Raw genomic sequence first — 72089 nt, 5'->3', positions numbered from 1 at the left:
CTAAAAAATCCTAAACACACATGTTGAAACTCTTAGGATCCACTTCCACTCTTCAACAGATTTAGGGTAATCATCCGCTCTAGATAAATCGTAGGAGAAATATTGTAAGATCCCAAAAATGACTTAGGTAAACTGGAGCCTAACATGTTTTTAATAATGGTTTAAGGTTTAAATAGGTCTATAATGTGTTAATGAGTCAGTGTCTAAGATTTTAGGAGCATTAGAAGTCAAACATCAAGGGACGACTAACACATTTAACGACTAAGTCACCTCTGTGTCTCATATGTGGTTTTATGTGTTTATGTGTGATTCATGAGTTCATAAGGTCCTTATAAGAGCTATTATAGTGTATATAGTCGGTTTGTCAAGATTCGTGAAGTTTGGAGGCCAAACGTTCAAGAACGTCCACGACGTTCGAAAGTTTTGCCTTCAAAACTACCTTGTGTGTCTAGTCATGTTTCCTCGAGTTTTACATGTTTTTTTTAGATGAAATTCATGTTAGGGGTCCTAAGCTCATATACGAGTTTGTTTGGGTTGTAAATGTCTGGGAAAACATCCCCAAATACCATCCAAGGGTCCTTGAGGAAGGACCCATTGTTGGTGTCCAAAACTTCCTAGATAGCTCCGAACGACTGAGGCAATCGATGGCTCGTGGGCCAGTCGACGCCCCATCAATTGGTGCCGTTGGTAGATAATTAGGCTTGGTAAGAGACTCAGCCAAAGACAATCCTCAGTCCCAGACCACGAACTAACAGGACGCTCCGCTGGTCAAGGGACGGACAATCAATGGGCAACCGTCGTTGGGTCTGTTCCTGCGTGCAATTCACTGTAAGTTGAGGGGTGAACTTGAAAATTCAACCCATGTCCAAATAAGAATATTGGAGTTCTTTTTACGGGTCTTTTGGGTATTTTAAATATGTTCATTAGCCTAAAACACTTAGAAAATTTCAATTTTCAAAATAAAAAACCCAAATTCCCTTAGAAATTCCCTAGAACTTCATTGGAGCAAATGTCATAACCCGAAAACACCCCCTAGAAATTAGGGAGAACCGTCGTTTCGTGACCAGGCGTACTTGAGCTTTTGGGCTCTTGTACAATCCCTTTAGCAGCGTTCATCACATAAGACTTGAAAAGTAGTGCAGAAATTTAAAATTTTTCACGAATAATTAATAAAAGACAATTTTTCATAAATACTTTGAGAATCTCATCGTCACAAGCCAACATAACAACACGACATAATATCTTAGGGACATAGCCCTCTACAATAAATTAAAATACATAACAAGTCTTTCAAAAAAGACTAAGAAAAAGATTATGCCCTCGAATATATGAGGACATACTTTTCCTTCAGAGACCTTTCCCAAGCTCTTCCTTCTAGCCTTCAAACCTTCAAAAGCTTAAAACCTATACTTATATAGTATAGAAAAGAATGGGTTTAGTACAAAACAATGTACTAAACATGGCATATGAAAAAACAATGAAAAAAGGAAATTTTGGTAATCATACTAACAATCATTTACAACTTAGATAAGAATTCCCATAATTTTAAGCCAACAATAAAAATTAAAATAAACCAACTTGACCTTCACAGTAAACTACTTAAGCATTTACAGTAAAAACATTTGAACATTGACAGTGCATCGTTTAAAGCATTCACAATAAATTAAACTTGAGCAATTACAATGAACTATCCTATACTAAATGAGTGAAATTCGAAGGCCAAGTGAAAGAGAAAGTGAAATCATTTTCCTTAAGAGTTTCCCTACCTCGGAATTATCCTAAGACTCACTAAGGAAAGATATGAATGAAGTACGCATATGACTCCTCCAATACACACCAAAGCAACCCTCAAGACTACCCCTTTCGGCTTACTCAGCTCGGGAGAAACAAGACCCTCAATCAATGTCAAGACATTAAAATACACCCAACAAACCACCAAAGTCTTCCCTTTCGCAATGCCTACTTAGTTCAATGAGTAAATAACGTCCCATACCACCACCTACCCTAAGTAGTGCATTCTTTTAGAAGGTTTGGCACCATGTCTTCCCTTTCGGAAAGTCCTACCTAGTTCAATGAGAAGATAGCGTCCCATACACCACCTATTCTAAGTAGTAAATTCTTTTAGAAGACTTAGTTCAATCAATTCATTGTGGGGGGATTAGCTTAACCGACATAGACCATGAGATCTAGAAATGGAATCCCGATATGAACCCTTATAGGATAAGGGATCCTTACTTGCCTAGTGTAATGTCATGCTTCTTAGCATTTGCATGGCTTTTCTAATAGCTAAACCTCTGCGGGCACATAGTTAAGGTATGAGGAGATTGTTACGAAGTAACTCACTCTCTATTAACAAGGAGTACACATCTCAAAAGGTACTTTGGACTAAAACATCTCAACACATGAAGTGTAATCCACCTCCCCTTCATATCCTCTCGGTGCTAGGCATAACTCTCCACGGATTTCTTAACATAGTATTCTTATCATAGAAAGCTCACTGCGAATAGAGAGGTTGCTACTAGACGCCACATCTCAACTCACGAAGTTTGTCCACCTCATGATTCCCCTTTTTACTCAACTTTGCATAATACATTGTGTAATGTGTGTGCGTATACATGTGCAAACCTTGCATATAATATTCATTTAATTATCATCAAGTTCTACACATACTTTAACCTTGATTCATTAAGTTACACACTCTACATGCTTCTCATAATCATATACTTCATGTTGACTTAAACTAGGTCAAACATGCAACTCAAGTTACACCAAACACAATAAAAGACCAATTTCCAATATCTCTTCATTTCACATGTTAGACGTTATTAAAAACATACTAAATAACATCAAGTTCCTCAATTAGCACTGCCATCCATACGATGGACCATGCCACTCAATATCAATTCATAATAAGAACTGTATAATGAAAGAAACTCAACATCAAATCAAACCATCATCACTCATAATAAATTTATCGATATTTAACCATATTAAGGACCTTAGCGCAGTAGCTACAACAACATGACAAATACAAGATAACCCAAGTTCATACCCTACTCAAATCATGCTCACATAACCCATTTTAAAGAAAAAAGTTCAATATGCATAAACAAGAGTTTCACTAGAGTTTTAACATCAAATTAAAAAATTAAACCCAAAATAAATACATTTAAACCATTAGAACTTAAATACAAGAAGACCTCTACTAAAAATCAAAGTTAAAAGAGGTTTGAGTTTAGAAACCCCTTTGAAAACCTTTTTGGAAGTTGGCTTCTTGAATGAAAAGATATTCAAGAATGGATAACATATCACACATAATGAAGAAAAATCCGGGAGTTTTTGATGAAGAGACACGTGAAACCAGCCCTCCTATCCTTTATTGACCTCCAGCTTTCAATGGAGTCTTGAGAGAGAGTTTGTCTTTAGAGAGAGAGTTTGAATATTTTGAAGAGAGGCGTATTGTTTAGGTCTATGGTTTAAAACTATTTTGATATAACCTAGAAACGCTAAAATTATACACCTAGGGTTTTAAAATACTTGGAGTGTATTTACATAAAACACCCCAAGTTGGCAGCAACTTCACTGACTTGGCAGGCCTCACAGACAAACCTTCACCAACGGACCATCATTGGTGGATACATAGATCCAAATGGAGCATGGACAATAGAACTCACTGTTCCAATAAATTCCCTAGGTCGACGGACCGTTGGGGGACCAATAGACCATCCTTAGGGTCATCGATGGCGACTGCTTTTTTGCAGATTTTGCCCAACACTGTGGCCCTTCATCTAGGGCCCCTTGTGTATCCTAGGTGGGGTCATTCCAAGACGTTAACCCCCTAAACTAAGTTGTCTACGTCTTATGAATATCAAATGAAAGTTTCAAGTAAAAGGAACACATAAAACTTGTCGAAAAACTAGTACATTCTAAGGCATACTTTCCGAATGTCATGGACGTTCATGGTCAGTTGAACTCCAAGATTATTCAAACATCACACACTGCCTAAGGAAACTAAAATTGCTTATTTTAACATAAAATCAACTCTAGAAATAACCACAAACCTCTAGTTTACCTTAGTTCATTTTGGGGCGTTACAGCCAAAACTCAAGGAAGGACTTGAATTGGAGAATTGAGTGGATATTCCTAATCAAATTTAAGAATTTGATTCATTTATGTATTTTTTTTATCCTTAAAACTCAATTCGTCAAGGATCCCAACTTTTATAGATGTTTTCTAAAGTTTTTAAAGATGAAATGTCCAATTTCATGATCTATTTATGGATTTTTGCATTAATGGTTTTTAAACATTGATTAGTGATTGAGTTGTTATTAATTTAATTATTTTAACTCAATTAACCTATGAACCCATGAAAAGGATGAACCCTAGTTTTTTACTAAGTTATGGGTTACTTGATATTCAATTAATGTTTATGAATTCTAGTGTAGTTTTAATGGGCTCTTTAATGATGTAAGAATTGTGTTCAATTGATATCTAGGTTGTATTATATTGATGAATATATAGTGAATTTACCTAGTTTCATTCAGCATTGTTATAATTGTCTTTACATGCTGTTCATGGCCATTGGTAAGGGACTTATGGTGTTGAATTGGTTTATTTAACATCGAATTGAGGTGTTGAGGATGGAGTGGTGGTACGTTTCCCTATTTCCATTTACATTATGTTAATTAGACTTCAATTATATTGTGAATGGTATGGTCCACTTATGTTGGTGGTGTTATGTGCTTTACTTGCAGTTGATATGGCCTTTTCGATGTTACTTTATGTATTATGATGATCATGGCCTTGTTGGCAACTAATTGAAGTAATTTTGTTATTTGTGTAGGTTAATATGTGAAGTATGATAATATCTACCTACATGATAAGTAATTTGAAAGTATGTGTGTTCTTCTATTGATGTTATTAATGTGATCATGTTAGACTATCACTTTGGCTTTGTGTGTATAGCGTTAGCGTTGATGCTTTGTTATCCCTACATGAATATATGAGTCTATGGAGGTCATATAGATTATCATATGATAGTGTATAGGATTACTCAAAGAGGATATGGTTATGTTTATGTGTTTCTAGATTTACGTGTTATATGTGTTAAGGTGAAGTATGTGGTGTCTTGTCTTAGTTTACTTGTGTCCCTTACTTGATGCATGTATGAATGTGAATATGACATGTCTTGACTTATGATACTAATGACTCTTAGTACTCAATGTATTAATGATATGTGACCTTAAATGATGCCAAGAGGGTTCTTTATGTGAAACCTTGAACATATTGGTAATGTTATGAGTAATGAAGTCGAAAGTCCCAATGGTATCCTTCAAAGTAAATGAATTATTGACTTAGGGTTGATTGGATGGAACGAGATCATATCAAACCTTAGGAAAGTCATGATGATCTTTTTGTCGCCATTGTGAGGTATCCCAAGTGGACCTTTCTTTTGTATGTGATTAGGTTATGAACATGATATGGAACACCTTTTTACGAATCTTTAATGTAAAGTACTGTATGAGAACAAAGGCTAGCACCGAGTGAGTATGGTAAGGGAAGTAGTTTTAGTTAAAGAATGTGACAAGATTACGAAGCATGCCCTTCATATTCCTTAACCATTTGTCTAAATGGGATGTGTCCAAGTTCTACCACTGTCAAGTAGAACACTCTCATCAAAGTAGGTTAGAAAGTCATATTCCATGATTTTGTATCATGGTCTATGGTGGTTATTGCCTATTATCATTATATGGGATACCTACTAGCATTAGAGAAGTTCAATGAAGTTTAGGTGGTGGCATGGGACGCTATCTAGACATTGCGCAATAGGCTATGAAGGTGTACTTGGAGTTCCTAGGTCTTGTCAAAGACCATAACTTGAATGTCCTTTATGTGATGAATGTCTCCCAAATGAACTAATTAATACAATTACATAAGTAAGAAAGTATGTTAAATGAATAAGTACTTATCTAGAGTACTTAAGGGTTGTCTAGTTAATTTGTGAAGGGGGTATAGGAATGGTCACTTCGTATCTTACCTAGATAAGCGTTAAGGATGACTCTAGTTAGAGAAAATGGTTGAATATGTAAACATGATCTAAACTTATTTAGTCTTAAGGATTATTTAGGTAGTCTTGAACAACTCAACACTACACCATTTTCGGCCTACAGCAACACCACGTAAGTGTAGCCTAAACTAGCAAAAAGTGTGGCCTTTGATAAAAGGCTACACTTTTGGACATTCAACAACACTTTTTAGGGGCTGCCCAAAAGAAGTGTAACCTTTGACATTAGGCAAGCGTTGCCTTTTCAGATTTATTGGTCGGTCACACTTAAAAAGTGTTGCCTTTTATTGGTCATCTATTGCAACACTTTCAAAGATTAACTTTTTATCTACCTAGAGCAACACTTACAAAGTGTAACTTCAACATTTATAAGCCTACATGTAGCACAAATATATACAATATATTTACATACATACAAGTGACCTAAAACACAAAATGAACTAATTAATCATTAAATTGAAGCTATATATTTCAAATAAACTTCGAGAAATATTTCATGTACAACCAAAAGATAGTATGTGTTGTGTACATACCCATACTTATACATCAATATTCTAAATGTGTACACAATAAATCAAATATGTATTTAAACTTTTACAATAGTTCAAAAACTCTTCATCATCCACTTAAAATTTGATCACCACCATTTCCCTTCACAAATAAGATATTGGCAGTTATATAGAAGAGGAAAGAAGTTCAGATTGCAACAATATAGAGAGGCAAGAAATCCAGCAGTAACAGAAAATTAGATTGCATCTTTTGATGTTCAAAGTAGATGCCTACTTGTCTTTTGATGTTCAAAGTAGATGATCTTCCCTTAGGTGTCTAGAATTCCAAATGAGTTCAACAACAATGAATAATTGCATTAGGGTTCAAACTTCATAAGAAACAATATAAAATATTTGGTGTCATACAATAACCATGATGCACGCAAACTGACACGAACACTAAAAAAAAAGGAATTAATGAGGAGACACAAACAATTAGATTATCCTAATAATAATTTGTTTATTTGTTTGTAGTTATGGAAGCATGCCTTCTACTAGGATGTCAAAAGTTATGGTTATAAAATGGATATTCTATATAATAAGAATGAAAATAGAGAGACAAGTCCAGATTGTAGATTACAGCAGCAGCAAAAATTAAAGAAAATTACATTAGTTTCCTTGTATAGTTAATATGTTCCACACGATCAAACAAGGAAACGAAATCGGACATAGCAAAACTACACTTCAACCATACCAAACAAGCAAGATCAATAGTGGTCAAGAGAAACAAAACCTTAGCTCAATTCAAACCAAAGTCACTAAAAATAAATTACCAATGATGAAATAGCAAAAACAATATATAAGTCAATAAGCAAGATCAAAGATCTGTTATACATACCCTGTGTAAATACGTTTATGAGTTCTTAGGAAAATAAGAATTGATAACAACATTAACTGCTTGAATATCAATTCCTCTAGTAAACAAATCTGTTCCATCAAGAAAGAACACAAAATTAAGAAATTTAACAATTAATCAATTTGAAATTTCAGTTGTAACGGAATGCGTGACGGACCGTCGTAGCCATGACGGTCCGTCCTGCATGTTCGTCATGAAGATCAGAGAAGTAGCAGAAGAAACATGCAAGTATGGGACGACAGAGTCCACGACGGCCCGTCATGACCACGACGGATAACTACGACGGCCCGTCATGACCACGACGGCCCGTCATGACCACGACGGCCTCTCATGACTACCACGGCCCGTCGCGAGGTCCACGGCGGCCCGTCGCGAGGTCCACGATGGCTTGTCGTGACCACGACGTCCCGTCGCGTAGTCCGTCGACCCTGCCGCGTTTTGACAGAGTTCCAGCAAATAGAGTTACTATCTATACTTATGGCCAAAACGACAGAATTAGCTGAAGTACAAGTTTATGAATCAAAAACGTTATCACATATGACAAAAGTTTTAGTAGTTTATGTAAAATTTTTCTAAAGCACTAACAATTGTAGAGCCAAAAGTACTACAAAGAAAGCACAATGCACAACATCTATGCATGCCTATAGATGCAGAACTAGTAAATCACCAATCTATTGTCCATTAGCACTAAACCAAACCACTAAAAAACAAACATACATGGAAAAACCAGTTAGTGCGAAATTGCCTTCATAATGCGCCTAAAAACATTTTCCATATCACTAACCTACTGTAGGTCACAAAACAAGCACAATGTAGCATGATCAAAGCTGAAGAATGCAAAAAAAAACATACAAAACAAACCTGTGCTGCTTCATTTTCAGAATTACGAGATCCGAGACACGCGAACTGAAAAACTTTACTCCAAGTAGATCAAGATCTCTGAACAACCACCGATGATGAAGATGAAGCCACCGGAGATGACGGGTTCTTCAGCTAAAAATGGAAGCTTCAGCTGAAGTTTTAGGAAATGTGGCCTTTTTTTATTTCTTTAATGTTTTATTCTATTTAATTCTTTTTAATGTTTTATTTTTTTGGCCAAATAAAAATCGGAGGGAGATGAAATTTTAATGTTAAAATGTTGGAGGGAATATAAAATTTTGGTGAAAACACTAAGGCCACATTTTTAATGTGTTGTATTTTCAATTATAAAAATAACACACTTTAAAAGTGTGGCCATTCATGTAAATAGTTGTTGCCAACTATAACAACACTTCTAAAGTGTAGTTTATCCCATTAAAGAGTACACTTTAGAAGTGTTGCTAAAATTAATTTAGCTAAAAGTCAAAATCATTGGCTTCACTTTAAAAGTGTTCCCAAAAGTATTTTAGGCAACACTTTATAAGCGTTGTCAAGATTTAGTGTTGCCGTAGGCCTAAAATGGTTTAGTGCAATCATGGACGTTATCTACTTGATTTACTTATGTAAGTCTTTTCATAGGCTTTGGTAAGAGAATGTCATACTACCTATATGTTGATGTGTTAATTGATATTGATTCTATCCTAGGTAGTCTATAGGATCTCTTAAGTATTTTCGTAAGGGATTGCGGTAGCTTCACAACTCACTCAAGCGAGTCTTAGAATAACCTTTGGTAGAAGAAATATCATGTTCATATGTTTGATGTCTTTTAAGTGTGTATGTGTCTCATTATAGGTAGTCTTGAGGATCATTTAGGTATGCTTAGGGAGGTTGTATGGGCAGTCTCTGTTTCTGTTGCATAAATGAGTCGTAGGATAGCTTTTTGTGAGAATACTACATGCTAGGATGTGTTAAAAAGGAAGAAGATATACTTCACTGTAACAGTGAGGCAATTCATTGTACAGTGAATTAAGCTCATTTTAAGGTGGCTCTTACGAATGCTATAAATTTACTAAGTGATTTCTTATATGTTTCTAAGTTTATAAATATTATTCTTAAGATTATGATATTATTTTTAAATTAAAGATGCATATTTCTAATGAATTTCTTTTTTTTCATGATTTTTATATATAATGCCATACATAGTACATATGGTTGTACTAATTCCATGCTTTTGCCTATCTATATAGTTGTTGGTACATGAGGAGAATTTGGGAAGCAAGACTTGGATCGTAACATCATTCAAGTGAAGTTGAAGTATGTCCTCAATTGACTCGAGGGCATTTATTGATGTCTTTTATGTTTTTTATCGAAGTATTGTAATAGACTAAGTACTTCTATATTAGTATGTTATGGGCTGTGTCCCAAAGGTATTCTTGGGTCTTAAGTTTGATGAGATTGAGACTTAGTATTTGCTATGATTTTATATGAAAGAATTTTTTTAAAGACTATGAAATGTTTTGTGAATAGTTTTAATTTTGCACTACTTTTCATTATGTGTATGCGATGAATGATAGTATGGGCTTGTATAAGATCTTTGAAAGGTCTAGTACGCCGGTCGCTCTCCGAGAGTGCCATATCTTCTAGGGTGTGGTCTCGGGATGTCAGAATCATAGAAGAGACTTGTCCATAAAGGCCTATTTATTTTCTTCCATCACTAGGTTAAGGTAGATTTTAGGTCACTTAAATCCACATCATCACCTTTGGGGGACACTTCAAACCAACCATGCCTAGGTATAATCTAAGCACTTTCTTTAGATGACCATATTAATATCAAACTTAAAATACAACTAACAACTTTAGAATAGGTCAAAATCCATTCTCTTCTTCTCCATAGGAGTTAAGGGGTACCTACATCACTCTAAGTCAACCTTAGGCAAAGCATAATCCCAATTTATGGAATTAAACCTCTTCTTCCCTTTTTCCCACTCTTAGAATACGTTCATACAGTGATTAATCAACTAGTCATGTGGGTTCTCAAATTAACTAGCATACTTCAAAATTGCCTTTCAAGGTAAGCACACTACCTTACTTTATTAGGAGCAAGCATATATAAAAGACTCCAATACACAAAAGGAAAACACTTAAGCATTACTCGTATAATAACGACAAATTTCATCTTTTACTATTTACCACATTTCTCCAAAACCTTTCAAGACTAAACAATAACATTATACTATAATAATGCATACTCATAAATCAACCTATCATTCCAAAAAGTATTCCATTAAGCCATAACAACTCTCATAAGGCTAGAAATACATAAAACCATAACATATCAACATAACATCTCAAATCTCATAGGTCACATATATCAATAATTGGCATCACATCAAAATATTCCTAATTCACTTTCACATAGACTCATCTAGTTACAATAACCATAGTAATCATCAAAACTCACCTTTTCTCCCTCAAGACTTAAGACATCATCCCTTCCAAGCAGTAACATCTAGAAGACCACCAGAAAAGGAAACATAAGAGAGAATTCATATGAACGCAATCTCAATGGAATGACACAAGAGCAGTGAAGAAATGAAACTATATTGTCCTATAGCCTGTCGCTCATAAATGTGTCGCGACTCACACTGAAAGAGTCTTTACTAGACGTGTCAATATAAGACTTTGAGTCCAAATACAAATTCCATAACCTTATCTTTGATACAAAGTTTGTAACAACCAGGGAACACCCCTAGATGTTATGGCATACTCAAGTCACTACATGGCGTCGTCAACCTCTCATAGGTCTTTGACAAGCCTCTTAGAATTCATTCATCGCATAGTCATCAAATAGCAGAAAATGTAAAAATTTTAAAGCATAAAATGATGATAGAATAACAAAAAATTTAATAAAACCATAAATACATAGTCTAGGCACTATGTATCTTTTTTCCATGTTAGACTCAACATCAATATAATCGAATATGGAAACGGTCCTTAAAAACGTAAGCGAATAATATAAACTATTACATAAACTTAAATAACATGTCAATACAAAAATCCTTCAAATCATAAGGACCGTCTTGAACATGGGAATATATATTCCAAGCTCCTCACTTTAGGAAAGATCCTATAGTCATCACCATAAACACTTTCTATAAAAAGATGAAGAAGAATGGTATTAGTACAAGAATGCACTGAATATCATAATCACGCAATAAAATGTGTTAAAGAGAACACTCAATTAGAATCATGCATCATGTATTTATAGTAAAACATCATGAATATTTATACAATAAGCAAAATATAGTTCACATACATCATATAGACATGGATATCACTCATGACAATATTTCAAGCCATTTTATCATATTTAAGGCACATTCATTAAGGCACAATCTACACATAAGAACCATCAACGAAGACTACCTCCAAATGTTACTAGTGCAATGTACAAGTAGCATCCCATAATACTACTCACACCAAGTGATCATAGGAAGTACCCTAGACTTAGGGAAAATATCATTCTATAACATACCACTCATTCATTTATCCTTAAACATAAGACAACATATTTCATTAAACATCACATATGAACTCTTTCATTTATTACATCTTAGATATACTCATTTAGATCATATCATAAGTAAACCACCCTTAAAACCCCTTCACAAACTTACTTGTGCAAGGTGTACATGGAGTCCCATACCCTCACATATATTAAGCAAAATGATTTAGAGGCCATAAGTGTAATTCACATGCATAATCATAATTCATGTGTTGACATAAGTAAAGTGAAAACCTTAACATGCATTCATACTAATCACATATAAACATAACTTTTTATTTCATAAGAGGCTCCAGTCCTATTTTTTTTAAAAGCAAACATGTGCAGTTAGTAGGTAGGGTCCTTAGTCATACCTATACCAAGTAAAATTTTCAAGGAGTTATGATTAAATTTGGGAAACATACATTAATATACTATAATAAAAAAATTATTACTATGTACAGAAATAATATTTTTTTTACTTGATCACTTTTAATTTATTTATAATACATGTTCAATAGATATTACAAAGACCCATTTATTATTCACATATAATACAAATTTTAATGAAGAAAAATACATTTATCACACATTTTAATACAGTTATAATAAAATGTGACAATTGTTTACCAAACAAATATGATATATTTCAAAAAACAATTATAATTCATATATATTACATGCACAATTCACTTTTAATACGTATTACAAATTTAACAAAGCATAGCTATAAATGGTAATAAATAAAAAGTATCGCTAAAATCAGTAATTATTTTTTAAAATGTATTAATTTATGTAATTTTTCCTTTAAAGGTAATATTCTTATCTAAGTTCATTTCTCAACTTTTGGGAGACATAGCAATAACCGACATAGACCATTTGCGCTAAGTCGAATCTGGTGTAATATTACCCCACACCAAAAGAAGGTGTTCTACTTGCCAAGGTAGAACCTACATAATAGCTATTCTAGTGGATACACTAAGTTAAGACCTAAGGGGGCACATATTTATGGAACAGGGAGATTCTTACTAGAATATTTGACTTTCTGACATGGAGGTTTCAATCTCATGAGACAACATATATGTAGGGAAACCAGACTTGCTAACGTTAAGGTACTCTTATGGGAAGCCGAACATGCTAGATGTGAAGCCCCCACTCTAATTTTACATGTTCACTCGGTACTAAGCTCAAACTCCCTTTTTAAATGACTTTAAGAATTTAATTAGCATTAGTTCATAAAGTACGATTTAGGGACTCGCTCACTCATACATCATATATCTCAAAGGTTTCTAATCATGAGAATGAACTTTCATCATAGAACCTACATTATGTGAGAATGTCCTTTCACATAATCATAACATATTAATAATATAGTCTAGTTTATAGTACAATTGAGTAACCTTTCAAGGGCCTCGCTTTCACTAGATTATGATAAACGTTATTCATTCATACATCCATGTAGGTGTATACATATGTGATAAAGCCTTCACATAAATACATTTGTTTGACACATGTTCATTCATCACTAATCATATGCTTTTCATGCATAAGATGACATAAAGATGCATATGGGAACTATCGTTTCAATTAACAACATAAACATATCATACCAGGCGTCGATGGGATGACGCCCCGTCGATGGTGTTCATTGGTTCACACATAGAATGTCCTCCTTGCGCCTCCTAAATGCAGAATCATTTCCAAACAACTTTTTACCAGGATGGTCCATGGTGGGGACGACGGGCCATCGACGAGGTCTTGTCAATGGACCCCTAGTTCACTGCCTCCACATATATTCATTAGGGCTGTTTTGTTAACTGGTTAATTAATTAATTAATTATTAGGGATCGTTATAATTAGTTATTTAAGGACTACACAATGATTCGAAGTAATTAAACTAACCTAACACCTCATAAATACCAAAAGCCAAATAACTCCCACTTTTCTCTAGTTTCTCTCACTACTTCAAATACCTCCCATTGAAGAAGAAGGTCAAGTTATATATAGGAATAAAATATCAAGACTTTCCTTCACCATTCTTCAAGTATTTTTAAGGTATGAAGGGTTTCCCCAAGAGGCTGTTCGAAAATTGGACTTCAATGTTTTTCAAATCCCTTGTTTCATCCAATTTCGTGGTTCTACATTCTATGTTGAATTGTGAAGTCTTAATATGATTATTAGGGGTGATTTATGTATTTTTATGTTTATATTGAATTACCCCTTAAATATTTGCCCTAGATCTGTATAGAGACCCATGAACACCCATATTCTCCTAATACTAATGTGTGATTTAGGTTGGTTTGTGATTGAGGAAGATGTAATTGAATGTATTATTGTATAGTATAATATTATATGATGATTATGATTCACTTGTTGGGTAAATATCATTTAATTGAGGGTGAAGTTTTGAAAGAGCTTTCTTGTAGGAGTATGGTCAGATCTTCAAGTTCATGAGTACTTTATAGCACTCATGTTGGCCTATTCTTGATGAATATTGTTCAATTGAAGTATGAATATGTGATTATGATATGAGTATTATGATATTATGAATGTGATAGTATGATATGAATGTGGTGAATTGTGAGATTATGATTGATGTATTATTATGATTGATTAGAAGTGATTCATTTATGCATCTTATTGCTATGTCTATGAGGATGATATTCTCACATAATGTTGGGTTGTGATGAAAGTGTTTTCTCATCCTAGAAACTAAGATCTATGAACATGATACATGAGGGGGATAGACTCCTAAGACCTATGATATAAACTAATGTTAAGAACAACACTAAGATACTTTTAAAAAAAGGGAACATTTAGCTAAGCACCGAGAACTAAAGAATGAGAGGTGCTCCTTCACAATATATGGAAGGATCACACAATGTTCTCTCATGAGGTTGAAAGTTTAATGCTAATTATCATAAAGAGGGTTTATAGCAACAACCTCCAAGTTTCATAACTATGTGCCACATAGGAACCTAGCTAGAAAATCCACGTAGATGCTATTATGATATATATGTCTTACCTTGGAAGTAAGGTACCTTCATTTCGGTGTGAGGGGATGACACCGGATTCCCTATTTAGCTCACATACATTATTTTTGGATTTGGCAAAGTTTCCCGAAAGTAAAATGAATGAATGAATCAAAGTAAAAGATGCATAAAAACTAGGATCACTTGAAAGGTGTACTAGTGTATGTAAAGGAATGAGACTTTACTTATACATTGCACATGTAGACCTCGAGGGAACTCCTACGGTGATACCTCTATATAGTTATGCTATGAATAAAATTCATAATGTTGATTCTACATAATGTTGGTGTCGTATGATATTACATTCACTTGATATACATGTTGTTGGTCTATATTGCCATGTAAGAGATTGTATATACTTTCTATGAAGTTTTATGATGTGAAGACAATGCTCATGGTTTCTATTCTTGTTTACTTAATTTTTGTGGGGTTACGAGTCTTCACATAGGCATTGCACTAGTTGTTTTGGATTGGGATTGTGAGTAAGGTACTATGGTGTGTAGGGGAAATGTGTTCTAAGCATGAAATGTTGACTTCAACTTCATTATAATGTATTATGAACGTGAAGGTAACTATGTCTCATTTTTGTTTTTATTGTGGACTTATATATGCTTGTAATGTGAATAAAGCCTATTAAAGTGACTTAGCATGCTTTTGAACAAATGTCCTTTTTAGCATGCATCGGAATGTTTTAATTGCATATGTATTCATACTTAGTAAATGTTTTTTATAATAACCAATATTCTCTCTATTTCTACAATTATGTAGATTCAGGCTATTGAGGCCAAATTTCAAGAAGCTTGGATAGATCCCCAAGTTGGTGAATCCTCAAGTCCGACGATGAAAGCTACAAATATAGTTCTTACTATTTGATTATTCTAAAAGACAATGTTCTATTTCTTATCTTTTCATACTTTATTGTAGCTTCTATATGATACATATTTTAATAGTGTAAGGGCTATGTACCAAATCTTGTACTTTGTTATTATATGTCTATGTGTGATAGAATGCAAAATATTTTCAATATGAAGTATAAGTGAACTTCAAATATTTTAGTCTATGAAATTACATGCTGTATGATAAAGGCTTCTCTAAGGCCTCTAAGAGGATGAAGATGCCGGTTATGACTAGGGAGTGCTCCCTAGTCCTGACAAACTTTATATCAGAGCATGTGTTTGACTAATCGTAGGAATGATGTCTCACAAAATCACGTCTATGTAGATTTTTGTCAATATTTTAAAGTATTCCATACTTATGAATGAGACGATATGTAATGCAAACAAAATTGTCATTTTACATTGTATTCGTAGGTTGTGCCTCAAGAGTCTTAACTCTATGTGTCGTTTTCTTCATATCCTTTTCTTGTTGTTATAGATTGTGACGACTAGAAGTATTACACCACCGAAGTTCAATGACTTAGTCTGGATCCTCACTTTAAGAAAAATTCCTGAAAACAGTGTTTCTACGCTTAAACAAAGGTAAAAAAACTCAATTAGGAAGTGTTAGAATTGAAACATCAAGAAACGACCATGAAGCCCGAGAACTAGTAAAATTGAGCTAGTGTACCTTCATGTCTTTTCTACTAGTCGCATAAAAGTCAAATTTTGCAGAAAGGTTTAGAATGCACCTTACAGTGTTTTTAGGGTCGAAATGTCTCGGTACGATCCCCAAGGACTACACTAAGGGTCTTTGAGGAGGACTCAATATTGGACGCTGAAAGTTGTCAAATTATAGTATGCTTCACAGAAGGCAAACGATGAGCCATCATTTGAACGACGCTCCGTCGCTTGGTCCTGTTGGTTGATACTTTGAATTCTCCCAAAAATCCCCCTAAAACCAGACTCTGATTCAAACCACTATTGATAGGATAGCCCGTGGTTGGATCGACGGGGTCTTATCATTTGAGACACCAATTTACTATTCAGTTTCAGATTAGTTTGGGTAATTAGATAATAGTTATTTATTTAGTTAATGGTTACATAAGGTTTAAATTAGTTAGTTTCGGACTATATAACCTAAAACATCATAATTTCCCAAATCCAATTACCTTTCCCATCTCTCTAGTTTTTGTCACTACCATACGACTCCATTAAAGAAGAAGATAGTTATGCATGGAATGTGTGTGTACTAAGTGATCTCATACTACATAATAAAAACCACCTTCGTGTTGGGGAAGACAACCTTAAAACACCACAACACATATACAATGTCCCTCTCCACTGTGCCCATTCTTTCCGCAACCAAAGCAGTCATTAGTGCCCTATCTGCACTATCCACTGTGAGCACGACAACACTTGGCACAATTCTTTTTGGGACGTCGCACATCACCTCCGTTGCCCTTCTTGGGCTCAGGTCTGCCTCCTCTAGGTGTTGCACTCCTCTGTAAGTTAGAGTTCACCAAACTCTAATGCCCCTTTTTTGAATCTTGGTTGCTCACAGATGCCAAAGTTGGTCCTGTTACCAACATTACTAGGACCTGCGTGATCAGAAGTTTCACGCCTCCTAACATCATGGACGCCCCTCTTCTTCCGGCAGTCCTCTACCTCTTGGACATGCACTATCAACCTGGAGAGGTCTATGTTATCATGGAGCGTCGCAGCCCGACACTCCTCCTCAAGAACTCTTGTGATTCCTGTGAGGGACCTACTCATCTCATCCCTGCTATTAGATACAAGGGAAGTGGCATACGTTGATAATTTCATTAAATTCAGGGATTACTCCCTGTATGTCATCGATAACTGTTTAAGGTTGATAAACTCCTCACCTTTGCCTCCCTCATCTCTGAGGTGAAGAATCTCTCTAGGATGGTGTCTTAAAAAGATCCCACGTGATCGAAACTCCACCCAAAGCTCTGCTATCCTACCACATCTTGCACCAACACTGTTCAACATCTTTGAGCTTATAGGAAGCAAGCTCAGTCTTTGCAGTATCTGTGGCCCCTATGGCTACCAAGATCTTATGTACCTCATTCATAAACTCCTGGGGATCCACTGAATTCTTGGACCATGTAAAAATTGGAGAATTTATTCTCGTAAAATCCCGTAGTCTGTCTTCCATGCTATGTACGGGTGGGTTCTCCTACTGAACATCCTGTGTGTTGTCCTGGGCCTCCATAGCATGGGCTTGCATAGTGATGGCTTGATCCATTTGAGCCAGAGCGGTCCACACCTCCGCATAAGTCAACCTAGCTGGATTAACTTGCATGGCCACTCCTTCAGCTGGAGCCTGCGGTGGAACTTGGTTACCCCCAGCAGATACTCCTCCTCTCCCCTAATCAGCGTTAATTCTAGTGTTCATTTTCTGAAAAGATATAAGAATTGATGTTAGACACACTCATAACTCCAAGAAATAAGACATTATCAAGAGGCATGATATGATCAGAAGAAGGGAATTTTCCTACGCATCATGCAGTCTCTAATTCAGGATAATAGTGCACTTCACTACCATGACTTAGAAACTACTCAATGTGGTTGATGTGAACTTATTACCTTCAGAATTTAACCTAGGGATATGATACAAACTTTTAAGTATAAAAGTCTATACCCCAGATGAGACCAGCGTTGTTGATCTCTCAGAGGTCGTAGACAACCCTACTTACGTCATCCTTACTTCATCTAGGTTAATTTTAGCGGAATATTTGAAGTTTTTGGTTACTTATATCTTTTGAAACATATTATACTTAATATCATAGGATTTCACAATCAACCATCTAATAATAAGATCATCAAATGAAAGAAATAGCTCAATATTTTATTAAACGTAAACTTGCCAAAACGGCACCAATACAATGTCAGAAATAATAAGGGAAAGAAACGCTAGTGGTACATACTCCACCAGCTAAAACCTACATCTAAGCTAGACTATAACATCAGACATCCTCGAAAGCATGAGGGTCTATCAAGTCCGCATGAAGGCTCCACGTTTGTATAGCTGCAACGTCGTATCGTAAGATCTAGCGTCCGCCTGTGCCTGCACCTAAAAGTATAGATTTGTATGTGATTAGTACACACTTTTACTAAGTATGGGTACATGCAATCACACACCAAGGACATGCATGAGTATGAATAGATCTCTCCTATTGATATGAACAATGGAAGGTCAAGGCAATGGACTTGAAAAATCAGATTAGGAAAGTCATGTCATGAGAGTAACATGTATTATCATACTTATAATTATACGAACAAAACATAACATATTGCACATATGATATCACATAGTTCGTATCATTCTTTCTTATGCTATGAGACCTTGGATTCATGGACTTGACATTAGGACTTCCTAAAATAAGGGCTCAACACATGGGACCCCAACTAGGGATCCTTCTTTAGTAAACACAAAGTCTGCTTCATTCATTCATACGTACTTTGTTTTTCATTCTTTAATATACTAGTGCAACCACCAGCCGTACCTAGGATATAGTTTAAGACTCTCATCGGGTTCGCTGTGCAATGACCAAGAATAACCTAGTGTCATTACTTAAGTCTAGCTCACCTCTTGATTATCCTATCCTAACACCTTTGGTATCGTTCATTTCATTATGTGCATTTGTTGAGGGTGGCCTCATTTTTTCATTGGAAACTTTAACCTTGACCGACATAGATCATGTGAGCATCATGAAATCCATTGTCTTCCCCACACAAAAAAGAGGTAGAATCATCGGCCAACGTGACCCATACATGCTAGCGTATATAGGGAGTTGACGCTATTAGATCCCTATATTGGAAGTATAGGTTCAAAGACTAGGAGATATAAGGACACATATACCCCTCGTGACGTAGAGTCTAACGTCATGAGATTTACTTGAACCTCTTCCCTTCACGAAAAAAGGCATCATCACTTATAGATCGCCTATCGGTGCTCAGTATAAATTCCATTACATACAACTCATACATCATGAAAGGTGGATTCTAGCATGAGGCCATCATAGATCATTAGATGATTTGTCATATCATCATTTGTTTTAACTATGCATTAAGTTCAATACCTTCATCAGAGTGTTCATAGATACTGGGTTCTTCATTAACATTACACTCTCATAGGTGAGTACATTTTGTTAACATTTTCATAGGATCATTTGAGATTGCTCTCATCTTTCACATTAGCCTCTTTTCATGTTGTCACTACATTCATTAGCTTTAGCAAATTTGCTCTTCATAATTACTCACCCCTTTTATGTGAATGTTCATTTCATCATATGCCAATGCACTTGGCCCTTTTGTGTGTTTCACACTCTTACTTTACCCTTTTAGGGGTCATCATTTCATTACATACATCTTATGTTCACTTACTTTTGAACATATGATAGACTTATGAGTTTATACACACAAGCCATGAGGATTCATTCATAGTTTTTTTAAGTGATTCATATCTTCCTAAGATTATTTCATACAAGACTTATGTTTCTTTTATGTATGGCAAGATCTCAATTTTGATCTATGTAGGCAGCATTCTTTTGAACATTTATTCACGTACAACATATGTTTCAATACGGAATTGGTCAAGGTAACTCAATTTCGAATCTCTTAGATAACACTTACGCTTTTATTTATTTTTCCTTTTTCCTAATCTTCACCCTCGGCTTGGGGACCCAAATTCGAATCCCCTCACTAACATTGTTTTCCCTCCGTTTTGCTTTCCCTCACATCACCTTAAACGCTTAGGCATTAGGGGATCCGAGATCGAACCCCCACAAGCACATTTGTTTATTTTTATTTTTTCTTAACTCTTTTTGTGTTGTCCGAGAGTATGTGGGTTCGAATCCCACTCCTTTAATCTCATTATTTTTATTACTTTCTCCTTGTCTCCTCATTCGACCGAGAGGTCGTAAGATCCAATCCCACTCCTCCCATCCTTTTTTTTTATTTATTTTTAAATTTCTCGTTATTCTCATGTTTGACTGAGAGGTGGTGGGTTCGAATCCCACTCCATTGACTTATTTAATTTAATTTTCAAGTATGAGAATCGGCAAAGGTACCCAATTTCGATTCTCCTTAACCCTATTTCCTTACTTACATTTTTGAGTTATTTTAACATGGTGAGGTCTCGGGTTCAATCCTTAGTGACCTCACTTATTTTACATTCATTTTACATTGCATATTGTACAACTTTGTTTGGCTTAAACCAACCAACAAGGTCTGGAAATTGGGTCACATTTTTCAGCTCATTTTTATCAACAATTATACGTTAGTTCATAGGGCGTTTCGTGAATCATTTAGTAAATTCTTTAGGTATAGTTTCATCGTCATATGAACATCACGATTTATAAAAGTTTTTGCACTTTAAATACAACCAAAAAACATGTCATTTTCGAACTTCAAATCGAAAGTATATATCACGGCTTACACATTGCACGTACATAATTTTTCACATAATTTTGATAGACATAGATTATCAGTCATACAATTATGAACACAGTTTCATGAACATATTCATCACAAACATCACATTAGACGCCTAATCTACCTGCATACATACCAACCTAAGATCATGGGTAGCTAGTGATAGGGAACATTTAATGGGGAACAACGCTAGTTTTCGGAGTAGATTCATCTAAGACTTAAGGGTCTCTTGGAAAAAGGACCAAGAGGAAGAAACTCTTACATGGTTTTAGCTTTCAACACCTTCAATGTTCTGCCAAATCGACCAATAAACCAATGCCCCACCTTAACCGATGAGAAATTACCTTTTTGCTTTACGTTATCAAATTATCTTGGCGTTTTGTATTTTTTTTGTAAATTCCTCAAGTGTTAAGAACTTTTTGTTTTTGTTTGGTTTTCTGTTTTTTAACAAGAAAGAGAATCAAATCGTGAGAGAGTGTTTGAAGAGAGGGAGATAAACGTGAAAGAGAGAGATGTGAGGAAGTGTTCCTCTAGAACTAAGACATAGTCAAATTAGATCAAATAATAGTTAATAAATAATAATTATTAATAATTAATCCGATTTTATTTTTCTTAAATAAGTATTTAAATATTAATTAATTAAATTAATTCACAAAATTAAATAATCAAATTAAATCATTGCTCCCACCCATGTGGAGCAAGATTTCCCTCAAAGGCCATTTCGTCCCTTTCTACCCAAATTGCCCCTCCACAAATAAATTAAATATTAAGGGCAATTACGATGCTACCCTTAGCCTAGAAAAATACCATTTTACGCCTAGACCCTCAAAACATAAGATTACCCCTTTTACGTGCGATTAAGACTTATCTGGGTAGATAATAATATTCGGGTACCCTACATGGTTTGACCAAACTTTTTCCTATATCAAATAACTCACGAAGTTGTTTGGCTTTGTTGTTGCAAGAGTTCAGAGGTCTGTTTGTACGCGCATCAATCCGTGTGAACCCGGTCTAATCATAGGCATTCTAGACACACTAAGCATCACCTAGCATAGACTTTATTAGGGTTGTTACAAGATTAACATGTATTTATCCTAAATGTGTTATATCTAGATGGATTGGTTTAGGTTATAGATATGACCTTTACCTCTTAACCTAGGTTGTGCTCTTAATATGAATTGTATTATATTGATTCAATTGAACAAATTATTTGTTAAATTACTATTATATGATGTTGTTCTGTTAATCATGACTAAATTAGGATGAATTATAGTCCTATCATGCTAGTTCTTGAAAAGTGGATCTAGGTTATAAAGTATATTGTGAATTAACCTAAGTATCTTATCTTATGCTACGATCTATTATTGTGATTTAGTGACTCAATTATCCTTGTCATCATGTTTTTATGATAATATGATGATACTACACCTCAATTGGGTTGAATTAAGGGTTGATGGTAAGACCTTGATGATGAATTATGAAGGAGACTTGGTAGGTCTTGTGATCCCTATTATTTACTTCAATTATGGTTAATTGTTGTTATGTCATGATGTTTTATTGGAGTATGCCTCGTATTAAGATTTATAGGGTTTGTATTATTTTGAATTGAAATGTCTTGACTATGGTTTTTAATGTGTTAGATAAGATGAAAATGATATAAGGATGGTTAATGATTTACCAATGTGCTTTACTATGAAGTGATATGTAAATGAGGTAACCTCACTTATATGTATTGTAATGACATCATTAAAATCATGCAATTATTATTGAGCTATGATGATGATAATGTTTATAAAAAGATTAGAACCTACGACCTACAATAAGTTATGATGATTAATAAATACATTAAAGACATTTCAAAAAAAGGACTCTAGCTTAGCACTAAGTGAACTAGAGTGAGGAGTGTCCCTTCCCTCATAGGGAAGGTAGGATCAATAATATACTCTTTAGATTGGAGACTATAATGCATGTATCACAAAGAGGGTCCAAACTATATCTCATATTTCTTAAACTATGTTTCCCTCATAGGAATAATAGCTACTTGATGCATGTAGTTTCTATGTTCATGTTTTTGTACTACCTTTGCAAATAGTACGCCTTCTTTCGTCGTAGGTTTCCATGACACTCGATTCCACACAAGCTCATTTGGTCTATGTCAGTTAAGGCAAGATGTTCCCAAAAGGTAGAATCAATTAAAGGGATGAACTCTATCTTGGATAACCTAAGGGGTTTAGCTTATTCTTGTTAGAGGTATGGGACTCTACCTATATATTGCACTTGTTAGCCTTAAGGGAAGTTTTAGGAGGATTTTCTTATGTATGTATATGCTTGTATATGAAAATGATATGTACATGATGATCTTACATGTTAATGATAACATTTGATTTTAATTACTCTTATGAACATGTATTGGGTCTATAATGCTAAAGTATGATATTATGTACTCTTTACGTTATGCTATGTGAAATGGGATGTTGATAATTATTGTTGTTGAGTTACTTGATTGTCTGAGGTTTAAGGGCTTTGCTTGGTCATTATACTTTTTTACCCGATAGGAGTTCAAGGGTAATTGTCTTACTTTGGTTATATCATAATGAACTCTTATTCATGCTTATGGTTATTTATGACTTGATGATAGATTTATTGACTATTTATTCAATTAAATGATATGCATTTTTACTTAAATAGATTTTACATTGTTGGTCTTGTGATGTATATTCCTATGAGTTAATAAATATGTATTATAGATTTGGTATGGTCTTGATTGAATGTGCCTAAAGGTATTCAAAGTAAATTGCATATTTAATGAAATGTCCCTTTTTAGCATGATTCATGATATATGTTCATATGGTCTTATACTTAGTAAAAGTTGTGTACTAACCCCATTTCTTCCTTTTTCGAAACATTTTAGTTTCCGGTCATTGAAAGGGCTTTTAGAGATGACTTGAAGAAGACATGGATTTCATAATCATTCAAGTAGGGTAAGTCCTCACATTTCGAGGGCGATGCCACTATCAAGCCTGTGATATTTCTTTAATGTTCAAGTCTCTTATGTTCTTTCCTATATGTGGTGGTGTTTCATTGATATATGGGCTGCGCCCAATTTGATATACTATTATTAGATGATTATGAGATGAGATGTCTATTTGAGACTATGCTATGTTCTATATTTCTATGTTCAATAAAAGTAGAAGACTAAGTAATCTTTCTATACGAAGGGTCTATGTATACTCAGGATATATCTATTACATGTATGTAGAGATCTATGTAAACCTCAATGTAGAAGTAGTAAAATGTTTTAAATTTCCGCTAATTTTGACCTTTGAATGTAATGACGTAAGCTAAGAGGCTACTCTTAGTCCTCGAAGAGGACGACGACACCGGTTACGTCTAATGGATAATACAAGAAGTGACAAACATTGTATTAGAGCATGAGATTGAATATATCTAAGTCGATGTCTCTCTAAACCACGTCTATATAGGTTCATAGTCATAACTGTGAAGCGATCCATACTTATGAATATAATTCTATGTGATGCTTAGGAAACTCTCACTTTCTTGGAAGTCCAATATCATGCCTTTAGAGTTTAGGTCTATCTGATTTTTCTTGAAATGCTTTTGTTGTGATTATAGGAAATGAATACTTGAAGGAATTTAGCACAGAGACTTGAGGAAGAGATTGCCAATGCGGGAGCTCCTCCCCGTGGTAATCAAGTCCATCCTCTTGATGAAGATCTTAATTATGACATGAATGATAATAAAGCGTCGGTCGATCCTCCTCCTTTGACGGATGGTGGCATAAGGGCTGCTCTTTTCCAAATGGAGCAATCCATTACTACCCAAGCACAAGCCACCACTACTCAAGCTCAAACCATGACGGCCCAAGCTAATTGGGAGGTTTTACCCCGAGCAAACCAACAAGTTGCTACCATAGCCTCTCGTCTAAGGGATTTCACTAGGATGAATTTCCCTACATTCTTTGGGTCCAAGGTTGAAGAAGACCCCCAGGAGTTCATTGATTAAATCTATAAGATCCACTATTCTATGGGGTTGTCTACTAGTGAGAAGACCGACTTAGCCACTTACCAACTCAAACATGTGGCCTAAACTTGGTATGTCCAATGGAGGGAAAATAGGTCGTTAAGGGGTGGACCGATGACTTGAAAAGTGTTGAAAAAGGCTTTTCTTGGTAGGTTCATTTTTACAAACCCTAGAGATTAAATGAACCATTTTATGACAGGAGTCTCAGATGATTTGCAAGAGAAGTTTCATCCGGCTATGATACATGAAAATATGAAAATATCTCGTCTCATGTTTCATTCTAAACAAGTAGAAGAGGTAAGGGCTAAGAGGAAGAGTAGAGACGCCAAGTGGGCAAGATCCTTTGATGGTGGTTCTTCTAAGAGTATGCTTGATATTCAAGACAATCCTAAGTTCAAGAAGAGGTTCTAAAATCCAGTTCCTTCAAAGTTATCTAAGGCTAAGAAAGCGATACTACTTCCCCTACCAAGAAGCTAACATGTGGAAAGTATGGCAAGAAGCACAATGGAAAATTGTTTTGGTTCTGGTAAAAGTTGATACAAGGTTATAGATTGCCCAAATATGAGAGGGCAATACAAGGAGAGTGGTCATCAAGTGGTTGTAATGATGCTCTGATGAAAAATTGCTTATGCTCTCCCCTCTATAGGTGAGGAAGAGACTTCTCCCAACGCGTTGACCAATTTGTTGAAAGTATTTTCTAATGATGTATATGATTTACTTTATCCGGGCGATACATTATCTTTTATTACTCCATTGATAGCTAAGAAGTTTTATAGATTATCCGACATTATAAATGAATCTTTTATGGTGTCTACCCTGTTGGGTGAGTCGGTTTTTGCAATGAAAGTGTATAGAAATTGTCCTATAATTTTGCCCGATAGAGTTACTTATGTTGAACTAGTAGATCATGATATGTTTGATTTTTATGTCACATTGGGTATTGATTGGTTGCACGCTTGCTTTGCCTTTTTAGATTGTAGAACAAGGGTGGTGAAGTTTAACTTTCCAAATGAGCCTATTTTAGAATGGAAGGGGGGAAACTCTATTCTTAGAGGTCGTATGATTTTTTATTTGAAAGCTTGTAAAATGATCTCTAAAGGGTGTTTATACCATATTGTAAGAGTCCAAGATTTAGAATCTGAAACTCCTCCCATTGAGTTGTTCCCCGAAGTGAGGGAATTTCTAAAGGTATTTCCTAATGACCTTCCCGGTATTACTCAAGAATAGAAATTAATTTTGGTATCTACTTGTTACCGGATACAAATTCCATTTAAATTCCTCCTTATCGTATGGCTCCGGCCTAATTGAAAGAGTTGAAGGCTCAACTCAAAGATTTACCAATCAAAGTCTTCATTAGACCTCGAATACTCCACGGGGTGCTCCGGTAATGTTTGTGAAGAAGTTGGATGGTTCCCTTAGGATGTACATTGATTACCGCCAACTAAATAAAATCACTATTAAGAACAAGTATCCTCTCTGTCAGATTGATGACTTGTTTGATCAACTCCAACAGGAAATCTACTTTTCTAGGATTAACTAGAGATCGAGGTATCACAAACTTTGGGTGAGGGGTGAGGATATACCAAAAAGACGGTATTTTGTACTAGATATGATCAGTATGAGTTACTTAGTAATGTCATTTGGTGTCCCTAATGCCCCGGCGGCATTTATGAATCCTATGAATAGACTGTTTCGACGTTACCTAGATTTATTTGTCATTGTTTTCATTGACGAGATCTTGGTATATACAAAAAAATGAGGGTGATCAGATGAACCATTTAAGAGTGGTATTACAAGTGCTTAAGGAGAACCAATTATTTGCCGATTATAGAAAATGTGAGTTTTGGTTGAAATCGGTGGAATTTCTTGGTCATATCATATCTAGTGAGGGAGTTGAGGTCGATTCAAGGAAAACCGAGGCCGTCAACATTTGGCCAAGACCATTGACTCCAACTGACATTAGGTGTCTGTTGGGTCTAGCGGGTTATTATCGCAGGTTTGTGGATTGTTTTGCATCCATTGCATCTCCCTTGACTACTTTGACCCAAAATAGTAAGACACTTAAGTGGTCGGAGGCATGTGAGAAAAGCTTCCAAATCTTAAAAGTCAGTATTATTTCTTCTCTGTTGTTAACTTTACCGGAGGGTACAATGGACTTCATTATATTTTATGATGTATCCCGAATGGGTTTAGGGTGTGTGCTTATGAACCATGAGAAAGTGGTAGCCTATGGTTCTAGACAACTTATGGTGCATGAGAAAAACTATCAAACTCATGATCTTGAATTGAGGCCGTAGTATTTGCCTTGAAAATATGGAGGCATTACTTGTATGGTGTCCATGTTGATGTGTATACCGAACAAAAGATTATCTAATATGTGTTTACTCAAAAGGAGTTGAATCTCCGACAAAGAAGGGGCTTGGGACTGTTGAAACATTATGAGATGAGAGTCATCTATCATCCAGGTAAGGCCAATGTGGTAGCGGATGCTTTGAATCGTTTGTCAATCGAAAGTGTGTCCCATGTTAAGGAAGCCAAGAATAACCTAAAGAAAGATATTCATAGGTTGGTTAGATTGGGTGTGAGGTTCGAATATTCTCCGAATGGTGGTTTTATGGTCCGTCATAACTCCGAGTCATTTTTGGTAGTTGAGGTTAAGTCAAAACAACACCTTCATAAACCATTGATGGAGTTGAAGGAAGCGGTTCTTGGTAAGCTTGATGAGTCATTCTCCTTAGTGGGGATGGTGTCTTGAGGTATAAAGGAAGATTATGTGTTCTGAATGTAGATGGTGTGAGGAATCGGATCCTTGAGGAACCTCATGGGTCTCGTTACTCCATTCATCCTGGGTCGACAAAGATGTACCATGACCTTAGGAAACTGTTTTTGTGGGAAGATTTGAAAAATGAATTTGTTGCAATGTCAAAATTGCCAACAAGTGAATGCCGAACACCAAAAGCTGGGTGGTTTACTTCAAGAAATCCGAGTTCTTACTTGGATGTGGGAAGACATCAATATTGATTTTGTGTTAGGTTTTCCTCGGACACAAAAACAATATGACTTTATATGGGTGGTTGTAGATAGGTTGACCAATTCCGCTCATTTCATTCTTGTCAAGTCTACCTATTCAAGTGAGAATTATGCAAAGATGTTCATAAATGAGACTGTGTGTCGTCATGGTATTTTGTTATCCATCATATTGGATAGGGGTGCAAAATTCACATCTAGGTTTTGGAGGTCATTCCAAAAAGGGTTGGGTAACAATGTGAATTTATGTACCTCTTTTCATCTTTAAACTAATGGTCAAACAAAATATACTATTCAAACCCTTGAAGATATTACTTAATGTTGTATTATTTATTTCAAGGGAAATTGGGATAAACTTTTGCCTTTGGTGGAGTTTTCTTACAATAATAGCTAGCATTTATCCATTTCTATGGCTCCTTTTGAACCCTTGTATGGATGGAGGTGTAGGTCTCCTATTGGATGGTTTGAAGTGGGTGAGTCTTCACTTTTGGATCCCGACATGATTTATGAATTTGGAGAAGGTTCATATAATAAGGAATCGGTTGCAAACGACCTATAGTCGTCAAAAGACTTATGCCGATGATAGGATAAGAGATTTAGAATTTGAAGAAGGTGTTAAAGTGTACTTCAAAATTTCACCTATGAAAGGGGTTGTTAGATTTGGCAAGAAAGGGAAGTTGAGTCCTCGTTATGTGGATCCCTATAAAATCTTGCATTGGGTTGGTAAGGTTTCCTGTGAGTTAAGGTTTCCTAGTTAATTGGCTTCGGTTCATCCGTTTTTTCATGTTTCTATTCCTAAGATGTGTATCGGTGATCCTTAGTCTATTATTCCTATTGAGGTTCTTGGTATGAAGGATAACCTCTCTTAGGAGGAGCCTCCGGTTTAAATCCTTGATAGACAAGTAAAGAAGTTAAGGAATACAGAGGTGGCTTGCGTAAAGGTTTTATGGAAGAATCACCTAGTTGAGGGTGCAACATGGGAGGACATGGCCAACATGAAGTCCCGTTACCCTCATATATTGATGTTGTTTTGTATTGTTGATTGTTGGGATGCTAGTCTTGAGTCTATTCCTTCCTTTAAAAGATTTTTAGTGTGATTCGGGGACGAATGTTCCTTAAGGGGCGAAAATGTAACACTTCAAAAATCCAAGACATGTTCTAGAGCATAACATAAGTGTCACAGGGATTAGACACAGTGTTAAGGTCTAGTTTCATGAATATAAGACATTTAGGAAGTTTAGAAACCAAAACTTCCAAGAATGTCCATGACGTCTAGAAACAAGTTCAATGAGGTACTACTTTGACTTAGCCTATTTGACTAGCTTTAAGAAGTCATAAAAATGATGAAAATTTGTGGAAAGGTTCCTAAAATGAATTTAAGTTGATTCATAGTAGAAACGTCGGGGCACGACTCCCCAAGGACCATCCAAGGGCCCTTGACGAGGACACTTGCATTTTGTGGTCAAAGACTACTTTGGTAGTATGTTCCCACGAGGGAAATCGATGGGGCTTAGGTTGATCGATGGTGCGTCGATGCCACACAGCTATCAACACTTAGCCATTTTGGCTAATGTTCCATTTGGACCTGTCTCTGAATAAAACGACGGAGTGCAGCACGGAGGTGGAAAAGTGACCACTGATTCACAAACGGACTGTCGATATGGGTCTCGTCAATGAGGGCTATGATTTTATGCACGTTTTTTATTGGGTTTAATTAATTAATTAGGTGGTTATTTAATTAGATAGGGTTTTAGAGAGGTCTAATAAAATTAATTAATCACCTATACAAAGAGCCTAACCTAATTAGCCTAATCAAAATGAACATAATTCCCAAACCTAAAATTCTCTTCTTTCTCTCTTCTTTCTCTCTTCTTTCTCTCTCTAGTGAAGAACGTCATTGAAGTCAATTAGTAAGGTATGAGATCTCTTTAACCTTTGAAACCTCTTTCCTCAAAGGGTACCATCAAAGAGATTTCAAAAGCGGAAAAGGGCCTAAAATACCCTTAAAGTATTGAAAATGGTACAAAATTACCCTCCATCCACCTATTGGCTCCAAATGCCCTTGTCATCCACCTATTAACTCCAAATTACCCTTGTCATCACCCTTTGGGTTAAAAATTAACCACTTTTTTATTGTTTTAAAATGAAACTCTTTAAATATTTATTAAAATACTTGGCGTTCAACTATTGGTTATAATTTTAATTTATTATTATAATTTATTAACCAACCCACTACCCACACATAATAACTAAACCTCACCCAATTAATAATCCAATTATAATATCAAAATCGTCATAAACACAACTAAAACACGATGAAATTATAGATTCCTGACATCCAAAATTTTTCGAGTACGAATAGAAGCCCCAATTAAATTTAGGTTGAGCCGCTTATTTAGGAGGACACATTCTTTCAAAATTGACTAGAAATTTATGATTAAAGGTAAAAAAGTAATACATCCTGAATTAATTCATGCACTTTTTAAAAATATAATTTTATGAATATTTATGATTTGTTTTAAAACCTGTAATATATTTTTCTGAAAAAAATTACCTATGAAGTAACATCACATAATTGAGTCGTAAGAATAATTAAGATGAACATACTCAGACTTATTAGTTTATCGGTGATTTTTATTTAGACACTTGACTGTATGGTAATTTACATCTATAGATACTTTCTCCTCAAATTTTTAAAAACACTCAATTGGTAGTAGCTTGCATTAATAATGTGACGGGTTTATTAATTTAAAGGGTTTAATTAGTAATGGGTGGGTAGTGGATTGATTTATAAATTATACTTATAAGTTAAATTATAACAATAGTTGAGAGCCACGTATATTAAAAAATATTTAAATAGTTTAAATATAAAACCATTAAATAAGTGGTCAATTTTGAACCAAAAGGTGGATGACAAGGGTATTTTTGACCCAATAAGTGGGTGGGAAGGGTATTTTGGATCCAATAGGTGGATGGAGGGTACTTTTGTACCATTTCCAATACTTTGGGGGTATTTTAGGCCTTTTCCGTTTCAAAAGTAGGGGTTTTAAGTGGGTTTTCATCCAATACGAAATTGATGTTTTGAATACTTTGTTTATGCTTTCTTGTGAATATTATGAATATATTAACATGTATCTTAACTTAATTGTGTTATATTTTTATGGATTGGTATAGGTTGTAGAAGATGACCTTTACCTCTTAACCCTAGGTTGTGATCCTAATATGAATTGTATTATATTGGTTCACTTGAATTGGTTATTGGTTGAATTACTATTGCATAATGTTTTAGTATTAATCTTACTAAATTCGGATGAAATATAGTCTTATCATGCTAGTTCTTGAGAAGTTGATCATGCTTATGAAGTATGTTGTGAATTGACCTTAGTATCTTATCTTAAGCTATGATCTAGTATTGGATGGTTATGTACTGATTCAATTAGTCATGTTATCATGTTTGTTATTACTATATAATGATAATATACCCTAATTGGGTTGAATTAAGGGTTAATGGTAATGCCTTGATGATGAATTGTGAAGGAGACTTGGTATGTCTTGTGATCCCTATTATTTACTTCAATTATGGTTAATTGTTATTAAGTCACCAAGTTGTAATTGAGTATGCCTTTTATTAGGATTTATAGGGTTTGTATAATGTTGAATTGAAATTTCTTGACAATTGATTGTGAGGTGTTTGCTAAGATGTAAATGTTATAAAGATGGTGAGTGATATACCAACATGCCTTATTATAAAGTGATATATACATGTGCTAACTTAACTTATATGAATTGTAATGAAAGGATTATACTCATGTGATTCTTATTTATCTATGATGATATTTTTATACAAGGGTTAGACCCTATGACCTACGATAGGATATAATGATTAGTAAAGACATTAAAGACATTTCGAATATGGACTTGAGCTTAGCACCGAGTAAACTAGAGTGAGGAGTGTCCCTTACCACATAGGGAAGTTAGAATAACTAATGTACTCTTTATATTGGAGACCATAATACATGTACAATAAAGAGGGTCCCAACTATATCTCCTAGTTCTTGAACTATGTTTCCCCCATACGAATACTAGCTAGTGCATCCACGTAGTTGCTATGTTCATGTTTTCGTACTACCTTCTCAAGTAGTCCGCGTTCTTTCGATTAGGATTCAATGAAACCGGATTCCACACTAGCTCATGTGGTCTATGTCGGTTAAGGCAAGATGTTCCCATAAGGTAAAATCAATTAAAGGAATGAACTCTAACTAGTATAACCTAAGAGGGTTAAGAATAGTATAGGTAAAGGTATGGTACTCTACCTATACTATACTAGTTAGCCTTAAGGGAAGTCTTAGGAGCATTTTCTTATGTATGTATATGCTTGTAAATGAAAATGATATGTACATGATGATGTTACATGTTAACGATAATATGTGATATTAATTACTCTTATAAACATGTATTTCGTCTATAATGCTAAAGTATGATATTATGTACTCTTCATTTTATGCTATGTGAAGTGGCATGTTGGTCATGATTGTTGTTGAGCTACTTGATTGAGTGAGGTTATGTGGATCTGCTTGTTCATTGCACTTGTTGACTTGATAGGGGTTCATGGGTAATTGTCTCACTTTGATTATGTTATAATGAACTCTTATTGATGATTGTGGTTATTTATGACTTGATGATAGCGTTACTTGACTATGTATTCAATTACATGATATGCATGTTTACTTGAAAAGATTTGATATTGTTGGTCTTGTCATGTAAATTCCTATGACTTAATGAATATATCTTATGGATTTGGTATGGTCTTGATTGAATGTGCATAAAAGATTTTCAAAGTAAAATGCATATTTAATTAAATATCCCTTTTTAGCATGTTTCCATTATATGTGTTCATATGATCTCATACTTAGTACAAGTGGTGTACTAGCCCCATTTTTTAATTTTCCAAACATATTAGGTTCCGGTCGTTGAAGGGTCATTGGAGACGACATGAAGAAGACTTGGATTTCTTAATCGTCAAAGTAGTGTAGGTCCTCACTTTATGAGGGCGATACCACTATTGGTCCCTTAATATTTCTTCAGTGTTCAAGACTCATATTTTCTTTCCATTTTAATTTTGATATTAAACATTGTGTTACCTATATAATCATATTAGATGGTTAGGAGATGAGATGACTATTAGAGACTAAGTTATGATCTACATATCTATGTGCAATAAAAGTAGAAGATTAAGTAATCTTCCTGTACGAAGGGTCTATGTATACTCGGCATATATCTATTACGTTTATGTAGAGTTAGAAGTAGTAAAAGGTTTTAAATTTCCTCTAGTTTAGACCTATCAATGTAATGATGTAAGCTAAGAGGCTAGTCTTACTCCTCGAATAGGACGACGACGCTGGTTACATCTAGGGGGTATTTCCAGATGTGACTGGATGATTTCATGTCGTTCCAGCTAACCAACCTTATGAAAACCACTCACAAAAGAGGATATTATTACGACTTTTGACTTTATGGATATCATAACCTTAAATCGAGGATGAAGGTTCCACAAAAAGGTCCTTCTTAGCAAGGTTCAAGGTTACATGTAAATCACACACACAAGATTAAGAAGTTGTATCACACTAAGTCAAGAATTCATAGTCATATGATACATGTATCAAGTAAGAAACACAAATCTACCAAAACAAGACACACACAAACTTAACATATAGCATATCCTTTTAAAAGCACATAGGCATAACCAACATCATCTATAGACAACCATATTCACTACATTAATCTCATCAATGTAACCATCATACGACTCACGTAATAAAGTAGGAAGAATCATACATCAATCTTAAGACTACATACATAAGGACATAGTCATAGACTAAAATGATCACCTAATATCATTAGAAGAACACATACATTCGCTTGCTCACATGTAGATAGATATGATCATTCTTCAGCTCAACAACACAAATCACCATAATAAATCAAGTAATGCCGACAAGGCCATGATCATCATAATTCATAAGGTAACTTCGACGAGGCCACATCGTTCATAAGTAAAGCGCATAGCACCTCCACCATAAGTGGATCATACCAATCATAACATAATTCATGACTTAACTACATAATATAAATAGAATTAGTGAATTGTACCACCAATCCATTCTCACCACATGAATCCATAGCTAAATCATCCCACACAATACCAAAAGGTCTTTACCCATGGTCATGATCATCAATTCAATTCAATGTCTACAATTGAAAACGAATAAAAGATAAATTAAGTATATTAATGAATTTGGGGAAGCATACTAACAATTTTATCATGATTCTATCTTAATTTTAAAAGCTATACGCAAACTGCATAAGAATTCAATACTATTAAAACATGATCACTTCACCCATAAAATATTCAAAACTAGGATTGCATGGTTTGCATGGGTTCATAGAGTTTTTAGGTTAATATCATCAAATTAACATAACTTCAATCATAATACAATGATTCACAAATGCTTTATGCAAGAACTCATGGGTAGATCACAAAATAAGACAATTCATGTTCTAAATCATCTTTTAAAGATCATTGGAATCGACTCCTTGAAGAAAAGAGATACAAGGATAAAAATCATACATTAATACAGAAGATTAAAGCACTATATTGATGGAGAAAAAGCTTGGAAAATCGGTCTTCTTCCTTGGAGCTTCAAGCTTCAACAATGGAGGTTTTGGAGAGAAGAATTGAGAGGTTTTGTTTTGAGTTGAAGGTTTAGATTCGATTGGTGAGTTTAGGGGTATAAAAAAACTCTATTACTGTCTATAATTCATCCCCAAATTACCCAAGATACCCCTGCCCTTATTAGACATTTTAACCAACTCAAATTTGATTTAAAAACGACGCAACCAAATCTGGGAGTTTACTGCGCGTCAAGCCGGAACTTTAAAATCTTGTTTTTGGAAAATTTTGCGACAGAATGGTTCGTATAAGCCCCGCGTCATAGGTTAAGAATTTTTTCCAATGAGTGTCAGAGGCGCGACACACATCCACTACCATATTTTGGCTGGCTCGGCTTTACTTTCCCATGTTTGGGTCCTTTTTGGGGACCATTTGACTTGTCCCCCAGACGTCGTTGTCAGAAGTTTCGACCCTTTGTATGTAACTCTACGTGTAGGAACCATCGATACTTAATTTCACCATCAAATGATCCCCCAAAACTTCACTACAAAACAATACGGCACACTAGTTTAACTTCGACTAGTTTTCGGACGTCTTGGACATTCTTGGACGTTTGTCCTCCAAACACTTCCATACATCATAATCTACCTATAAACACTATTATTAATAATTCTAGGACTTTAAAACATCATTACATACATGTTAGGCTCTAGTTTCACATTGGTCGTTTTTAGAGGCGTTACACACATAGTTAAGGATTTCGGAGGTTGTTGGTAGAAACATTCTTTATGCTTATAAGCATTGTAGTTTCAAACTTATGATACATTAGGTTATCCTACCTTCCTCATTTGAAGGGACACCTCTCACTTTCTATTTCACTCGGTTATAAGCTAAATATAATCTTTTTGAAGTTCGTTAGAGTATATCTTAACATTAGATTATATCAGAAGTCTTAAGAGGCTAACTCCTTGTATAATATGATCATATATCTTAGATTATAAAATGAGAACTTCGTTTCATTACAACCCAATCATCAGTGAGAACATTACATCATATTCATGGTAATAATATGCATAAGAGAATTCCTTTCAATCCTCCATAACCTTACCTTATCATAATCTCACATTCATCATTATCATAGCCTAATTATATATGCATAGCATCATCATTTAAGGTTCAATTGAATAACAACATCAAATATAGGGCAACATCAACATAGTAGAATATCATGATATTCGAAGTCTTACCTATGGCTTCCACAAATTTCATCAAGGGTCTCACCCTAAATGTTATCATATTCATCACATAAATCAAACATCATCACATAATGGAAATTTAACAAGAACATATTTAATTCCAACTCCATCAATCATAATCAACCTACTTCATAAACTAAGGTTAGGGGAAAGTGGGTGTTCATAAGTCCTCATAGGGATTTAGGGAAAAGATTTACGGAATACTTCAATACACGCATAAAAACATGTAAATAATCAAGAATAATCTAATTCAAAAATTGTATTCAACATTGAAAGTAAACCCATGAAATTGGATGAAAACATAAAATCTTTGGAAACCAACTTTGAAGAGCCTCTTGGGGAAAGGAGTCCCAATAGTGAATAGCCTCCATACCTTCAGAGTTATTGAATAATGATAAAGGAAAACTCGTCTGACCTATATACGAATCTTAAAACCCATACAAAAACCTAAAGGCACGTTAGTTCACTTTCACTAGTTACCAGACGTCGTGTCGTTTCATTACACATTGAATCTAACACATTATAATCAATTTAATTATCTTTATTTAAGCCTGAAAACACTATTTTAAGTAATTTTTCATCATGTGAGGCTCTAGTCTAGGTCATTGGACTTCTGAGGTGTAACAATATCTAGCCAACACTAACACAAGAATTAATGAATTTAACTAATTGAATACAGAGAAATAATTAATCCTACAAACTAATAAACATAAAAAAACATATAAATGGATTAATAGAATATATTGGGTTGTCTCCCATGCCGCACTAGAGTTAACGTCACGACACGATATATGCCTTTTAATAACTCAAACTTTATCAAGATAATCCTCGATAATCGGTTGCACACTCTCACCGTTTCTGAGATAGATCTTGCTTCTTTGCCCATTCACCATGAAACTTCTTCTTTATTTCCAGCTGAACCGCTCCATGGGGAAGCAACTTGGTGAGAAAAAATCGCCCCGAGCACTGAGACTTGACATTGCGCAAAAATAACCGCAACATAGAGTTGAATAGAAGTACAAGAACACCTACAACAAATTAACACTTTTCAATCCATTAATCATCATACTTCTTCATATTTTCATTTTATAAGGCTAAACATTCATGCCCTTTTAAGAACCTGAAACGACCTGAGAGCACACCCTAGAAGATATCGCATTCCCTCGAATCTTGGTACGGCGTATTTGAACTCTCGGAGGTCTTGTACAAGCCCGCTAACATAATTCATTGCATACATGTATGAAAAGTAGTGCAGAATTAAAAATTTTCACACGAAGAAATCTCAAAACATATTTCATATAAAACAATAGAAAATACTAAGTGTCAACATACACCAATCTTAGACTCAAGAATTCTTGAGACACGACCCATACACTCAAAATATAGAAAATTTAGTCTACTACAATATTTTGAATGAAAGAAATCTAAAAAGAGTAATGTCTTCGAATCAAGTGAGGACATACCCCAACATTGCTTTAAAGAGTCCTTGTTTATAAATTTTGCTTCAAGATGCTTGTCACCTTCCACCTACAACTTTATATATAGACAAACATATGAAATTACTACAATGCATGTACTAAGTATGACATAATGTATAAAATCATGATAAAAGGGAAATTTGTATAAAATATGCTCTTTTTGAGTAAAACATTATCTCATAATTATAAGAAACAACATTAAGATCAATGAACACATAGAAATGACATTGCACAATATAACATCATGAATACTTCAAAACAGATAAACATGATACCCTTCTACCAATGGTAATTCTAAGGCTCATTTGAGTGAATTATAAAGTGACCACCTATACAATCCCTTCAAACACACATCAACGAGATTAGACTACCTAAGATAAGATTATTTTTATTTGATTAATCAAATTTCCTATCTGGAGTTACTCTTTAGTTTCCGTTAATAAGATATGAAGAGACCTTCATATGCCACCTCAACACCTTAACTAGGCAATCAATAAAGCTACTTTAGATAAGTACTTATTCATTAACATTATCTTTTACTTAAGTCATTATATTACTTAGTCCATTCAAAAGGAATTCAACAATCAGGGACATTCACATAATGGTCTTGGGGAAGTCCTAGGGTATTCACACACTAACATCTTCAAAGCATTATTGTGCAATGTCTAGATAGCGTCCCAATCCACTACCTAAACATCATAGTACTAATCCAATTAAAGCATGTATCACATATGATGAGAATAGTCAATAACGTACATAGACCATATAACTATGCATGGAATTCGGAGCCATAACGTACTCCAATAAGTGTTCTCTACTTGTCAATAGTAGAACAAGGACACATCCAATGTAGGCACATGGTTAAGGAATATCGAGGGTCTCTTTCTTCTCTGATGACATCTTAGTTAGAGAAAGTTTCTAAGCATACTCACTCAATTCTAGCCTTTTTTCTCATAGGTTTTTACTGAAGGAGTATATTAAGAGGTATCATAACTTATTGATAACCCAATCATGTTAAACCATACAAAAGAGGGTCCACTATGGATACCTACAATTATTAAGAGGATATCTCAATGACTTTCGTAGGGGTTATTTCGTGACATTCCATCTAATCAACCTTAAGTCCACCATTCACAAAAGAAGGATAACTCTACGACTTTCAACTTCAAGGATATCATAATCTTCCATGTAGGTTGAAGGTTCCACATAAAGGACCTTCTTAACTATGTTCAAGCTCACATGTCCATCACACGTACGAGACTAACAAGATTTAGCATACAAAGTCAGAAATCCATTTTCAAATTTTACATGTATCATGTAAGGGACAAAAGTCTACCAAAACAAGACATGCACATACTTCACCATATCACATATAGAAAATCATCCAAGAAGCACATAGGAACAACCAATGTAAACTATGAGTAACCCTATTCACTATTATAGTATCATCAATCTAATTCATGATAGGTCTCATATAATCCATCAAGAAGCCTCATACTTCAACATCAAATAGTACACATAACAACTTCACTATAGCCTACTAAAGACACATATCATCAACTAGAAGAACTAATGATTTGACTTCACAATAGACATAAGTCATCAATACCTTCATAATACTCACATATTTAATTTATAACATGATAAATCCATAATTCAGAAAGTAATGCGGACGAGGCAACATTGTTTCACAATTCATAAAGTAATAACGACGAGGCAACATTATTCACAAGTATAACACATAAACACTGCCACCATCAACGGACCATACAAAACATCATCATCATCTAAGACCTAAAAAACACAATATAGATAAAGTTAGGGTAACATACCACCATTCCAATCTCATAACTCCAATCCATAAGCAATTAAACCAAATCAATATAGAAAGGCTCTTACCAATTGTCAAAATCACCAATTCAAACCAATAATCACAATATACAATGAATCAAAGATATTAAAATATGAATCCATCAATTTACGATAGCCTAATAACAATTGTACCTCATCCTTTCATAATTCGATGGCCCTAATCAAACTACACAAGAATTCGATAGTTAAGTGACATGATAAAATCACCCATAGGATAGTCAAAAACTAGGGTTCCATGATTTTCATGTGTTCATATAGTTTTTATCATTAAATTATCAAAGTAACATAAATTCAATAATACATTGATTCAAAATGTTTAATGAAAGAATCCATGGGTAGATTACAATTTAGAAGTCCATCTTTTGTGACAATATTACAAAACCACTTTGAAGATTGGCTCCTTGAAGAAAAGAGATTAAAGGATGAAAAACATACCTTAATTAATGCTAGACCATAAAAATTGAGAAGAATTTATGGAGAAATCACCCTCAAGCTCCTATCTTCTTTCAAGCTTCAATGGTGTTCTAGAGAATCTTGTTTGAGGTTTGGGGTTTTGATTTTTAAATAATGACTTGAATAGGGGTTCTAGACTTAAATTACCTAAGACGCCCTCCAACAAATTTTAGAAAGGCTAGCTCAAAACCCCAAAATAGCCTTGGCTTGGCAAAGACCCTGCAGAAAACGGTTACTCACCTAGAGGCGTCATCCCATTAACGGGTCGTGGGGGAAACCATCGATTGGGACAGAGCAATTAAAATGGGATCTTAAGCTCCCTAGACATAGTCTCCACCTATGCCACCACCTACAAGGCGTCGCCTTGCTAGGAGGAGTCGACTTCCCTCCGCAAAATAGTATTTGCTCACATATTGGGTCCTCCTCAAGAACCCCTTCGTTGGTCCTTGGGGAGTTTTGCCCAGATGTTTCCTCCCCAAATATACTTGAACACACGTTAGGAACCCCTCACATCAATTTCAACAAAAACGAACACGTAAAACTTGACGAAACATACTAAGGATTACAAGCACGTTTCAAGGAAAACCTTTTGAACATCATGAACGTTCATGGATTTTTGACCTCAAAAATTCACGTAGCTTTGAACACTGCCTATAAAAGTCATTATAAACAAATTTAGGACATTAGAACCTCATAACACTCGTTTTAGGCTGTAGTTTAACCTAAGTCATTTTAGATGTGTTATATTATCCCCCACTTGGACAACATTCATATTCGAACGACACTTGTTTTATATTAACACTAGCAAAAGATAATTAACTCAACACTAGTAGCACATAACCATACCACAACATACCTAATACACCTATATAGGAGGAACACAAATTTCATGACTCATTATGCAATAAGACTTACATTCCAATAATTTATAGCAGAGCAACTCATTCTCTACACATTATAATTCTAAATACATAATTTTTATGAAGCAACCTAGAATGATATCATGATAATATGAAAGACAAAACCTTATAAACTCATTTTATAACATAAACAAAACTTCATTAAATGAAAAATGAAAAAAATAAATGAAATTAAATTTCAAGAATAATCTTAAACACAATGCATCATGCAACATGCTATTATGATATTCTTTCTCTCAAGCTTGAGTTTAATAGAAGAGAATAGACAACACATCACAACTCCACCAGTCATTATACTCCCCCACTTAGATAGAACTAATAGCAATTGAGAGTGAAAATTATAACTTACTGGCATTATCTTCATTCGGCTTTGATCTCTTAGGCCGGAGTACATATAAGCGATTCATTCTTGAAACATCACCTTCCGGAACAGTTGGAGGAACCTGCTTGCCCTGTTTTCCTCTAACCAGAAAGTACGACATTCCCTCACATTATGACAATCCTTACCACAACAAAAACAATTCCCGGTACCAATAAGACATTTCCCATAGTAATTATTCCCACAAGTAACACAAGTAGGTTTAACACATTTGTAACCACTACCCTTCTAATGTTTGACCTCATGATCCCTTGGTCCATCTTGAATTGGAGCCTTCTTCTTGAACCTAGGTTTCTTTTCTCCCGTGACCCACTCGTCTTATGATTCATTGAGATTCTACTATGTTTGGACTCCTCAATGGATTGAGCATACACCATAATCCTAGAAAAGTTCATGTCACCATGGAGCATGGCCATACATCACTTTTCTTTCACAAGGTCGGCAACTTGGGTCACTCACCTGCTCATCTCATCCCTAGGGTAGGCACCAAGCATGGAGCATACCTCGACAACATAGTAAACATAAAAGAGAATTCTTCAAAATTTATGTTCCCTTGCTTAAGGTTAACGATCTCTTCAACCTTTACCTCCCTCCTCTCATGGGGAAAGTGCTTTCCTAATAAAGCTTCCTAGAACATCTCCCACTCTATAGATCCCAACTCAAACAACCTATTATCTTTTCATTGAGTGTACAACACTTGAGAAACATCCCTCAATTGGTACAAAGCTAACTTCTCCTTGTCCCAAAAATTCACCCCCACGACACTCAACACCTTATACACTCCATTCAGAAACTCTTGTGATCCTCGCCCACCTGAGCGAAGAAGGATTGGAGGATTCATCCTCACGAAGTCTCACTACCTAGAGGTAATAGAATTCTCCATAACATTCATACTAGGCCCAATGTCTCTAGTCACATCAGTAGGCATAGTTCGGGCTACAACAAGTAAAGCATCTCTTACTCCCCTATTATTCATGACCAAAGAAAGCACCGGAACCTTATTACTTCACCCCCAATAGGCACTTGAACACCTTGAGGAACTTGAGCACCTCGTGGAATGTGTTCATCTTGGAGAACTTATTCCACTTGAGAAGTAATTTCCTCATTCATCCTCCATTTTTCAATCCTCCTTGAAGCCATCCTTCTAGTAGTCATCTTCCTATAAACACAAGGAAAAACATTAAGAAGGACACTCATAAATTTATAATCTATGGCACGACACAAGAGTATAGGAAAACTCTATCGTCTTATAGACTATCGCTTATAGATGTGTCACTACTCACACTAATGAACAAGGCTCTACTAGTCGTGGCGTTATCGGACTTTTTAATTCCTAATACTTCTTCATAACCTTTTGCTCTAATACCAAGTTTGTCACCACGCAAGAGTACACCCTAGAAGATATGGCATTCCCTCGAATCGTGGCACGGCGTACTTGACCTCTTGGAGGTCTTGTAAAAGCCCATAGATATCATTAATTGCATACATATATGAAAAGAAGTGCAGAATTAAAACTTTTCACACGAATAATATCTCAAAACATCTTTCATATAAAATGATAGAAAATACTAATTATGAACATAAGCCAATCATTGACTCAAGAAAACATGGGACACAACCTATACAATCAAAATATAGAAAACCTATTTGATTACATTATTTTGAATGAATGAAATCTAAAGATAGTAATGTCCTCGAATCAAGTAAGGACATACCCCAACATTGCTTGAAAGAGTCCTAGTTTCCTATCTTTGATTCAAGACGCCTACCACCTTCCACCTACAACATTAGATATAGAAAAAATGTATGACTTTAGTACAATGCATGTACTAAGAATGGCATAATGCATTAAATCATGATAAAGGGGACTTTTGTATATAATATTCTCTTTTAGAGTAAAACATTACCTCATAATTACAAGAAACTACATTAATATCAATGAACACATTCAAGTAACATTCCACAATATAACATAAATAATACTTCAAAACACATAAACATGAGAACCTCCTACCAAAGATTATTCTAAGGCTAACTTTAGTGAATTATCAAGCAACCGCCCATACAATCCCTTCACGCACACCAAAGAGATCCTTTAGACTACCTAATATAAGATAATATACATTTCATTAATCAACTTTCCTGCATAGAGTTACTCTTAAGACTCTCCTAAGTAAGAATTGAAGAGACATTCATATTCCCCCTCCCACCTTAACTAGACAATCTTTAAAGATACTCTAGAGAAGTACATATTCAATTTCATGCATTTTAACATAAGTCATTATCTTTATTAGAACATTTAATACGCATTCAATAATCAAGTACATTGGCATAATGTTCTTTGGTAGACCTAGGGTTCTCACACACTAACATCTTGAAAGCCTAATTGTGCAATGTCTAGATAGCGTCCCATTCAACTACCTAAAGTACATAGTTTTTATCCTACACTAGCATGTATCCCTTATGATGAGAATCAACTATAACCGACATAGAGCATGCTAACTATGCATAGAATCCAGAGTCATAACCTACACTTATAAGGGTGTTCTACTTGCCAATGGTAGAACTTTGACACATCCAATATAGGCACATGATTAAGGAATATCGAGGTTTTCTTTGTTCTATAATGTAATATTAGTTAGAGAAACTCCCCAAAAATACTCAATAGGTGCTAGCCTTTGTTATCATTGAGTATTTCAATAATAGATCATATAGAGAAGTACTATACTTGTTCATAACCAAATAACATTACACCTTACAAAAGAGGGTACACTAAGGTTCAATGGTTTAGAGGATAGCTCAATAACTTTTCTAAGGATGATTTCATGACGTTCCATACAATCAACCCTATGTCCACCATTCACATAAGAAGGATACCATTGTGGCTTTCAATTTCAAGGATATCATAACCTTCCATCTAGGATGAAGGTTCCACATAATGGACCTTCTTAACTATGTTCAAGGTCAAATGTTAATCACACATACATGACTAAGAAGCTTCAGCATACTAAGTCAATAATCGTTCCTTACATTTTACATATACCAAGTAAGGGACACAAGTAAACAAAAATAAGACACAGACATAATTCACCATATCACATATAGCATATCATTAAAGAAGAACATAGGAACAACAAATTTTAACTATAGGTCACCCTATTCACTACTATGGTATCATCAATATAAGGCATCACAAGACTCATATAATCCATCAATAAGATTCATACTTCAACATCAAATAATATACTTAAAAACATCACTTTAGCCTAATAAACGCACATATCATCAAGTAGAATAACTCATGTATTGACTTCACATATACATATAAGTCATCAAGACCTTCACAATACTCACATATTAAAGTTATAACATGATATCAATAATTCATAAATTAATGCGGACGAGGCCTCATTGTTTCACAACTTATAATGTAAGGTCGATGAGGAGACATTATTCACAAGTACAACATATAAGCACCGCCACCATAAGTTGAGCCTGCAAAACATCATCATAATATAAGACCTATACTAAACAATATTGAGAAAGTTAGGGAAACATACCACCATTCCAATCTCACAACTCAAATCCATAGCCAATTCAACCAACTCCATATACAATGGCTCTTACCAATAGCCATAATCAACAATTCAATGCAGTAATCACAACATACAATGAATATAAGATAATGCAATTTGAATTCATCAATTTAGAACTGCCTAATTACAATTCTAACATAATTCTTTCATAATTCAATAGCCCTAATCAAACTATAGAATAATTAGATAGTATAGGGAGATGATCAAATAATCCATAAAGAAGTCCAAAACGAGGGTTCCATTATTTGCATGGTTTCACAGAGTTTTTAGTCTAAAATCATCATATTAACATCAATTCCACTATATTACATTGATTTAAAATGTTTTATGCAAGAACCCGTGGCTAGATTACAATTTAGAAGTTCATCTTTTGAGAAAGTCTTAGAAAACCACTTTGAAGATTGGCTCCTTAAAGAAAAGATATTGAAGGATGAATACCATACATTAATTGATAATATACCACGAAAATTTATAAGAATTGATGGAGAAATCACCCTCCTTGATACAATCTCCTTTCAAGCTTCAACGGTGTTCTAGAGAATTCTTCTTTAATGTTTAGGGTTTCGATTTTTAATAATGACACGAATATGGGTTTTAGACTTATAAAACTACTTAAAATACGTAAAATACCCTTAAAAACCGTCCAAATAATTTTAGGAAGTCTAGGTAAAAAACCTAAAATAACCTTGGCTTGGCGGAGAACCTAAAGAAAATGGCAGGTCTCATCGATGACCATTTACCTACGAGTCATCGGTTCATCAATGGGTCATGCATGCAAACGTCGATTAGGAAAGATCCTTGAAAATGGGAGCATAATCTCCGTAGAAATGGTCTCCACCTACGCCACCACCTACGGGGCATCACATTGGCTACGAGGCGTCAATTTCCCTTTATCGGTTGGACTGTTTTGGACAGTCTTGGCTAACACATTGGGTCCTCCACAAGGAATTCTTCGTTTTTCCTTAGGGTGTCTTTCAAAAAAGTTTCCACCCCAAGTACATTCTTACACACGTTAGAAACCCCTCACATCAATTTCAACCAAAATGAACACGTAAAAATATACAAAACACACTAAGGCACATAAGCACGTTTCAAGACAAACATTTCAAGCGTCATCGATGTTCTTTGACATTTTAAATCAAAACATTACAAAACATTAGACACTCCCAATAAACATCATTATAAACCATATTAGGACTTCAGAACCTTATGACGCACATGTTAGGCTTTAGTTTCACCTAAGTCATTTTAGAGGTATTATAACACCACTACTCAAGCATGTTCAAGTCATTCATTCTATTTTTGGATGAGGCATTCAAATCCATGTTCAATTTCTACATGTTTCACATAGCCTTATGCTCTAGCTCTACTGGTAAATTACACGCCTTCCCATATACAATTTGGTATGGAGACATACCTATGGGAGTCTTTGCTAAAATTTGCTTAATTTCTCACTTGGACACTTCAACTTGCCCACTAGTTTGCGGATGGTAGGGTGGATAAATTGTTGCGGACACCGTATTTCTCAAGAAATGCTTTAAAAACATGTTACAAAAGTCGGTACCTCCATCGCTAATGATCCCCCTTGGTGTACCAAATCTTGAGAAAATATTCTTCTTCAAGAATGCGGGGATGCTCATTCCTTCGTTGTTGCGGAGCGCGATTTCTTCTACACATTTTCACACATAATCAACCACAACAAGAATATACTTCATCCAATTAGACCTCACATATATGACCATAAGATCGATACCCCATACGTTAAATATCTCTATCACCAATATAGGATTCATGGGAAGATCTTGCCTCTTTGAAAATCGCACCTTTATCTTTTGCAACAATCACATAACTTGCCGAAATCATGAGCATCATTGTGGATGGTATATAAATAGTAACCACATTGCAATAATCTTAAGCGTTGTCTTGATACCACTATGATGCCTACCCAGAGGTGATGAATGACACGCCTCAAGAATACTAAAAAACTCAACCTCGGGCACACAACGATGAATAATACCATCAGCATAACTATGATAAAAGTAAGGCTCATCCAAAAAACCTTCTTTATATCTTGTATAAACTTATTCCTTTGAAGAAAAATTTAATTCCAAGGGAACTAAATTGCATGCTAATAATTGGGAATGTTTAAATCCAACGGAATGAAATCATTAGAGGCAGACATCACCTATTCATATGGAAACGCATTATTAATTTCATCCTTATAGCCAAACATGAGCAAAGCATCTTCCTCTAATCTTGCCAAGTGATAGGCAACTTGATTTTCGGTCCTCTTTAGATCTTTTACCATAAAATCAAACTCTAGCAACAATAATACCCATCTAATTAGCCTAAGTTTTGTGATTTTTCGCTATCAAATACCTCAATGCTCAATAGTAAACATGAAATATTACTATAGTACCAAGCAAGTAGAACCGATATTTCTCAAAGCAAATGATCATTGCAAGAAGCTCTTGTTCGGTCACTGGATACTTCTTTTGGACTACATTTAGGGCCTTGCAATCATAGTAAATAGGATGGAGAATTTTGTCTTCTCTGTCCTAATATCATACCAACCGTAACTCCGCTTTCATCGCATATTACCTCAAACGGTTCGCCCCAATCCGGTGAAGTAATAATAGGCGCAGAGTCTAGCTTCTCCTTCAAATCTTCAAATACTTTCAAACAAACATCATCACAATAGAACTTGCAGTCCTTCTTGAGTATTTTGCACATTGGGTTTGCAAAATTTTGTAAATTCCTTCATAAATATTATACAAGCCAGCATGCCCAAGAAAACTTCTAGCAACCTTTTCAGAGATGGGTGGTGAAAGATTTTCTATCACCTCGACTCTAGCTATATTAACCTAAATACCCTTTTACAATATCCGATGATCCAACACTATCCCTTCCTTCCCCATATAGTGGAACTTCTCCCAATTTAGCACCAAATTATAATCTTCACATCTTTTGAGTAACTCGGCCCAATGATCCAGAAAACAATCAAATGAGTCACCTACAACACATAAATATTCTATGAACACCTTAATTGTGTACTCTACCATATTTCCGAACATCTACATCATACAATGTTAGAAGGTCGTTGGAGCCTTGCAAAACCCATATCGCATTTATTTGAATACGAAATTTCCACGAGGACAAGTGAAGGTGATCTTCTCTTGGTTTTCCGAAGCCATAGAGATTTGATCGTAACCTAAATAACCATCATTAAAACAATACCAAACCTTGCCTGCAAGTCCATCTAACACCTGATCGATGAATGGTTTAGCAAAATGATCATATTATGTCCAAGCGTTCAACTTCCGGTAATACATGCAAACCCTTCATCCAGTAATGCGACACATTTAAACAAGCTCATTACTTTCATTAGGAAACACAGTCATACAACCCTTTCTAGGAACGCATTAAACATGATACACCAAACTACTATCTAATATAGGACAAATGACTCCAACATCCAACCATTTTATGATCTCCATTTAACTAGACCATGTATTGGTGCATTCAATCTTCTTTGGTGCTCAATACTAGGCATTTGATCTAACATGCGTTGGATTTTATGAGAAAAAATATCGGGAGGTATCCAAATAATATCCACAATAGTCCACCCAATAGCTCTTTGAACCTCTTCAACAGATTAACTAAGCATTGTATTTGTCTCATATTAAAATTTGTCGGAATGATAACTGGTAGAGTCTCATCACTAACCAAGAATGCATACCTGATATGTTGCGGTAGATCCATAAGCTCCTATTTCGATGTTTCTTCAATAGATTGCCTTGCGGGTGGGGATTCACGATTCTTCATGTCTAACTCCAATCTCTTCTGTTTTGATTGGTATACATATTTATCAAATGAAGCTACAAACTCATCATAATCTTCAATATCATCACTCTCAAATTTAACTATAACCGTTGCTAGTTACAGAACACTTAACCGCTTTTTGATTTGCACTTCAGGCACTCTGTCAACTCTATAGGTTATTGCGAAACTGATTGGACTTCATCGCTTTGTTTCATGGACCTGCAATTTTGAATGTAACTTCTTCATTATTCAGTCTGAACTTCATCTACCTATTTTTCATATCAACAAAAGCACGCCATGTAGAAAGGAATGAACTCCCAGGGTTGATGGGTATCTCAAAATAAACTACACAATCAAGAATTACAAAATCCGCCGGAAATATATATGGATCCACCATTACTGGAATATCATGGAGAACTCCAATGGGCCTATTTACGGTCTAATCATCCTTCATTGGCAGCATCGCATTAGGCTTTAGAACCCCGGACCTAATTTCTTATACATTACCAAAGGCATGAGGTTTATTCTAGCACCAAGATCACACAATGCCTTCGCAAAATGTAACAACCCAATCGTACATAGAATGGTGAAAACGTCAGGGTCCTCTTTATCTTGCACCAAGGATCTTGTAGCAAGGGCACTACGGTGCCGCAATTTATCATCATCTTCAAAATTTACCATCCTCTTCTTTTGTCACCGTGTCTTTAGTGAATTTCATATACCCAGGAAGTCGCTCCAAAGATTCTATTAAAGGAAAATTGATGGAAAAGTACTTCAACATATTTATAAACCTACGGTATTTTCTTCTGTCAGTATTTTTTGCTAACCTGTGAGGGAAGGGAGGTGGAGGTTGTCACATCCCGAAACCAGACCCTAGAAATAAGGGGCAATCTCGAATTTCAACCAGCGTACTTAACCTCTCAGAGGTTTTGTACAAGCCCTTACATATCATTCTTCCCATAAACATAATGAAAAATAGTGCAAAATTAAAAATTTCACAAAAATTATCATAGTCTTTAACATTCTCTTTCATATAAATTCATAGAAATACTAAGTTTCAATCTCATTTTCTTAAGACACAAGAATACTTGGACATGGCCCATAGACAATACTATTAAGAAATACTTCGTCTATTACAAAACATCAAATGGAAACATAAAAGAAATCTATGCCCTCGAATCAAATGAGGACATACTTGGACTTCTCTTGAATGATGCTATGGTCAAAGTGTTCCTTCCCAAATGCTCCTCACCTACCAAGAAATATAGAGATAGATAAAATCATGGATTAGTACAACCACAGGTACTAAGTATGGCTTAATGCATAAAATTCATGAAAAGGGACATTTAATTGGAATAATCATATTTTCTTTTAAATATCATAATCTTATAATAAGTACAATGTTTATCAACTTTGAAATGTATAAGAAATCATTTAAACCAAATATCACATTTTAAGGAGTAACTTTACAGTAACTTGAATTGATGTTATAGTAAAGACCCTTCACTGTACAGTGAAGTGCGTAACATTAATATTTAAACACAACTTCTAGCATGTAGTCTTCTAACTAAAAGTTATCCTAAGATTAACTTAAGTAACACAAAGAGAGACCGCCCATACACTATCTATAAATGTGCGTAAACGATCCTCGAGATTACTCATGATGAGACACATATACACTTCAAGACATCAAACATATCAACATATAGATAATATGACATTTCCTCTACCTAACTAATCCTTAAGACTTACAATGTTTTGAACATGTCCACATAAACATCATCTTGCCTAACTAGAGTCAATCTGAAGACTCACCTAGGTAAGATACGTAGTTATCATTCCTATGCCCCCTTCAAACCTTGAATAGACAACCCTTAACTTCTCTAGATAAATACTCATTCCATTAACATATTTCAGAATATAACACATTAGTTGATTAGTTCGTTAAGACTCATACATCACATTAAGGATATTAAGGTAATGGTCTTAGAAAAGACGTAGGGACTCTAACAAACCCCTTCAAATCCAATTGTGCAATGTCTATATAGTGTCCCATACGACAACCTAAACCTCATAAAACTTTTCTAAAGCTAATAAGAATCCCACATGATGAGAATAGGTAATAACCAACATAGAGCATGGTAGACAGTCATGGAATCCCAAGTTCTAACCTACTCCGATGAGGGTGTTCTACTTCACAATGGTAGAACTTTGACACATCCCATGTAGGTAAATGGTTAAGGAATATGAAGGGCATGCTTTGTAATCTAGTATCATACTTAACTAGAACTACTTCCCTTACCATACTCACTCGGTGCTAGCCTTCGTTCTCATAGAGTAAGTAATTCACACTTAAGGTTCACATCAAAAGGGTTGAATAACAAGTTCATAACCCAATCAAATTTACCCTACCAAAGAGGTCCTCTTAAGGATACCTTTTATTGGGGACAAGAAACTCATGATGAGGTCCTCAAGATTAATATGATGTCGTTCCAGCCAATTAACCTTATGTCCATCATTCCTTTACTTTGAAGGATACCATTACGGGTTACGACTTCAATCATTCCTAACCTTACCACTAGGTTTAAGGTTTCACATAACAGACCCTCTTAACTTCAGTTAAGGTTACATTCATTCATACATTCAAGATTAAGAGACTCTAGCATCCTATGTAATGACATCAAATGTTTAAATTTATACATATATCAAGTAAGGGACACAAGTCAACCAATAAAAGACACCACATACTTCACTTTAACTTACAATACATGTCATTCTAGGAGCACATAGACATTCCCATATCATTTTCAAGTGACCCTATATACTATCATATCAACATAAATATGACCAATATAGACTCATATAGTCAAGTAGGAATAACAAAGACTCAACCCTAAGACTATATACACAAGGTCAAAGTCATACACTTACATGATCAGCTATGATGACATGAATAGAAGAACACATACATGACTTCACATGCATATAGATATTGTCATGATTGACACACTCAACTACACAAATAGTCACATAACATAATATAGTGCCTACAAGGCCATGATCATTACATTACTTAAAATAATGCTGACAAGGCCACATCAATTGCAAGTAAAACATATAACACCGCCACCATAAGTGGACCATACAAATGTCAACATAATTGAAGTCTAATTAACATAAAAATAAAGTAAATAGGGCAATTTAATATCACATCATCCTCAACACCTTAATTCGATGCTAAATCATCCAATTCGATACCATAAGGCCTTTACCAATGGCCATGAACATCAATTAAACATAAGAAATATAATAATTAATGAAATTATGTTAATAAATGTAAATTCATCAATATAATACAGACTATATTTAAATTCAATGCAATTATTACTTCATTAGATAGCCAATAGATATCTACACCACAATTCATATACATCAAGTCAATATCAAGCAACCTATTCCTTAGCAAAAAAGTATGGTTCATCCAATTCATGGGTTCAGAGGTAATTTAGGTTTAAGTAATTAATACTACAACAGTTTAATCCACAATAAACGTTTAAAAAAAATTAATTCAAGAGCCCGTGGTAGAATCGTGAAATTGGACAATTCAACTTTGAAAACATTAAAAAACATCTTGAGAGTTGGGCTCCTTGATGAAGAGAGTTTCAAGGATCAATTTCATACCTTCACTACACCATTTTAGGTCTACGGCAACATTAAATCTTGACAACGCTTATAAAGTGTTGCCAAAAATACTTTTGGGAACACTTTTAAAGTGTAGCCAATGATTTTGACTTTTAGCTACATTAATTTTAGCAACACTTCTAAAGTGTACTCTTTCATGGGATAAACTACACTTTATAAGTGTTGTTAAATATGATATAATTGACAACACCTATTTATATATATGGCCACACTTCTAAAGTGTTTTATTTTTATAATTGAAAATACAACACATTATAAGTGTGGCCTTAAAATTTTCACTAAAATATTATATTCCCTCCAAACATTTTTAACTCTCCCTCCCATTTCTATTTGAAAAAATTACTAATAAAACATTAAAAATCTTTTCCCCAAATTGAAGAACACGGTCTCCATATGTATGAAGAACATGATTTCAATCTGAAGAGCATTGTTTCCATATGTAATTTCTTGTTGAAGAGCTGAAGATTTGTTCACTTTGAAGAGGTTTATCAGTCAAATCTTGCTCAAAAGCTGCCCTCGCTGAAGGTTACACCTCGCTGAAAAGTTGTTCCCAGTTAAGAGGTTGTTCCATCATATTCTCGTTGAATCATTCCCAGATTGTGTTGTTCCTTCATATTCTCACAGAAACTTCATCACATTGAAATGATTTTGTTTAAATAGGGTTTATTAGTTACTAACTCCTCTTGTTGATGCAGTTAGTGAAGGATGTGTCTTTCTGATGTAGCTATCAAGTTTACTTCATCAAGTAAAAGTGCACAAAGAGAAAGCTTTATCCCCTTCGAGATCACATCTTGAGAAAGGTAACACCATTATCATTTGTTCTGTTCATCCTCTGTATCTTATATCCAATGAAATACTAGTTCTGCTAAATCTAGATAGGACGTTGAGAATAACCTTATCTATGAAAATCTACTTATATTTGAACCATTCTACATAAAGTACCTTGTAACTGTGATACTTGAGTGATTTCCTTTAGTGAATTCTATGTCCCAAAAGTTTGTGGAACTGTGATACTTGATCTTTCCTTGAACAATTATCATGTTATTATTTGTATTACCCATGAATTGTGATACTAAATGATAGATTTATGTTCTGGTGATAATGTTTTCACCATTATAAAAAAAAATATAAGTACATAACAACAGTACTATCATGGAGCATGGACCGTCGTGGTCATGACGGGCCGGCGTGGTCATCCGTCATGGTCATGACGGGCCATCGTGGTCATCTTGTCGTGGTCATGACGGGCCATCGTGGTCACCCGTCGTGGTCATGACGGGCCGTCGTGGACTCCGTCGTCCCATACTTGCAAGTTTCTTCTGCTACTTCTCGTATCTTCATGACGAACATGCAGGATGGACCGTCATGGCTACGACGGTCCGTCACGCTTTCCGTTACAGCTGACCAAGTTTCTTCTGCTACTACTCTGATATTCATGACGAACATGCGGGACGGATCGTCATGGCTACGACGGTCCATCACGCTTTCCATTACAGCTGAAATTTCAAATTGATTAATTGTTAAATTTCATAATTTTGTGTTCTTTCTTGATGGAAAAAATTTCATCAAGCAGTTAACGTTGTTTGCGTTAGTTTGCGTGCATCATGGTTATTGTATAACACCAAATATTTTATATTGTTTCTTATGAAGTTTGAACCCTAATGCAATTATTCATTGTTGTTGAACTCATTTGGAATTCTAGACACCTAAGGGAAGATCATCTACTTTGAACATCAAAAGACAAGTAGGCATCTACTTTGAACATCAAAAGATGCAATCTAATTTTCTGTAACTGCTGGATTTCTTGCCTCTCTATATTGTTGCAATCTGAACTTCTTACCTCTTCTATATAACTGCCAATATCTTATTTGTGTAGGGAAATGGAGGTGATCAAATTTGAAGTGGATGATGAAGAGTTTTTGAACTATTGTAAAAGTTTAAATACATATTTGATTTATTGTGTACACATTTAGAATATTGATGTATAAGTATGGGTATGTACACAACACATACTATCTTTTGGTTGTACATGAAATATTTCTCGATGTTTATTTGAAATATATAGCTTCAATTTAATGATTAATTAGTTCATTTTGTGTTTTAGGTCACTTGTATGTATGTAAATATATTATATATATTTGTGCTACATGTAGGCTTATAAATGTTGAAGTTACACTTTGTAAGTGTTGCTCTAGGTAGATAAAAAGTTACACTTTGAAAGTGTTGCAATAGATGTCCAATAAAAGGCAACACTTTTTTAAGTGTGACCAATAAATCTGAAAAAGCAATCAAAGGCCACACTTTTTGCCAGTTTAGGCTACACTTACGTAGTGTTGCTGTAGGCCGAAAATGGTGTAGTGCTTGATGAATCTAATTCATATCTTTGATGAAGAATCTTCACTCAATTCGTCACACCAAGATCTTCCTTGACTTTGGACTTCAATGGAGTCTAGAGAGAATTCTAAGAGATTTTGGGATTTTGATTTGGATGAATGAAATATTAAATGTGTTATAGACATTTATACATGTATAAAATTACACAAACAATCCTCAAATAATCTCTAAGACCTTTATTTGAACTTTGAGTTAATTTACAAATTCACCCTACACAATACCGTGGACTGCACGCAGGGAAACAGTGGCATCGACTGATACAAGTCAACGGTCCGTCCTTGACCTACGGACCATCTTGTTGGTCCTTAGTCTGGGAATGAGGCATGAACTTTGTCCCTCTAATCCCAAATCTAGGACCCAACCTACGAGACCCTACAAATGGGGCGTCGATTGACCAAGTAGCCGTCGACTGCCTCCGTGGTTTGGGCTGTCTTTGGCATCCTTGACACATGGTTTTGGGTCCTTCCTCAAGGACATTTGGTTGGTCCTTAGGGATGTTTTCCAAGATATTTTCAACCCAAATGTGACTTTATACGATTTTATAACCTCTCACATGAATTTTATCCAAAACAAACACGAAAAACTCGATGAAACATGCCTAGACACACAAGGTCGTTTCAAGGCAAACCTTTCGAACGTCATGGACATTCTTTGATGTTTGACCTCCAAACATCACGAAACTTGACACACTGCCTATATATGCTATAATGACTTATTTAAAGACCTTAAAACCTCATTAGTCACAGAAACACATCGAACCACATATGAGGCCCATAGGTGACTTAGTCGTCGAACGTCTTAGTCGTCCCTTGAAGTTTAACTTACAATTCGCCTAAACACTTAGACAATACATGGATACCATATAATAGACTTATTTAGGAACTTCGAACATCATGACCAACATTTTAGGCTCTAGTTAACCAAAGTCATTTTTGATGTCTTACAATCTCCCCCACTTGGACAACATTCGTCCTCGAATGACAGTTGCCACTCTCCGAACACTTCCAAGCATATAGATTTAACTAGAAGATAAAAACCATACCATACAACACATAGTACTAAAAAATTATAAACTTCACATAGTCAAGAGATTCATAACAAAACAAGAAACTAGAAAACAATTCTATTACTCAATATGCTACAAAAGTCACATGCTTTATTCCAAATAGTAAAAACTCATTTTATATTAAATATCATACTTATATACATCAGTTCTAACCACATAACAATAATTTTAGACCAAAGAATCAATTGATCAAAGTAACATCATCTAAACACATTTTACAACATAATCATGGCTTCACAAAATACACAATTCAAGAAGTTAATGAAATCCAATTTCAACCAAACACCTAAACAACATGCACATGAAACAACTTCTATATCATTCTATCCCATCTACTAACCATACCCCTTGACATAGAAGGAACTCATATCACTAAAAGAGAATTACAAGGACTTACCCTCATAATCATCACCATCAACCAACTTCTCCCTCTAATCCGGAATGCATACAAAAGCATCTTTGTTGGAGCATCATCATTTGGAACACTAGCAGCAACTTACTTACCCTCTTTTTCTCTACAAGCAATGTTAGGAAAGTATCTCACCTTATGTCCTTCCTTGCAACATCCACAGCAACTCGCGGTACCCAATAGACACTCACCATAATGTTTATTTTGAACAAGAGACACATGTAGGATTGCCATTTTTTAAACAACCTCCTTTCTCAATCTTGAAATTAGCCCTCCTAGATTCTTCTTGAGTTTGAGCCCTCTTCTATAACCTAGGTTGCTCTTGATCACTAGCACCTATCCTTTTCAAGCTTCTATCCATCCTCCTATGTTTAGACTCTATAATTAATTGTGCATACACCATGAGTCTAGCTAAGGTCATATCATCATGTAACACAGCGGTACGATGCTCCACCCTCACTAGATCACCAGACCCATCACAAATTGACTCATTTTATCTCTTGGATTTGACACTAGGGATGGTTCATATCTAGAAAATGTTGAGAATTTCAAAGATTATTCCTCAACCCTCATATTGCCTTGCTTGAGATTGATAAACTTCTCTACCTTAACTTCACTCCTCTCACGCGCAAAGTACTTACCGAGAAAAGCTTCTTTAAATTCTTCCCACTCACTAGGATAAGACTCCACCGGTCAATTATCTTTTCCTTGAGTGTACAATATTAGACATATATCCCTCTATCTATACGAATCCAACTCTGCCTTCTCCCTAGATGTAACCCACATAGCACTCAACACCTTATACACAATCAAGAAACTCTTGGGGATCCTCTCCCTCCTTAGAGCGAAGAAAGATACAACGATTCATCCTCACAAAGTCTCTCAACCTAGAGGTCATAGTGCTCTCCACAACCCTACGAACAAAACTCAAATTAGCTTGAGTAGTTATAGCTTGGGATAAAGCAATTAAAGACTCTCTAATCTTAGTACTAGTCAATTTCTGGGGAACCACCGGAACCTCATTACCTCCATAAACAATAGGGACATGATCACTTTGGGGAAGCACTTGAGCACCTTAAGAACCATGGACTCCTTGCCCATCTTGAGGAACTTGCTCAACTTGAGAAGGAATCTCATCATTAACCCTCTCCTCTTCCAACCTTCTAGCGGTCATCCTTCTTGTATTCATCTCTTAGAAACACAAGGAAACACATTAAGAAGGATACTCATAGCATTTACTTTACTGCACGACATAGGAATACAAAAGAAGGGAAACTCTATAGTTTTATAGCCTGTAGCCCATAGATGTATCGCGATTCACACCGATGTTAAAGAATATACTTGACGTGACTTGATGAGACTTTTTAATTCCTAATAGTACTTTCACAACGTGGATCCGATACCAAGATTGTCACATTATGAATCCACACCCTAGAAGTTAGGGCAAATCTCGAATTTCAACTGGCGTAATTGACCTCTCGTAGGTCTTGTACAAGCCCTAACATATCATTCATCGCATAAACATAGTAAAAAGTAGTGCGGAATTAAAACTTTTCACAAAACATATCACACTCTTTAAAAATCTCTTTCATATAAATTCATAGGAAATACTAAGACTCAATCTCATCATCTTAATAAACAAGAATACTTGGGATACGGGCCATATACAATACTAATATAGATATACTTAGTCTATTACAAAACTTCAAAACAAAACATAAAAGACCTTTATGCCCTCGAATCAAATAAGGACATACTTCGACTTTTCTTGAACGATGCTATGATCAAAGTCTTCCTGCCCAAATGCTCCTTACCTACAAAGAACAATAGATATAGATAAAAGCATAGATTAGTACAACCACACGTACTAAGTATGACTTAATGCATAAAAATCATGAAAACAGACATTTAATTGAAATATTCATCTTTTAATTTAAATATTGTAAAATAATCGTAATAAAAACTTTTATCAATTTAGAAACACATAGGAAATCATTTAAACCAATTATCACATTTTAAGGAGTCACTTTAGAGTAACTTGAATCACTATTAAAGTGAAGTCCCTTCAATGTACAACGAAGTGCTTAGCCTTTACTAAACACATCTTCTAGCATGTAACATTCTCTCTAAAAGCTATCCTAATATTAACTTATGTCACACAAAGAGGGACCACCCATAAACCCTCTCTTAATGTGCATTAATGATCCTGAAAATTACTCATTATGAGACACATACACACTTCAAGGCATCAAACATATCACCATATAGATAATATGACATTTCCTCATCAAAGGCTATCAAAAGACTTACTTAAATAGATCAAGAAGATAACGTCCATGATTGACCTGTTCAATACTACGTAACTAATCCTTAAGACTTCCTAAGTTTGGATCATGTCCACTTAATCAACATCTTTCCTAACTAGAGTCATTCTTAATACATCACGTAAAGGACATTCAAGTAATTGTCTTGAACAACACCTAGGGACACTAACTAAAACCTTCAAAGACCATTGTGCAATGTCTAGATAGTGTCCCATACCACCACCTAAACTTCATAGAAGTTCTCTAACGCTAGTAAGTATCCCACATGATGAGAATAGGCAATAACCGACATACACCATGGTCGCAATACAAGGAATCTAAAGTTGTAACCTACTCCGATGATGGTGTTCTACTTGCCAATGGTAGAATTTAGACATATCCCATGTAGGCACATGGTTATGGAAGAAGAAGGGCATGCTTTGTAATCTAGTCTCATTCTTAACTAGAACTACTTCCCTTACCATACTCACTCGGCGCTAGCATTCATTCTCATAGAGTAATTCACACTTAAGGTTCACATAAAAGGGTTCCATAAAAATTTCATATACCAATCACATTTACCCTACCAAAGAGGTCCTTTTAAGGATACCTTCCAATGGCGACAAGAAGCTCATGGTGACATTCCTAAGGATTAATATGATGCATTTCCTGCAAAATAACCTTAAGTCCATCATTCCTTTACTTATAAGGATATCATTACGGCTTACGACTTCAATCATTCCTAACCTTACCACTAGGTTGAAGGTTTCACATAAATGACCTGCTTAACTTCACTTAAGGTAACATGTCATTCATACATTCAAGACTAAGAGAATTTAGCATCTTAAGTCAAGACATCATATATTTATATTTATACATACATCAAGTAAGGGACACAAGTCAATCAAGAAAAGACACCACATACTTTACTTTAACTTACAATACATGTCATTCTAGGAGCAGATAGACAACCATATGCGGGGATATCCTGACCCTACTATCATTATGCCTTTGCAATGTTACTTGGTTCAACTCTATTTGTGACCTTTTCTCGTCTCCAGCCAACCTGAACAATTAGATCTAAGTGGACCATTTTTACAATTAGAAATAAGTGGCCCACCTGAACAATTTGAGATTGTGCCATTGATGGATTTTCCTATTGGAAACTTGTATTTCTCATTCACAAATCCATCTTTTTTATGCTACTAACTCTCAGTTTGGTCCTACTTATTTGAATACGAACAAAGAAGAGAAGATAGGCTTATTACATTCATAAAAAAGATATGAGAATTTACTGATTTTTGTTTTTAAAAGTTTGGGGAATGGAAGCTAAACTTCCCATTTTTAAGTCATCCTATATACTATCATATCAACATCGATATGACCAATCTAGACTCATATAGTCAAGTAGGAATAACCAATATACAAATGGTCAAGGTCATAGTCTAACATGATCACCTAAGAATACATGAATAGAAGAACACATATATGACTTCACATGTAAATCGATATTGTCAAGATTCACAAAATAAACTTCACAAATAATCACATTACTTCAACTAGTGTCGACAAGGCCATGATCATTACATTACTTAAAATAACACTGACAAGGCCACATCAACTACAAGTAAAACACATAACACCGCCAACGTAAGTGGACCATACCAATAACAACATAATTGAAGACTTATTAACATCAAAATAAAGTAAATAGGGAATCTTACAAACACATAATCCTCAACACCTCAATTCTATGCGAAATCATCCAATTCGATACCATAAGGCCCTTACCAATGGCCATGAAAATCAATTAAACATAAAAACTATAATAATTATTGAAAATAGGTCAATTTAATGTAAAATGATGAATCTAATACAACCTATATATCAATTTAATACAATTATTACATTATTAGATAGCCCATAGAAATCTACACCACAATTCATATGCACTACGTCAATATCAAGTAACTCATAACTTAGTCAAAAACTAGGTTTCATCCAATTCATGGTTTCATAGGTAATTTAGTTTAAAATAATTAATAAAATTACAATTTAATGCATAATAAACGTTTAAAAAAATAATGCAAGAACCCACAGTAGAATCATGAAATTGGAAAATTCAACTTTGAAAACTTTAGAAAACATTTTGATAGTTGGTCTCCTTGATGAAGAGAGTTTCAAGGATCAAATTCCATACCCAGATGAAGCTAATTCTTCACCTTGAATAATAATCCCCACTCAATTCGTCACACAAATCGCTTCCTTTACTTTGGACTTCAATGGAGTCTAGAGAGAATTCTAAGGGATTTTGTGGTTTTGATTTTTGATGAATGAAATATTCTAAGTGTTATGACATTTATACATGCGTAAAATACACACAAAAAAACCTCAAATAACCTTCAAACCTTTTCTTTGGACTTTGGTTGAATTTACAAATTCACCTTCTACTTAACAGTGGACTGCAAGCAGGGACACAGTAGCATTGATGGACATCTACCAACGGGTCGTCCCTTGATCTAGGGACCTTCTTGTTGGTCCGTGGTATTGGAATGAGGCATTCCCTTGGTCCCTAGCCTCCCCAGGATAAGTTCCAACCAACGAGACCCTACCAACGGGGGCGTCGACCCTTGGCTGGTCCTTCTGGAGGTTTGCCCAGACTTTTAAAACCCAAAAATTACCTTATATGGGTTTATCACCTATCACATTAATTTCATCTAAAATGAACTCGTAAAACTCAACAAAAACATGCTAGACACAGGTCGTATAAAGGCAAACCTTTCGAACGTTATGGACGTATTTGGACGTTTGACCTCCAAACTTCACAAAACATGACACACTTCCTATACATGCTATTATAACTCATTTAAAAACCTTAAAACCTCATTAATCACACATAAACACATAAAACCACATATGAGGCACATAGGTTACTTAGTCGTCGAACGTCATAGTCGTTCCTTGATGTTTTACTTCTAATTCACCTAAACTCTTAACAATACCTCAATGACATATAATAAAACTAGTTAGGAACTTGTAACAACATTAACAACATGTTAGTATCTAGTTAAAGTAAGCATTTTCGAGGTCTTACATCGGTCTAGGTATAGGAACAACTTTATGAGTAACTCTTGCCTCCTTGTTTGTCGTATTCTCGGACTCTTCCCTAACATATAACACCTCATTATCTTTTCTAGTATTAATCTCAAACCCAGACGACATAGGTGGATCAATGGTTTACATAACCCCTCGAGCAGTGACCGCCATACAATGCCAATCATTCTTTGGATTCCGGATGGTTTTGCTAGGACGCATGCAAAGTTTTCATGGGTTAACTGTGGTAGACAACAGATTCATTTGTATCTCAAGATGGTTGATTGATACTGCATGGGCATCAACTTTTTTACCAACACCAGAAAAGTAATTTCTTATCTCTTTCACACTCTTATTAGTCGCATCGAACTACCTCATAATCTTTTGCATCATATCCTAATATGCGCCATCAGGTTCCTATTTTGAGGGTGAACATAAGGTCCAACTCAATTGTTTTTGTTGCCATAGCTATTCAAGTTGTAATTATTGTTGTGATTATAATTCCCATCCTGGATATATTATCCCTCTTGATTGTAGTTGCCTTAATTCCAGACATGGGTTTTTGGACCGTGGAAGGAATTATCATGATTGGAAACTTGGGAATTTTGTCAGAAACCCCCATCTTATCATTCATAGCATAATCATTCTCATCATATTAATAATCATCTTCTGTTGGAGAAGGTCTAGCCAAATAGTTCACAAAATTTACCTTCTACGCTCCTCTAGTCCATGCTTTAACACCAACCCTAGTTTTGTCCTCATCTTTGACATCCCCTCGGGAATATAATCATAGGAATGACTGGTTGTTTGCTTGGACACAAATGTGCTCCTCCCAGTTTGTGCTATTCTATCTCCAAGCTTTGTTATTATAATATATCTTCTCCATTTTCTCTGAGATATGTGTCCATGTTCATTCTTCATTAGAACTTCCTAGGATGGTATCAAGTACTGACCCTTATCATATTGTCTCCAATAAAAGTACTCCTGCAGTGATTCATCATCAATGTGGTGATTCAGGACTCATCTCATGAGAGAAGTGAACATTTCCCAAGAACTACTCAGAGACTCTTAAGGTAGTTCAAAAAATTTTTTGTCCTATACATACACTAAGTTGTAAGGGAGTTCATTTAACCACACAGAAGCATGTCCTGTCAATGATACTAGGAACGCTTGCAACCACAAAATGTTTATATTCTAATTCTGTCGCCCGATGAAGATTTTGCACACATGATTTAGTTTGGGGTGTGAAAATGTGGATCACTAACTGGCAACCCCATAAATAAACCTCTAACGGGGAGCATCAAGGTACTAGTCACTAAAAATGTATTTCCCTAAGCTAGAGGCGCTAGAACACAAGGTCCATCGTATTCATCACTATTTAGGTTTACCCTAAACTGGTCATATGATCGTGGCCCTAGTGGATTTAGGATCATGTACACTTAGTGAATCTCCCAATCTATTGTCTGCTAGAGCATGATTGCTTATATCAACTGACCTTTGGGTTAGCAACCCATCATCGGCACCTATATATCATCCAAGAGGGGCGATATGAACTCCTTGATTATTCATCCTCCGCAGAGTTTGGTCAAGTTCAGGATCATAGGGACTGAGTGGTTCTCCTTGGCTCCGTGTACTTGGCATACACTAGAAACCAGAGAGAAGTGAAGAAAAAGTTAAAGTGAAATTAGGAAATATTTGGCTAAAGTTAAATAATATAGTCAAAGTTAATTTAAAAGCCTTATTCGCCGGCAGTGGCGCAAAAATTTGCTAACGCTCAAATATACTTCTTGAAAAGAAATATAAATGATCATATGCAATAATTTAATCCAACTATGAGTCGGGGTTGATTCCACAGAATATATTGAAGAATATTTGTCAATTAAAAATATGTAACTCGATAGTCATTATATAAAAGTAGGGATTTAAAATGAAATAAAATAATACAAGAAAAATAATTTTGAAAAAAGTATTTATTTTCATATTATAATAAGAAAAGAATTATCAATGCATGCAAAAGTACTATTCGGAAATTACTTAGTTACTATTCATACTTCGTTATTCGCTCATGGTTCCCACAATTCAAGTTGTAAATTTAGTTAGACATATTAGAAATAACATAATTTATACTTTTAGATGGAAGAAACATGAACCCATTTAATACAATTGAGAAAACCCAAAAAATCTAACTTGAATGGCTAACCACAATCTTCAAAACATAACATGGGAATCACTTAAATGCTCAAGTTGCAAAATTGATATCAAAATAAAAACTAAAACAAAAGTAGTAATGTCTAACCCCTAAAACGAGGTTTACATACCATATTTATTGAAAAAGAAGTCTTAAAATAAAAGGGAAATAAAAACAAGGAACGTTTGTTCTGACACGGTCATTGTTCCATTAGACTGACACACGGACCGTCAATGGAGGTTAGTGAGTCCCTTCTGTCAGCCAGGACATAGAAAATATTTTTATGCTTCAAAAAATAAATTACTCTGAAGCAAACGATGGAACACCAATACGTACCACAGATCGATTTACACTCCGTCTATCCCACTCAATAGCTCCATCCTTAAAAATTTTCACCAATCCGGTATTGGAAACTTCGTAGTCATATTTACGGTTGAGCAGTATGGTTTGTGGATCAACCTACTAACTATTACTAATCATCGTGGTTCAAAACATAGTCAGACTCCCTTATTTTCTTTAAATGCCTTGCCATGCTGATCTAGGATCACCATCTAAGGATCATCAATGGACCTAAGGTTTGTAAGAGCACCTCCATCAATGCCCTTTTCTGCAATTTCTTCCAGTTTTCTCTTTACGTCCTCACCTAAACAACATTCCTACAAAACATGTTAAAAACACATAAAATCCAATACAAAAAGTCCATGGGCACACACAATTATTTAAGTATAATGTATTCAAATTACTGTAAACTCATGACTATCAGATGTTTGTCCACATGATATTGGGTGATCGGCTTGGAAACTTAGTTTGTTGAAATTTTCTTGTTAGCTTGAGATCAAGTTGTATGCTTGACCTGAATTCTTGACCTTTGTTTTGTATTTCTATTCTTACTTTCCTTAATAAATCAACATCTAATATTTAGTGTTTTGTGCTATGCTTTCCTTATTACAGAATTTCTTTTTGTTCATGCTTATGTAATATTTTGAGCAGAGACAGTTGTTGTCTGCTGAGTATTATTTTTGTTACTCATACTACACTTCTGCTCCTGCACATTGCAATTGGGTTATCATTGTTGATTTGGATTCATGTAGAGCAGCTTCAGATTTCGGATCTTACGGTGCGGTCATAGCATTTGGAGCAACAAAATTTGATATGTATTGCCTAGGTTTAGTCTTTTTATTATATTTATATTAAACTTGTATGTATCTTGTAATTTTGAAAGCCTTGTACTCTTATTTAAGACTAGAGGCTCAACTAGTAAGTGATGCTACGTCATTGTATGGTTCGTGTATGGGTTTGTTTATTTCCCTCTCTCTACTTTGTTCGAAGATATAATTTCTTATTGTTGTCTTACACTTGGAAGTCGTAATCTAAGGCTCTAGTTGATGACTCAGAGATTCAAACTCATTTGAGGCTTTATTTATATAGATTTAGTGTCGTAAATACTTAATTTGTGCCATAAGCTGATGTTAAAGCCATAATTTCCATGTGTATGGATTTAGGAGCAAAGTAAGGGTACTAACATGCAAAAAGGAACAAAAAAACATAAGATGTTTAGAAAGGCGAGCCTGATTATTTCCAAGAGCACTTGGCGAATTGCCTAATGGCTGCTTTGACCGCCTAAATTTCTAGTGTGCCATCCCTAAGGGAACTAACCAATTCGGTGATGGAAAAGGGATAGTTGGTGAATCGCGAAGTAGTTTCGTGATGCAAATAGATATTTCCCAAAGATACACGACTTGAGGATGATGATAGTAAAGGAAGAAAGGTAAGAGAAGAGAGAAATGGGTTGTTCGTCAAACTACTTGGCAAACCCGACTTACCTCGCCTGATGGCCCTTCATGACTTATTTTGGGTAACTACGAATTAGATTTTAATTAGTTAATTTAATATGTTGAATTAGTCTTCAACACTTTTTATCTTGATTTTTTCATAATCTCTCAATGAACTTGAAGGATTTTGGACATTCAATTTTGAACTCTTGCAACGGGGTTTCCAATTTTATGCAAATGGAAGCACTGTAAAAAAGCTAAGTTAATCTTACCCACTTTATGGCTTATCGATTAGGTACTAATTTTTAGTATTTTATAATGTTTGGATAAAACCTCAATTCATAGGGTGTGATCATGTGATTATGGGTTTAATAAGTGTATGATTATTGCTTTACTAGTTTAAATGATAAAGTGAAGTGAGTTTAATCATTAACTGTTGTTCAATTTATGAATTGTAGTTGCGAATGAAGTTCTAATTTTGTGTTATTGTCTTGTTAGACAGAGAAGTTTTAGAACTAAGATTATTAATGATTGATTTGTAGGTATTGGGTTGATCTGGGGTAAACTCGAGAGTGTAAATCCTAAATCTAATCCTACCCATCTTGCTTGAGAAAGTGGATGAATTAAGGGTTGGGATGTTCTTCATTGTTATGCTTGTTGATGTTTGAAAGAAATCACCCGGTTCGGGATTGTTATTGGAGAGAAGGCTATCTCTTTATAATAGCCTACTGACTGATTTTTACTTGTTTACTAGTAGTTTTACTTATCTATATATCAAAATTTTCCTATTATTTTTTAAATCTCGAGAAATCCTCTACTTATTGTGATCTCTGATTATTTTTTGTTGCATTGTAATTGATAATTGCAATCCAAATCCCCAAATTTAACATTATGGAACCTTTTTTAATTTGTTTTTTCCTTTTTCGATAATATCTATTTGTATATTTAGTTTGATCACATTGATGCTTCTTGATTGAATTTGAACACGCCCTTCTTCCTGTGAGATTCGATCCTAACTCAATTGTTGACTTATATATTTGTTAAGGACCGTCTACACTCAGAATTAGATGTTTGATAATAAATGAGTAACATCCAATTATAAGTGTAGACATTCGTTAAGCAATATATAACCCAACAATTGAGTTTGGGTAGAATCCCACACATAGCGATATATGTTGAAATACAATCAAGAAGTATGAATTTGATCAAACTAGATTCAGAAATAGGATTACCAAAAAAGATATGAAACAAACTAAAAGGGGTGACACAAATGTCAGATGGGGGTTTTTGATTTGGAACTATCAACTACAATGTAGTCACAAAACATTTGATAGAACAGTAATAAAAGGATTCTATGGTGTGTTTGATTATACGCAAATTTTGATATATGGGTAATTGAAACTACTAGTAAACAACTAAATGTCGGTGAGTAGGCAAGACTATATGTGAGATAGATTTCTCGCTAAAAACTATGCCAAATCAACTAATTTCTTTCGAACATCAACAACCATTACAATGAAGAACAACCCAAACATTTAATTTATCCACTCTCTTGATCTAGATGGGTAGGATTTGTTTAGGATTCACTCTCTCAAGATGATCCCAACTCAACCCTTTAACACCTTGAAAATCTAGGACTCATTGTAAAGCCTAACGTAGGTGTCATAACGTCTAAACACTGTTTCTAAGTCCATATTTAATGAATATATGTCATTAGGAGGGCTAAGAACCAAAATGTCCAAAACATCCGAGAAGTTGTTCCAAAGGGATGTTAGTGTGCCTTGGCCTTTTTGACTAGATTTTAGGAGTCGGAAATGTATGAAAATTGGTGGAAAGGTAACAAATGGGTGTTTTAGTTGTTCCATGGTTTAAACATTCGGGTACAACTCCCCGAGAACCAACCTAGGGCCCTTGATGAGCACCATGTAGTTTGATGCAGCACTACCTGGCGGTGTACATCGACATCACTGAAGAAGGCACGTGTGTGGATCAACGGGGCATCGATGCCCCCTTCGTCCCACACTTAAGATGGTGGAGAAGGTCCCTTTACTTACACAGTCTCTAGACTCATCGACAAAGTGCACAAGTACAGGCTACGTTCCGTGTGTGGATCGATGGGGCGTCGATGCAACCGTCGTCCCACACTTAACAAAAATGGAGAAAGTCCATGCCTGCATTAGTCTCTAACCGAACTTATGTATGTGCATCACAGACCGTCGATGGACCAACAGTCCATTGATCGAGGTCTCAACGATGAGGTCTACTAATTCCTACACATTTAAAATTAAATTCATTTAATTAATTAAGTGGTTTAGGGGTAATTGGGTATTAAATGAAGATTAATTAAGTTTATTTAGTCCCACTATAAATACCCTCAACCCTCATTAACCTAAAGACAACTCTCTAAACAAACTATCTTCCTTCTCTCTCTACATGAACACACAATTGAAGACTAGCAAGAACAAGGGTTTGGGGGATGGAAAAGGACGAATTCACCATCAAATTTTGAAAAATCATTAAGGTATGGGTTCTATTCACCATTAAGATTCTTTCCTCAAAGGATTCCTTCAAAATCAAATTCAAAAAATTGAATTTTCTTGTGGGTTTCATTCAACTACGAAATTGAAGTTATGGATTGAGTTGTTAATGAATTCCTAAGGTTATAATGAGTATATTAACATGTAATTCAACTTTTTCATGGTAATTGTTGATGGTTTGGTCTAAATTGAAGAGTATGATCCTCTATCTCTAACCCTAGGTAGTTATCTCGACCTATATTGTATTGTGGTCATTCAATTGAGTTGGTTGCTTATTTGATTACTATCCTATGGTGCTATTATGATTAAATTAAGATGAATTATAAGCCTATCATTCTAGTTCTTGATATGAGATTTAGGTTATGAATTATATGTGAAATCAGCCTATGTACCTTGTCTCAAGTTGTGATCTAAAGATGAATTGTGTTATAGAGATGCAATTGTCCTTGTTAACTTATTGGTTATTATTGTGTGATGATGTTACTCTGCAAGTTGGGTTGAGTTATGGGTTGACGGTAGGACCTTGATGATAGACTATGAGAAAGACATTGTAAGTCATAGAATCTCTATCTTTAATTCAAATTGTGATAATTTGTTGTTAAGTCATGATATAACATTGGAGTTTGTGTTATACTAGGATAATAGGGTGGTATCATTTTGAATTGAAATGTCTTTACTATGTTGTGAGGTTGATTAAGGTGTATAGGCTATAAGGATGGCGATAAGTATCAATGCGCCTTAATATGTTATGAAATGCTAAAGTGTTTACCTCACTTATATGAATTGTGATGAAAGGACTTATACTCATATAATTCTTATTAAACTATTGATGATGGATTATACAAGGGGTAGACCCTATGGCCTAAATTAAGTTTTGATTTGATAATTAAAGGCTTAAAGACATTTCAAAAAAGTACTCTAGCTTACCACTGCGTGAAAATAGATAGAGAAGTGTCCCTTCCCACATATGGAAGGTAGGAAAACTAGATTACTATTGAGATTGGATACTATTATGAATGGCTCATAAAGAGGGTCCTAAATAAATCTCCTAGTTCTTGAACTATGTTGCCCCCATAGGAATACTATCTAGTGGATCTACGTAGTTTCTATGTTTTATATTTTGGTACTACCTTGGCAAGTAGTTCGCCTTCTTTCAGTATTCCACACTAGCTCATGTGGTGTATGTCGGTTAGGGCAACATGTTCCCAAAATTTAAAACGAATTAAAGGACTTGAAATCTAACTTGGGTAAACTAAGGGGTCAATCTTAGTCTAGGTAAGGGTATGGCACTTTACCTAGATATTTCACTAGCTAGCCTCTAGGGAGAATTAGGAGGAGGTTCTTATGTATGATTATGATATGACAATATATGATGTATATATATATATAATAACCATGGAACATTATTGATACTATATGTTGATTAGTTCATTTATGAATATGCTTTGGACTATAATGAGAGTATATGATGAAATACAAGTATTAAAGCCACAATATGTTAAATTTGACATTGGTCATGTTTTCTTGTTGAGGATACTTGATTGAGTAAGGTTATGGGCTTTGCTTGGTCATTGCACTTGTTTACTTGATAAGGACTTGTGAGTAGTTATTTTATTTATTATGATACGTTTAACTCATATTCATTCTTGTGATATTATTCCCTTATGTTAGGGTTGTAGTAAATCATGGTTTCAACTATGTCGGGATAAGTATTACTTGTATGATAGCAAGCATGTTGGTTGATTGATATGACTTAGTTGACTTTGCATTAAGTACCTAAAGAGGTAAAATGGCATGTTTTGATAAAAAGTCCCGTTCAGCATATTTTGCTTGTGTATGTGCTGGAGTACTAACCCCATTTTCTTCTCTTTTCCCCAAAAACTTTAGGTTTCGGTCGTTGAAGAGTTTTGGGACGCATCATTGTTGAAAGATTGGATTCTTCCTTTCATGCAAGTAGAGTAGGTCCTCAACTCTCGATGGAAAGTTCGATGGAAAGTTCATCCTCTAGCTTTGGATTTTGCTATGACCTTATTGACTCTATCATTCCTTACCTTTTTATTTGAATATTGTAATTTTGTACGACCTATACATGGTCTTGATGAATAGATATAAGGGGTATGCCCATATTGTGATATCCATTTAGATGTTATTAGATGAGAAAATCATTGAGACTATTTCTATATTCATAAATATGTATGTGTAATAAAAGTAGAAGTCTATGTAACCTTCCTAGATGAAGGATCTATGCATACCTGATATGAATATATATTATGTGTATGTAGAGGTCTATGTAAACCTCCAAGTAGTGATAATAAAAGTTTTGAGTTTTTCCGCATTTTTCAACCTGTGAATGTAATAACATGAAACTAACAGGCTAGTCTTAGTCCTTCAAAAGGATGAAGATGTCGGTTATGTCTAGGAGGTAAACCCGAATGTGACAAACTTGTTATAAGATCATGAGGTTGAATATCGTTGAGTAATGTCTCTCTCTCTACCACGACTATGTAGGTTTGTATTCATAATTGTGAAGCGCGCCAAACTTATGAGTAGGAACCTATATGATTCTTAGGAACTGCTCTCGCTCTTGGAAATAATATATTGCGCCAATAGAGTTTACTTACGGTGTGCTTTTGCATCTAATCCTATTGTTGTTCTTATAGTAAGCATGAACACTCGAAGGAATGCGGCTCGAAGACTTGAAGAGGAAGTTGCTAATGCGGGAGCTCCTCCCCATGATGAGCAAGTTCCTCCACTTGAGGAGAATTCAAATGTTGATAAAGCCTTGTCTAACCCTCCACCAATGACGGAGGCGGAGATGATGGCTATTCATGCTCAAATGTCCCAAGCCATGACTACTCAAGCACAAGTCGTGACGGTTCAAGACCAATCTTTGATGGCCCAAGTAAATAAAGATATTTCTCCCTGTCATCATCAACAAGTCACTACTATGGCTTCCCATCTAAGGGACTTCTCTCGAATGAACCTTCCTAATTTCTATGGGTCTAAGGTTGAAGAAGACCCCCAAGAATTCATTGATAGAGTCTACAAGATACTATATGCTTGGAGGGTTTATTCAAGTCAGAAGGCCGAGTTGACCACATACCAACTCAAGGATATGACTCAAACTTGGTATGCGCAATGGAGGGAAAATAGGCCATTGAGGGGTGGTTTTGTGACTTGGGAGATCTTTACGGTGGCTTTTCTACATCGGTTTTTCTCTAGATAGATGAGGGAGGATAAAGTGACGGAGTTCATCAATCTTCTCCAAGGAGATTAAAGTGTCCATGTTACTCTTTGGAATTCATTAAGTTGTCCAAATATGCTCTTTCTTTGGTCGCCGATCCTAGAGACCAAATGAGCTATTTTGTGACGGGGGTGTCGAAGGACTTACAAGAGGAGTGTAAATCAGCCATGCTACATGACAACATGAACATTGCACATGTTATGGTTTATGCAAGAAGGGTTGAGGAGACAAGGGCTAAGCAAAAAAATAGAGAGTCTAAGAGGGAAAGGTCATTTGATGGAGGTTCTTCAAAGAATAAGCTTGAGATACAAAACAAGCCAAAATTTAAGAAGCGGGTTTCTAATCATGTCCTTTCGAAATTCCCAAGAGCTAGTGGTAATAGGGTGTCTAACCCTAAATTTGAGATGAGAAAAGGTACTAATTCACCAAATAAAAAGCCAACTTGTGGAATGTGTGGTAAAAAGAACTATGGTGATTGCCTTAATGGGATGGATAATTGCTGTAGTTGTGGCAAGAATGGTCATAAGATGAGAGATTGTCCAATATTGAAGAGTCAAGAAAAGGATAGTGGCCAAGCTCAAGCAAGTGGTTGTAGTGATGCCCCAAAAAAGAACCGCTTATATGCTC

The sequence above is a fragment of the Solanum pennellii genome, chromosome 5 (genome assembly GCF_001406875.1).
Source record: "Solanum pennellii chromosome 5, SPENNV200".
NCBI lineage: Eukaryota > Viridiplantae > Streptophyta > Magnoliopsida > Solanales > Solanaceae > Solanum > Solanum pennellii.
This window is presented reverse-complemented; position numbering follows the sequence as displayed.